Genomic DNA, 72089 nt, shown 5'->3' with positions numbered 1-72089 from the left:
CTACTGTGCATCAACCAGACCCTGCACTCCCTACCCTTGGCAGCAAGTGTCCGTCTGCACTGTCCCAGAGCCAGCCCTGGGGATGCTTTCGGAGGCCCCTTACCCAAGCGTCACATCGTCAACCTCCAGGTCTTGCCTTGGCGGCTGCCCCCTTGGGAGTTACTGCTGAGCTGAGCTGTGGATTCTTCAATTCTGGTGCTTCTTTTAAGCATCTGCTTAAACCATTTGTCCCTTTGAAAATCTGAGCTGAATCTCCCTTCGGAACTGCAGGAATCCTTCCCCTGTGTATCTACACTGTTGTTTCCGTTGTGAAACTTCCTCACTGTGACTCCTGGGTAACTGCCTTTCACGAAATTTGCTGTCTGGAGGATGTCTCCTGATGGACACGCCTGTCCACAATTCTTTGCTTATTCATCGATGGAGACAGGGATGCCACTACACGTGAGGACTCGGCCAAATTGCTGTGAAAGGCGTTGTAGCTGCCACTGAGGGAGAACTTCAGTGAAGAGAGAGCAGCTTCAACAAGGTTCTGTTCAGGCTCCTTCAAGCATAAGTGGTCCCTCAGGTTGGTTTCAGATCAAGGGAGACTGAGGAGCTCATGCCGTATCCCAGTTGTCTACAGATATTTTGCTACTTTTCCTGGAAAATCTATTTGTACTCACCCAAGGCAGAGAACAGGCCGAAGAAATGATTCCACCCAAGTCCAGCTTGAACCAGTGACTTGACTGGGGTCACCTGATAGGAGCTGATGCCTGGATCACTCACAGGTGGCTGCATCACCAGAAAGCCCACAGTGCTGTGGGTCGCATTGGGGAAGTTTCCTACACCATCCACCAAACAGCGTGATCCCCCTAGGCATCTGCTTACTGCTGTCACAGCACGGAGCAAGACTCCTGGGTCAGGTAACTTTCTTGTCAGCTGGGTGAGCCCCCTTCCTTGCTGGGGGGGGGGGAAACAATATCACAAGAGGCACTGTTTGTAAAGACTGAAGAACCCAGTGCCCTGAAGGAAAAATAGTCTTTTTACTTGCGTGGCCTGGCCTGATCGTAGAAGAGCCTTAGTGAGAAACTCTAAAAAGCTCTCTGATCTTCAAACCACGCTGCTTAAAAATTGAAAGGAGCAAATCATGGGTTTGTAGGAAACAACTCAACAGTTTGATTATCGTCTGTTAAAGCAATTAGACAGGAGATCTGAGCAGATCAGGAACGAAGTCGTCTAAACTACTAGCATGCACAAGAGAAAACACTCAGTGTGGCTAGTCACTGGAGAAATTCTCAATAGAGACATTTGAATTCGACCTCATCTCTCCACCTGCTAGACTGGCTGGGGCTAAGGGACTGGAGAGACCAAGTGTTGGCAAACACATGGAGCAGCCAGAACTGTAACACATTGCTGGTGGGTTGCAAAGGAGTAACAGTAATAACGCAGCTGCCCCCAGAAAATGGTCAGTTTCTTATAAAGTCAGACATACTTCTAATGTGACCCAGCAATGCCATTCGGGGATATTTACCTGAGAGAAGTGGAAGCATATGTCTACTGAGCTTTGTATGCAAATGCCCATTGATGTTTTATTCACTAGGGCCAGAATCTAAAACAATCCACATGTCCAACCGCGGCGATGTACGAGCCCAGCGGAAGACTAACTCAGCAGTGAAGCCCATGAACACATCGATGTGGGTGGGTCTTGGAGCAACGTAAGGAGGCTTAACACAGATGCAGGAGAGAGCACGGGCCGTTTGCAGTGACCTCTGGAAAAGAGTAATGGAATCCACCGTGACAAGAAGTTAGCCAGTGGCTGCTCAGGTCAGCACAGAGCACTAGACTGAGGATAACACTCTGTCAGGATTTATGTGGGTGCATATGATTGCCACCAAAATATATGACTAACACATAATCTTATTATGTGTTGATTGAACCCCAATAAGATTGATTTTAAAAAAAACATTACCTCGGCATGAAGCACTCTTCAGAAGTCTGACACATTAGACAGGGACCCGTCACCGTTGAGAAGCTCCAAGTGAAACCTGTTAAAAAGGAGCCTCATTATACACACCTGTGCTGGGCACTGTTTGCATCTGACTTTCTCTGTGTCCAGGAGTCTGCCCAGAAAGGATGCCGTGAGCAGTCCTTGCCTGTTGTTAGTCTGGTCTGAAGCAGGGTTCCAACTGGAGCTGAGAGGAAGATGAAAGCCATACTTATTCCTCTAGCCAGCCCTGCAAGGGCTTCCCATGTCCCTGGACTGAAAGTCCCAAACCCCTCACCAACCCAGGCAATCCCCTGCCCCCTTCGGAGTCTCTGCTGTCTGGGATGCTTCCTGCCACTCGCTCAAGCTACCTGACTTCTGACTAGTTTGTCGGTTAAACCATCCTCAAACGATCCTTACCAGAGTACCATCTCACACCCTCAGGGACCCCTCTGACACACACATGATGTTGGTGGAAAAGAAGCTGAGGTTTGCCTATAGCCGGAGAACCAGGGCACCCATAGAAAGAACAAAAGCAGGACCAGGGCCCCCATCTTTCCTGTTGTGTGACTTTTCCAGTCCACTGCCTGTGCCAGAGAACCCCTGGTCTTTTGTCCAAGGCTTCATCCTAGACCTGGACCCAAGTTCTTTCCCTTGGATCCATAAGGGGTTAATCTTTTCACTGTTTTTTTTTTTCAATCGGCCAATACTGATAGCCATTATTGGAGGAGACACTGATGGAGAGAATGCCAGAAACCCAAAGCTTTATTGGTGGCATGGGGCAGGGCTGAGTGTGAATCCAGGGCAGCCACTCCCTCTAAGCTACTTTTCCTATCAAGTAGTGGTTCCCACAGCTGTAGTAACGTCCACAGTTGGCAGTGCTGATTAGAAGTAGCTACTGCACTCTAGGTGTTAGGATGCCCCTGCTACAACATATTCATGTTTCCTCGTGCCAGCCTGGATAGTCTCTCATGATACAGACAGTGGTTTTTATGCATGATGCAATTAGTTCTCAAGTAACTAGGTCAAGTAACTTGTCCAAGACCACGTGGTTACGAGAGGCAAGCCAAGAGGCAGATGTCTCTGACTGTCAATTTAGACTGCTTTCCCTATGAATTCTGGGGTAGAAATGAGTCTCTTTTGGAGGTGCACCCACAAGTGGGCGCCAAAAGACTGGAAAAAAAAACTACTTCGAGCAACCCTTGGAATGCCACAGTGAAACCCTAGAAACCCACGCTTACTGAGTAGTGTATGAGAGAGGTAGTTTCCACATCCAGACCTGGATCCCCAGTCTGGCTGTTCCAGTCAGAAATCTAAGCCACATTGAAAACAGGGTTGGGGTGGGTGTGTGATGAATAGAATCCCTCCCCACAACCTCATATGCCGAGACCCATATGCTGCAGTATGACTAGAGATAAGATCTTTAAGAGGTAATAAAGAGTTGTTGAGGCCCTAGAGTCCCCAAGATTGTGTGAACTTATAAAGAGACTAAAAGAAGGGACTGTGGAGATGGCTCAGCTGGTAAAAGGTTTACCTTGCAAGCAATAAGGACCCAAGTTCGATCCCCAGGAACCACATAAAAAGCTGGTAAGGTGGTATGTGCCTATAACCCCAGAATTAAGGAGATAAGAAGACAGATCCCTGGGGCTCACTGGCCAGTTGGTCAAGCTTAATTGGGAAGCCCCACTCTCCAATGAGAAGCACTGTCAGGGTAGAGAATACCTGGGAAGTAACACCTGGTGCTAACCTATGTATGAACATTCATACACACACACATGCGCGCACACATGCACGAAGACAGAAGAGAAAGTTAAGATTCCTGCCTGTCCATGAGCACTCATGGAGGAAGGCCACGAGTATAGAGATAAATGTCCCTTTCTCTAAGGAGGAACAGACCCCTCTAGAACTTGAGTTCTAGACTGTACCCTGACTTCGGGCATCTAACTTCCGGAACAGAGAGGAGCAGATCTCTGCTGTTTAAGCTGTCAGGCCATAATAATTATTCATAAATGCTCATGATGACTAGAAAGCAGGAGGAAACAGAGCAGAGAATAGCTTCAGCAACCTCTAAACACCTATGGGGGCCTCTGGAGACTCCTGGGGATGTGAGTGGGGGATGTGAGAGGTTGGAGGGAGACAGGGTGCAGTGGGAAGGGAGGGGGAGCATATCAGAAAGGTAGATATCCGAGAGGAGTAGGAAGAAGAGAGGGAGGTTTGGAAATTAAAAAAGCAACCCTTTAATTTGCAGTAGAGTATCTCCCGTGTTACACTCTCAAAGCACGTTGCAGTCTCAAAGCCCCTCCACCCTCAACACTGCTTATGAAATCTCTTGTAGGAATAAGCTTGCCAAATAAAATATAGCATGACCAGTTAAATTGGAATCCCAAATAAATGTTGAATAGTATTTTTGGTACAAGTATCTACTTAAATGTCTGTTTTGTGGGGTTCACGTATGAAAGTATTATTTGAGGTTCACGTTTATCTGGACATATCGAGCCTTTATTTGCTCAACCTGCCTACCCCAAGATGACCTATGCTAGTGTCATCTTCAGGTTACTGGAAATGCTGGATAGTTCTCCAGAGGGGAGTGTGGGGATATGGCTGGCCCTGGGACCTGGGCACCCCAGTTCTAAGCCTGGTCCTCACTGCACACAGCTGCCACCTCCGAGAGCTAATTGTTCAACAGAGTTGCAACCTGACATCTGGGGCATGTGTCAAACCACAACAGAGCCCTTCTCCTCTTTCATCTGGCCGGGCTGTGGGAGCTGCCAGAGCCAGGGAGGGTGGGGGGAGCTCTCACTTCAAAGGCCTCCTCCGCAGAATCCCAGCCTCAGTCCTCAGGTTTGCTTTGGGCTCGGTGTCTTGAGCTCACTTGGCTTTGAGGGCAGAGGTTTGGCTTGTGTGCAGTAAGAACACATTGCTTCTTTTCTCCCCCACTGTGGAGCAAAGCCCTTCACTAAATGGCACACCGCCCTTCCCCACTAGTCCTGTGATAGCCCCAAGCACAGCTTTGAGCAAGTCTCACCCTGTACTGCACATGGAGAGACACGACTGACAAAGTGTGCTTTGGAAGTTATCCAGGGGATCCCCCAAGGGGGCAGGGGACACAGAAGGGGACAGGGGACACAGAAGGGGAGTGACTTCTGACATTTTCCTGACTCAGGAGCCTTGCCAGGCTCTGATATAAGAGCATGTGACATGTAAAACTGCTCCTGAATCTCAGCCTACACCTTTTTTTGAGCTCAAACCACATAAGCTGAGTCTCCTGGAACCCCAGCTTCTACCTTCATCCCGAGGGAGGGTGGAGCGTGAGACATGAACAGACTCCACCTTTCTTCCAGAGTCTCCTGCACATGGGTCTATAGGCCTACTCAGTTCTTCCAAGTGCCATATTCCTGTCTTTCTGTTGCTGGGGCTCACAGCAATTCAAGAGAGCTCTCCAAAGCCACCCAAAGCTCCAGCCACTGTGAAGGTGTGCGTCTCAGGAAGCTATCAGCTGAGGGCAGATAAAGCCCGCAGAGACTTCTTCACTCCACAATTTCCCAAAACCTCCTGGCAACAGCCAAGGCCTCGGGAGGAGATGGGGGCAGCTCCAAGGACTGATGGTGAGGTTGTGGTACCGGCAGACACTGAAGCCAGGCTGTGTGCCACAGCCTCGGAGGCTGGCATGTAGGCAGAGAGTATGGTCCTATGGGTTCATGTGACTTCCCATTGTAGGCTCTCCATTTCTCGAGTGTGAGCATGGTGTGTGTGTGTGTGTGTGTGTGTGTGTGTGTGTGTCTGAGTGCGTCTGTGTGCGTGTGCCTGAGTGTGTCTGAGTGTGTGCTTGTGTGTGTGTGTCTGTGTGTGTCTGTGTGAGTGCCTGAGTGTGTCTGTGTATGTGTCTGTGTGTGTGCCTGAGTGTGTCTCTGTGTGTGTCTCTGTGTGTGCCTGAGTGTGCCTGAGTGTGTCTGAGTGTGTCTGTGTGAGTGCCTGAGTGCCCGAGTGTGTCTGTGTGTGTGTCTGTGTGTGTGCCTGAGTGTGTCTGAGTGTTCTGTGTGTGCCTGAGTGTGTCTGTGTGTGTGTCTGTGTGTGTGTCTGAGTGTTCTGTGTGTGCCTGAGTGTGTCTGTGTGTGTGTGTCTGTGTGTGTGCCTGAGTGTGTCTGAGTGTGTCTGAGTGTTTGTGTGTGTGTGCTTGTGTATGTTTGTGTCTGTGTGTGTGTGTGTGTGTGTGTGTGTGTGTGTGTGCACGTGCATGTGTATTGGGCTGCCCTGGGTTGTGCAGACCAGATTTTCTCTTGAGATATCTCAGACGGACTCTGGGCTTGAATTACCTGCCTTTCTAGGGGATGAAAGATGAAACCTCAAGGACTTCGCAGTGTGAGCCAGCGCAGACAGGAACGTGCATGGATGTGAACAGCACTGAGCTGTGTAAATGCTGTGCCTGGCCAGTCGTCCTCCGGAGACAAGCATGAGGTCATCCTGACTCTCTGCTCTTTTCAAGGGTCAAGAAGAACTGGAGGAGGATCAGTAACTCAGCCTCATCGAGGGCAGGACGAAACACAGCGGTTTCCAGAACCTGTTTCTCTGTCGCTGCTGATCCTTACACTGGCCCTCTTCTGTGACTGAGACTTGGGGATCACAGAAGTGGTGGTGGCAGGCAGTGCTGGGTTCACATTTGGCTTCTGGCACTGAAGACACCCCCAATTAGGCTCTGTCAACTCCTCTTGTCTATGAAAGCAGGGTCCCAATCACCTGCATGGTTCCAATCATCATTTGGATCACATGAGTTCACTTTCAGTGTGCTCGATTCTGTCTGACTTAGAGCCTGTGACCTCCCCTGACCTCCCAACACTCGATGTCTACCCAGCTATGGCTGCATTTCCCACGCCTGCTGAAGCCGATTATTGTTTGTGTATATGTGTTAACCACATAACACAGATGCCCCCCTACATGCCAATAGGCCCAAGACTCCCCCAAGACACACTCACCTGTTCACTGTTATCAAGGGCTGTAGAGACTGAGCTCCGGTGGACACCTGATGCCTGCTCTCTCCCTCATCCACTCTACTTTGAAAGACTCATGACAAAGGTTTAGGCACAGTGGGGGTCCAAGTGCTAGACTAGTCCTTCTAAGTAGAAAAAGAAGTCCAAAAAAAATGGGCGGGGTATAATAAAAATTTATAATTAAGATCCAAAACCAGAAAGGAGACGCTGGGATTTTGGGTTTGGGAGATATAAAATGTCTTTGCAGATAGGCCACCCTCTCTCCCAGAAGGATGTTCTTGTACCACCACCCCAAGTCCAAAACACACCTGGCTTCTAGCTAGAAGGAGGGGAAAGTTGGTAGTCTGTCTGTCCTCCAAGCCAGTGGAGAAGACACATGAGACTACAAGCAAAAGGATGCTCTCTGTCCCTAGGGAAGATGCTGACCTTGGAATACGGAATTGGCAGGCCTGCTCAGGCCTAGCCTGGAAGGATGCCCAAAGCTAAACCTCCAGGGAGGGCCATTGGGCCAGCCTGGGTACCCATAGCGGTCCCACAGCGCCATCTAGCGCCAGTCTAGGAGAGCTCGGCTAAGCATTGAGTAAGGAGTGAAACTCTGATCCGCACAGCGCAGTCCCTCCTTTTGGGAGGACCAAGACATCCCAGTCCACTTCTCCAGCATCGCTCCTTTCTGCGTTTCCGTTCTTCACCTGCACCCATAACCACTATCCGTGCCCTTTCCCGCTATAAAGTTCTTTGGAAAAAGCTGTAATGAAAACAGGTAAAATACCATGTTTTATCGAGTGCTACTCATTAGGTTCTTCTCTGCACCCAACAAACCCTTGAGGACGGTTATCACGTAAGCCCCAAACAACGCTGAAAGACATATGTTCTCTCTCACTTTGTGGGAGAGAAACTGACTTTCAGAAAGGTGAAGTCATAGGCAAATTCATCCTGCTAGTCCTGGACAGAGCCTGGGGGTGCCTGGCTCCACAAGGAAGTGCATTCTAGAGCAACCAGATGTGGGTGCTAAGCCACTCTGTCATTCAGCAGCCTTTGAACCTTGGCACATGAGGACCCACCCTTGCCTTGGGCTCTTCCTCAGCTACCCTAGCCAGTCTTTGTGTCACCCCAGGGAGTATAAGAGACAGCAATAATGATCTGTCCCTCCTCTAAGTTCTGCCTGGTTTGCAGGTTTGTAAGCAAAATTAATTATCAGTAAGTTTGAGGGGGGTATTGATTATTCTGATGTACACAGTGAGGGCACGATACTAACTTAAATGGACAGTTAGGAGCTGCCACTGAGAACTGAGCATTTACTAGGATGAGAGGGGTGTAAACATTGGGCAGGCATGTGGGGAGCACACCTGTAACCCCAACACTTTTGATATGTCAGAGTATCTTACCAGAAAGACCAGGCAATGAAAAGAACAACCCTCTCTATCCATCTGTCACACTGTCTCAGAAAAAGAGAGAGAGAGAGAGAGAGAGAGAGAGAGAGTCAGAGAGACAGAGAGACAGAGAGACAGAGAGACAGAGACAGAGAGACAGAGACAGAGAGACAGAGAGACAGAGACAGAGAGACAGAGACAGAGAGACAGAGACAGAGAGACAGAGACAGAGAGGCAAAATTGCACTGATCTCACTACATGGGTATCCACTCCTGACATAGGCATGTTCCCTGACCTCCAGTCTCATCTCTCCATGACAGAGAGTGGACAATACCATGGCATCTGAGATCCTTTCTCAGCAGAGAATATTGATGAGCACATGACACATCGTGGTCTGTTGTTGGCTGCAAGACTTCGTAGGATTCCCCAAGGGAGCAGGTCCAGGTCGCTTCCATTTGCAGCACCACAAATCCTGCCGCCATCTTTCTTTCTCCAAATGATCATTTACCCCTAAATAATTTTTAAAAGCCTAGGACTGGGTGTAGTGGTTCATGCCTTTAATCCCAGCACTCGGGAAACAGAGGTAGACTGATCTCTGGGTTCAAGGCCATCCTGGTCTGCAGATCAAACTCCAGGACAGTCAAACTTATGCAGTGAAGGAAACTATCAAAAACAGAAAACTGGTGAAAATGTATTTGAACTGGGGGGGGGAGCGAAGGGGGGGTGTTCCAGCCCCAGCAAGCAGCAGGACTTGCCAGTGTCTGCTGCATGATTCTGGTTTAGAGTCAAGGATACAAGAAAGAAGTTGTGGGATCTTCTGTGGCTACAGAAAGCTTCTGAGACCGGGCATGTATAGGGGGTGTTTCTGCATGGAGGCTCAGAGAGGCCATTGTGGGAAGCTGTGAAGGTGAAGGCTGGATTGCCTTGGAGACCCATGATGGTGGAGATGTCAGAGCAAAAGGAAAGGATACCTTCTGAGGAGAGCTACTGACAGGAAGTGGAACCAAGAGAGAGAAATATGGTGCAGGCAACAAAGCTGAGAGGAATTGGAGACCTGAAGACATCAGACCTGGAGATGCAGAGTTTAGAGTTTGCCCAGCTGGTTTCTGGTCTTGTGTTGATCCGATATTTCTTCACTATGCTCCCCCTATGGGGTGGTAATGTGTTCTTTGTGTCATTGTACATTGGAAGTATAGGATCTGCTTTTTTAGTTTACAGGGTTCCAGTTAAGAGAGCGTCTTGAGTCTCAATAGAGACTTTGAGCTTTTGCACAGTGCTGATACTGTGATAAACTATGGAGACGTGTGATGTTGGACTGAGTGCATTTGTGTACAAGCCTATGGGGGTCAGGGAGTGGAATGTGATGGTGTGAATAAGAATGGCCCATCGATGCATATATTTGGATGCTTAGGGAGCAGTATTAGGAGGTGTGACCGTATTGGAGTAGGTGTGGCCTTGTTGGAGAAAGTGTGTCACTGGGGGTGGGTTTCAAAAGCCCAAGCCAGACCCAATGTCTCTCTTTTCCTGCTGTGCTGCCTTCAGATCTGGATGCAGGACTCTCCATATCTGCCTGTGTGCCACCTTGCTCCTCACCATGAGGAAGATGGACTAAAGCTGGGAAACTGTAAGCCAGCCCCAATCATGGTGTCTCCTCCCCAACAATAAAGCACCGACTAAGACAAACATCTTTCATGGACATAGGTAAATGAAGAGAAAAGCGTTGTTTGTAGGTTAAAGACCCACTTTCACTAAAACACACATTCTCTCCCAACCGGTCTGTAGAGTTGACATATTTTCATTAAAAATTCTAAGAGGATTTCTGTAGACATCTGAAAACAGATTTTAAAACTTACACAGACAATGCAAAGGGCATAAATCAATTACAACAGCTTTAGGGAAGGGAAAGAGAGCGGAATTGGAGGGATAGCATTACCAGGGGGGTTTTTTTTTGTTTGTTTTTTTAGGAGTCTCTCTAAAACCGAGGTTGCTGAATCTGCATTAGTGACATAAAAATACAAAACTAAGACAATAGAGTGGAACAGAAACACCACAAAGGCCCACACATGAACGGCCAACTGGTTTGTTTGTTTGTTTATTTATTTATTTATTTATTTATTTTTGTAAAGTCACACATACCATTTAGCAAAGACAAGTGACTCCGTAACAATTGGAACATACAGGTGAATGAAACATGCATACACATGTGTGCACACATAAACATACAAATGTGAACATCACACGAAAATTTAAAAAGTAACTCAAATGGGAAAGGGTAATGTGCCAGTGAGGATAGAATAGTAAGAGGACAAAACCATATGCTGCTAAGGGACATGCAAAGTACTCTAACTGCGTTAAGACGTTAGACGTTAAACCAATCACTGTACACTCCTGGGAGTTTACCCAAGAGAATTGAAAACATACGTCCAAAGACCTCCACAGAAACACTCATGGGGGCAGATTATAAACAATCACGAGTGCCCACACAACTGAAGAGATAACAATATGAGGTCTTAGAGTTTCATTGCAGTGAAGAGACACCATGACCATGGCAACTCTTTTTTTTTTTTTTTTTTTTTTTTTGGTTCTTTTTTTCGGAGCTGGGGACCGAACCCAGGGCCTTGCGCTTCCTAGGTAAGCGCTCTACCACTGAGCTAAATATCCAGCCCCCCATGGCAACTCTTATAAAGGGAACCATTTAACTAGGATGGCTTACAGCTTCAGAGGTTTAGTCCAGCATCATCAGGGTGGGACACATGGTGGCGTGTAGGCAGACTTGGTGCTGGAGGAGCCGAGAGTTCTACATCCAGATCCTCAGGCAGCAAAGAGAGACTGTGTACCACACTGTGTAGGGGTTGGTCTGGTGCGCTATGTATGAGTTAAAAATACTGGTCCCCAAGATCTGGTTACTCACCCCTATGAGGAAATACGTACATCAGCTTTTGTTGTGTGAACCTTGATCCCCAAATTAACTGGTCAATAAAAGACTAAAGACCTTGAATTGGCAATCGAGAGAGGTAGGCGGGTTTTCAGTTACCTGGCTAGATTGTCGCAGGTAAAGAGGGGAGAAGAGAAGAAAGGACACAGGGAGAGGAGGAAGCAGCCACGAGAGGAGATAGACCCTGAGCAGGAGACCAGGAGAAACAGCAAGTGACAACGCATATATGTCTGAAATGTAAGTTAGAATAGCTTCAAAACCTGCCCAATCTAGGCTTACAGTTTGTAAATAAAACACCTGGACTGTATGTCTCTCTTATACAGGCTAGCTAGAATTTATATTAACTTTTACAACACTAGGTGCAGCTTGAGCATAGGAGACCTCAAAGCCTGCCCCATAGTGACACGCTTCCTCCAACCAGGCCACACCCACTCTAACAAGGCCACACCTCCTAATAGTGCCATTCCCTTTTTTTTTTTTTTTCCTTTGGAGCTGGGGACCGAACCCAGGGCCTTGCCAGGGCCTTGCGCTTGCTAGGCAAGTGCTCTACCGCTGAGCTAAATCCCCAACCAGTGCCATTCCCTTTGAGCCAAGCATTCAAACACATGAGTCTACGGGGCCATTCCTATCCAAACCACCATAGTACATCTATACAGTGGAATATTACTCAACAGTGAACAGGAGAACAATAGGTGCATGTGGCTATTGGGTAAGTCTTAAAATAACTGTGCTAAGTGAAAGAAGCCAGACCAAAAGGAGTATAAATAACAAGGGATCCCTTTTATATAAAACTCTAGACAATGCAAAACAATCTAAGATGAAATTAAGCATTACTTATAAGAGGGATAGGGTTATGTAGAAAGAGGAAGAGATTAATAAGGAGCAGGGGGTGTCCTGAAAATGGCTCAGTTAGCAAAGAGCATCTCACATAAGCACAAGGACCTGAGTTCAAATACCCGCCATTGACATAAAAAGGCAAACACACTGGTGCAGGCCTATAATCCCCAGCCCTGGGGAGGTACCGACAGGAAGGTCTCTGAGACTTGCTGGTAAGTTAGTCTTTCCAATATTGAGCTCAAGTCTCATTGAGAGACTATATCCCAAAGCACAGGCTGGAGAGCAATCGAGGAAGACTCTTGAAGGCAACCTCTGGCCACCACCCATATGCATGCACACCCACATACACAAGAACACATAGACTTTGCCATCCACAGCCTCTAAATATATACAGAGGCACAAGGAGGCTTTTGGGATGGTAGCTATTATGGTCTTTGCTTTGACTATAGCTACAGTTGTATGGGGTATATATATCTCAAAACTTAATAAGTTTTATGCTTTAAATATGTGCAGTTTATTGTATGCTAATTTATCTGAATAATCCTGGTTATAAAAATAATATATCATATTAATATAATATAATTAATATAAAAAGTCTGTCAACTTCACTGAGGAATCATGGATGGTTATGTGTTCTATTCTTTTCTTTCCTGGGCAGATGTATGTTGATTACAGCAAAAAGGGGTTGATTTCTGGCATCGCTGTAAGGCACACCCGTGTAGAAGCAACTCATTGGACAAGGATGTTTCTGAGGACCATTTAATGGATGGGGTTGGCTTACTACAGCAGCCAGAGACATGTGAGTCCTTATCTGGTCATTCGTTTCCCTGGAGTATTATTCAGATAAATTCATTTGATTTGTAGTCCTGGACATTTTAATAAAGCAGGTAGAATAAATGCCACCCATTCAGATGAGAAGGAAAAGAGATGACGGTCACAGTGCTGCTGACTGCGTGCTGCTTGGTGGCACTGACACAGGGGTCTGTAATCCCAGCTCCTGAGGCCATGATGAAGGACAGAGACAGGAGACTCCTTAGAAACTTGTGGCCCAGCTTGCCTGGTGTACACAGCAGCAAATAACAAGAGTATATTTCTAACAAGGCAGACAGTAGGAAATGACACCTGAGGTTGTCGTCCAACCTTGGCATACACGCTATAGAATGCTTGCATCTGTGGTCACACACAAGGGCACGTGCACACATTCACACTTGCACCCACACTCCTGCATTCACTCACACCTCACATACCCACCCCAAATGCCCACATACATGTACAATGCAAGTTCATGAGTATTCCTTGAACATGCACATACGTGTGTACATACCACACAGATACTTAAATATACACACAGGCATTCATTTGGGACACCCCCAAAACAAACATTTTGTCCTGACTCCCCACAGGCAGCAATTAGGGCCAACCTTACCAAGACCTGGCCTTGGAAACCTTCAGAACATGGAAGCCCTAAATCTAAAGTGAAATTATGCACAGATCTCTCTTCTGGGAACTAGATAGAAGTCAAAGCCATCAAAACTGTCTCCCATGAAGGAAATTGCCAATGGGCTTATTAACCTTTAAAAATCCCGGATCTCAGTCCAAAGGACTTCCTGGGTCCAGACAAGATTGAAAAATAGCCGTGTGACAGACCACCCAGTTCTGAGATGTCTGGAATTACTTTCAACCCAGGCCAACACGTCCCTCAGACAAAATGTTCCACATACCAAACCCAACAACAGCCAGCTCTCGGGATCAAAGGGGCCAAGCATCCTCTAGTACAGATTATACCCGTGATGGACGTGACACACATGGGCGGTTGCTCTGCGTCTGAGTCACCTACAGCTGGGTGGCAAGACGGATCCAGCTTCATTGACTTTGACATTTCTTCCCCTGTGCTACGGGACATAGAGTACACCTGTCATCACAGAAAGATGTAGCCTTGGCTTGCAAATGTGGAAATGTATTCCAGTGGATGCTGTCAGAATAGACAGAATGTCCTGTGGAATACTAAAGATAAACAGATAATGCCGGGGGTGTGGGGAGGCAGGAAGTGGTTCCACCAGCCCTAATCTTACAGGCACTCTCCTCTGCTTTGCTCATCCGAGAAGAGGCTGCACCCTTCCTATGTTCTCCTTCTCCCCACAGAAGGAACAGAAATTTCCTACCATGACTGCCAGGGTCTTCGGATAGGAGAGTGGGAGGCTCTCTGGGAGGGCAGCACCTTTCTCATCTATGCCCAGATAGCCCCCTCTCTGCTTCTGAGATTGGCCCTATTTCCTTTCTCTGCCCACTGGATTTCTCTACTGACTCATGACCGAGCACACAGCTGGAAAAGGCTGAAATTTCCCAAGCTCTGTTTACTTCAAGCTTCTACCACATAGTTTCTGTGTCTCTTCATCTAGATTATTGAGAGAAAAATCTTCATGGTTCCTGCTCAGTTGAGTAGGTTAAAAACCATCTTTCTTACTTACCTTACCACCAAAGGTATTTCCTAATCTTCAGAATTTGTGACTGTTGAATGAGAACAGAACATTTGCAGGAGTGTCTAAGTTAAAGGTTTCAAAATGGAGAGATTATTTTCAATTATCAGCATGACTTGAAGGCAATCGTATATATCTGTTGTGGTAAAAATTATTCAAGGTGTTCTCCCCCACCTTACATCATTCAGTTCCCAGATAAAAGACACAAAACCTTTATATTTATAATAGTCTTAAAAGCACCAGAGCTGGGCAGATATCAGTCCTCTACACTATCTTGTCTACTTCCCTATTAAAAATCCCCAGATATAACTTGACACGTTACACCTGGGCTGCTCTTACTCCAATTGACCTTGTCCTCCCCTTCACCTACGCCATGGTATCTTCTTTTCTCTCCTCACCTCCCTGTCCAAGACCATAGCTATTTGTAACCATCCCCTAAAATGACAACATATATATAACTCATAAAATGACCCAAAGGGACTGGGACAGTGGTCTCTTATAATTGCTTCCTGGTGAATTGGGGTGAAGAATTTCTTGGGGAGGGGGAGCTCAAAGGAAATTGAGAACTGGCTAAGTCAGAAGAAAGCTAGTTGCCATCATTTGTTGTCCAGTCTGTGTGCTGAGAAAGTTCAGGCTTAAGTGAAGTCCTGACTGGCTCAGTCTGTAAGTCTGGATGAATTGAAATCATCTGGGGTCAGCTTTCTGTAGCTGTTCCGGAAGCAAGTCTGTTGAGAAATGGCACTGGAGCAGTTCCAGGCAGGATCAGGTGTCCCAACATCCTCAAGGGTGGATCTTGTTAGGGCTGTTACCTTAGTTTTCATTTTCTGAAAGCATCATTTCTTACAAGTAACACATAGCTCTGTACCAACAATGTATGGGATGTGCAAAGTGCACAGCTTAGCCCAAGGAGACTTTCTGCTCTCTATCTGAGCAGGTGAGAGACATGTGGGTGTTTGTTTGTTTGTTTTTGTTTTTAGCTAGTTTGATTATATAACCAAACTGCACTATACCTCTTCATTCATGCTATATGAAAGGATGGCATGCAGTAATAAGTTATGAAAACTCTGTAGCCAACAAGATTTATTGGCATGCAAGCTGATGTTTTGGTTGGAGACATTGGGGGCGGGGGATGGGGTCTCAGCCAGTCTTAGAGCTGTTCCCAAAGACAAGATCACCATATGCAAATTACCTGGTTTGTTTCTTCTTGTCTATAGCCAAGATCTTCAAGGGGTCTCCCTTTGTCATGTCTGGTGTTTCATTTTGCTTTGCTTTGTTTTGTTTTGCTTTGTTTTATCAATTTGGAAGGAACGTGTACTGGCTGGTTTTGTGTGTCAACTTGACACAAGCTGAAGTTACCATGGAGAAAGGAGCCTCAGTCGAGAAAATGCCTCCATGAGATCCAGCTGTAAGGCATTTTCTAGGTAGTGGTGGGGGTGGGAGGACCCAGCCCATTGTGGATGGTTCCCTCCCTGGGCAGGTGGTCCTGGATTCTATCAGTGAGCAAGCTGAGCAAGCCATGGGAAGCAAGTCAGTAAGCAGCATCCCTCCATGGCCTCTACATCAGCTCCTGCTTCCTGACCTGCTTGAGTTCCAGTCCTGACTTCCTTTGGTGATGAACAGCAATGTGGAAGTGTGAGCTGAATAAACCCTTTCCTCCCCAACTTGTTTCTTGGTCATGATGTTTGTGCAGGAATACAAACCCTGACTAAGACAGAACCCATCACTGTTCTATATTTCTTGTGGAAATATAGGTAAAACCTCTCCCCCAGAATAACACATTTTTTTCCATTCTGAGGTTAGGACATATAAAAAATGAACAGGCTGGTTTGGTTAGTTCAGGAGGTGCTCCCCCCGCCCCCAATCCAATACCTCCCAGCAGCTGTAGTTTTTGTTCATTAGTATTCAAATATTTTAGAGTTAATAAAGCACCATGTAATCTATCACTGGGGAGGGGGTGTCTTTGTTACCTCCTTTTGTTTGTTAAGCATTTCTTTAAAAGTACAGTTAGATCTCTCTACAATTGCTTGTCCTGTAGGATTGTGTGGTGTGCTGTAACATGTTTTATACCATAATATGTAAAAAAAAATTTACTTCACTAATTACAGACAATTAGTGCTGGAGCATTGTTGGTCTTATTTTGTGTAGGTATTCCCATAATGGTCATAACTTCCAAAAGAATTGTAACATAACTGCAGAATCAGCCTTCTCAGAAGGTAAAGTAAAGCAGCCGTCCATTGAAATCCCAAATATATGTCTATAATACACATGTTTTAGTTTACTAAACTCTGTAAAATGAAACACATCCATTTGCTACATTTCATTTCTTTGTGTACCCTTAGGGCTCCTTTCTGCAGGTAATGGAGTTTGGTTATAGATAGAACACGTGGGGCATGACTTTACAATCCTCTTGGCTTTTTACCAAGTGATAGAAGATTCCTGTTTCAAATCTTTGCAGTTAACACTGCATTTTTTATGAGATTCTGACTCGTCTAGCCCACTTCCTGTCAATAACTGATCAATTTCATCATTACTGTGTGCTAGCAGGCCTAGTAGACCTGTAAGGGGTCTGTTGTGTTATGTGATATACATATATATATTTTTTTCTATTTCTGAATCCTTGTTGTAGTTGAATAAAGGGTAAAGTAAATTTGGAATCCCCTGTGATTCAGCAGTTTCTGTATGTAAAATGTATGTAAAACAAATCTTTCTGCATATTGAGGGTCAGTCACTATATTAAGATTCTTGAAGATCTAATAACACCATAAGAGCTACATATAACTCTGGTTTTTGAACTGAATTATAAGGACTCTCAACCACCTTACTTATATATATTTTTGACTTACATACTGCCTTTCCCAATTTATTTGTATCAGCATAAAATGTAGAGGCTCCAGAAATTGGCGTCCCTTTTATTGTATGAGAAAGGAGGGACTTGAGGAATGTGGCAGAAGGGAATGCATTGTAGGGAAAGGGAGGGGAGAGAAGAAGGAAGACGGAAGAGGCTACAATAAGAGGAGAGGGACCTTGAACATGTGGCCAGAAGAAACAGCAAGGGACTTTATAGCTGGGGAATGAGTTAGAATAGCTCAAAAATCTGCCTGATCTAGGCTTACAGCCTCTCAATAAGATACCTGGATTGTGTTCTTTTGTATGGGCTAGCTAGGATTATAATTTCATCCCACGTGTTTCCTTCGAGAGGGGCAAAGAGAAATTTTCTGTTGATATGAACTGAAGGGGGAAAGCTGAGGAAGCTGGGGGTAGAAACAGGAGTGATACATCCACAGGTCAAGAATACTTGACTTGTAGTCATGAATAGCTGGGAGGGATGGGGACAGGTTCTCCTGTAAGTCCCCTGAAAGGAGCAGTGACCTACTGATGCTTTGGCTTTGGTTAATGGATACTGACATCGGATTTCTAACAGGTAGAATTTTGATATTTCTGCTATTGTTACCCATCAAATGTGTACTAATCTGTTACAGTGCCACATGCAGTTGATATAACAACTACTGGACTCATTCCCTTTTGCATTAATATACACCTCTTGTCCATTCATAGAGTCCCTGGGTGTGGTAGTTTGAATGAGAATGGCCCACATAGGCTCATATGTTTAAATGCTTGGACCCTAGTTAGAGGAACTGTTTGAGAAGGATTAGGAGGTGTGGCCATGTTAGAAGAGGTGTGTCACTGGTGTTGGGCTATGAATTTTAAAAGCCCATGCCAAGCCCACATATGCTTCTATCTCTCTGCCTGATGCCTTTGGATCAGGATGTGAAGCTCTCAGCTACTACTCCAGCACCATCTCTGTCTGCTTCCTGCTATAAAGATCAAGGACTAATCCCCTAAAACTGTAAGCAAGCCCTCCAATAAAACACTTCCTTTTATAAGAGTTGCCTTGGTCATGGGGTCTCTTCACAGCAATAGAATGGCAACTATGACACCAGGATATAGAAAAAAATAAGCTCTTTGGCCACTCTTATCAATGACCATGGGAAGGAAGAATAGGATCGCTTGCGAGAGAAAAATGCTTGAGGTGAGAGCCTGCTGCATGTGTTCTGTTTTCAGGCCCCCTCTATTAGCACTTGTTACTACGCAGAGTGATGGGGGTGGGGGGAGATCAGGATAGTAGCTCCTGCCTGAATTAAGGTCAAGCCTAGAGGTCAATTCCTCCCCCCATTCAAATTGCAGAGTTCATAACACTGTCACCCTCGATGGCTCGGGAGTTAAGGGAACTCACTGCACAAGCATCAGGACCAAAGTTCAGATTCCAGAACCCATGTAACCAGGTGGACATCTCATGCATGCCTCCCAGTACAGATAGAAGAGGGTGAAGACAGGACGGCCTCTGAGTTTTCCAGACTGTCCACGAAAGCATGAGCCTCAGGTGTGGAGAGAGACCCCGATGTAAAATGAATAGGAGGAGGGTAATAGATCAGGGCACACAGACATCCACACAAACTCACATATACAAATAAGCAAATAATCAAATTCACAAATTATCTTTTAAAACGCAAAACGGAAACACAAGCATGACTTTCCAAAAAAGAAACTTATTTGGGAACAAAGGTCAGGATTAGAAACCAGGGACATACGTGTATAAAACTGGAATGGTCCCTAATACTGTTCGGTGAACACAGAAAAAGTCGTGGGTTTTACTAAGAGAGTCTCAATCACTTTGAATTGAAGGGAGGTGGGTTTTTTGGGGATTGGGGGGGCTTTATTGCTTTAGAAAGCTGGCAAGCGGCAGAAAGGACTATATAAATCCAGTCTAATGGTCATAGCAGCTCTGTTGCTAGTTACTATGTAAAACTATTCTTAAAGCCAGGAGCCTTTGTGAGTGGATTGATTTAATGATACAGTTCTTGCCATAAATGTGCATAGCCAGTGTCTCCTGTGGAGAGGAGATTCCTTTAAGATGGGATAAGATAGGAATGACTCCACTTTGAAAAATGAATTTTCACAATAAGAAACAGGAAAGAAAATAGGTGAGGTTAGGAGTTAAGTCTTTCTATCCAGCAAATTCAAACACACATTTGTTCAACAACTTTCTTTTGCCAGGCCTTGGGCAAAGTGCTTAAACTGCACATTCTATGGAAGGAAAAGACTTGCACTCCCTAGGCACCTGGGAAAGAACATAATGAAATAATCTGCCTGTCCATCCACCATCCACCCACTCATCCATCCATCCATCCATCCATCCATCCATCCATCCATCCATCCACTCATCCATCCACCCACTTACCCATCCATCCATCCACTCATCCATCCACCCACTTACTCATCCATCCATCCATCCATCCACCCACTTACTCATCCATCCATCCATCCATCCATCCATCCATCCATCCATCCACTTCTCCATCCACCCACTCATCCATTCATCCATCCATCCACTCATCCATCCACCCACTTACTCATCCATCCATCCATCCACCCACTTCTCCATCCATCCACTCATCCATCCATCCACCCACTTCTCCATCCGTCCACTCATCCATCCATCCACCCACTTCTTCATCCATCCACTCATCCATCCATCCACTCATCCATCCACCATCCACCCACTTATCCATCCATCCATCCATCCATCCATCCATCCATCCATCCACCCACTTATACATCCATCCACTTATCCATCCATCTATCCATCCATCCATCCACCCACTTCTCCATCCACCCACTCATCCATCCATCCATCCATCCATCCACCCACTCATCCATCCACCCACCCACCCATCCCTCCATCCATTTTTTTCATTCAACAAATGAATGCTCTGCACATAAGCTGCACTAGGTCAGGTAATATTATAATAAAGTTTGCATAGGCATTGCCTTCATTTGGTGAGAAAAATAAGCAGATGATAAGCAAAATGACCAGAAATCATGGAAGGGCCTAAAAAGGAAAGGTATAAGGTGATTGGTTGTTATGGGTTCAGAATGAAGAACATTTGGAGTGTGTATGTAAAGTTTGAAAGAACTGCAAGCAGTTGGATTTAACCCTGCAGGTGGGAGAAAAGGTCTAGGCAGTCAATACAAATTTATTATTTTGAACCATAAAAACAAATACAAAAAAAAAAGAAAGAAAAGGAGCACATAGCAAAAACAAACCAAACCAAACACAACAACCGCCCCCCCCCCCAAAAAAAAAAAAACTGTACACAGAGCGAAAGACTCAAACACATACTTGTGAATAAGTAGTTGGTGGGATGTTGCCTGTGTGCATGAATTGCTGGAACCTGAACTTAGGGCATCACACATGCTGGACAAGTACTCTAGTACTTAGCTATATTCTAAACCCTTATTTTATTTTTTAATGTGTGTACTCGTAACATTTCTCTGACATGTATGTATGTATGTATGTATGTATGTATGTATGTATGTATGTACTATCAATATGTCTTGTATACAACTAAGAAAGCTAAGACTATAAACAAACAAACAATAAGTAAATGGGCTGGTGAGATACCTGTTCAGGTGGTGAAAATACCTGCTACCAAATGAGTTTTACACACACACACACACACACACACACACACACACACACACACACACACACACACACACACACACACACACACACACACACACACTGGGGATATAGCTCATTTCTTACAATGCTTGCCTTGCTTGCACAAAGCCTCGGACTTTATTAGTTTTAAAACGCTTCCGCAGCGTCTTGCCTCCACCCAGACTACATTTCCCAGAATGCTGTACAAAGCCTTGCAAGTCGGAAGTTGATCTATCGATTCCGGCGCAAAGGGCGTCAGGCAATCATGGCTGCAGTCAGATCTCCGTTGTCTCTGTGGAGGTTCCAGTTGAGCACTCGGCGAGCACGGCGGGTCTGTACTCGGGTCGCAGCCCAGCGCCACTCCAATGCTCTGCTCGCGACGTGGTCCCAGCCCTTTGAAGTGGGGCAGCCTCGCCGCCCTTTCAGCTCCGAGGCAGGTGAGTGACCGCTAGAACTCTGTTGAGAGACTGGGAAACTTAAGAACTTACTCTTAACTAGTGGAAACTGCGCGGCAGGTTGTCAGACAGCGTCGGCTTCTGTCTGTCCTTGCAGAGCTTATCTAAGCCCTCTTTTATTCATTCATTCACTCAGCCACTAGTGCTTGCGCTCCGCTCTTTGCCAAGCACTACACTACACTAGCTTGGGGCATGCTGTAAGGTTGACCCGGGCTCTTTTACCCCAGTGGCGATTGACAGAGCACCAGGATCCGGGTTGCGTCGGGCGGCGGACCTAGGAGCATTTCAAACTGGGTTGGTCGGACAGGGATGAGCTCCAGGGAAAATACAGTCAAAGCTACCACCAGGCTAACTATGCTAAGGTGAAAATAAGCATTCTGAACAAGGGGAGATCATGACCAGACGTACAGAGAAGAAACTGAACGCTGGTATTTTGGGGAACCTATTTTGGAGTTAGGATCAATGATGTCTCTTAAGTACGTTTCCAGGCGTACGTAGTTGAGTAGAGAATATTAGTGGTAGAAACATTGTTTATGTGTTTGATTTTTGAGTTTGGATGTATGACTAGGTAAAAATGAAAATTAAAAATGAGAAGGGAGGCGGAATTATATTGTTTTGTATAGAATTTGAGATGTCTTTGTTATTCCGAGTCCAATATGTAGCTAGATTGAAATTGAAGAGCATCAAGAGTGAAAACGATCGCTAAAGTTGCGCAGGTGGGTGAGATTGTCCTAAGTGTGTGTAGTGCCGAACATTTATTGTTACTGGAGCTCGTGGGTGACCATGAGCATGAAAACAGGATTTTGGTCTTCAAAAATGTTCTGGCTAGTTTTGTGTCAACTTGACACAAGCTAGAGTAACCTGAATGGAGAGAAACACTTCCATAAGATCCAGCTGGAGGACATTTTCTTAATTTGGGCTGGGAGTCCTGGATTCTATAAGAAAAAGCCGGTAAGCAGCAGCTCTCCTTGGCCTCAGCATCAACTTCTGCCTCCGGGCAATTTGTTTTTTGTGTCCTGACTTCCTTCGATGATAGACTACGATGTGGAAGTGTAAGCTAAACCCTCTCCTCCCGAGCTTGCTTATGGCCTTGATGATTCATTGCAGTAATAGAAACCCTAACTAGGACAGAGACTACATCTCTAAGTGGGGGACACAGCCAAACCATGCGAGTTTTAAACGTGATAGTCATTTTGATTGCGATTTTTAAGCCAATTACTCTCGAGGAGTCTCGTTGTAGGAATGGTTTGTAGCGAGGTCAGAAAAGAGTCAGGCAAGCCAAGGTAAGGAGTAAGGATGGCCTCGGCTAGAGGAATGGCAGTGGGAAATAGATCTAAAAAGAGACGGTTAGCTAAAGTGTTATATTCAGTGTGCTTTTTTGTAGAACTGGGACGATTGCAATATGACTTCATAGGGTTGTTGTGAGAACTGAATATTCTGACCATGGCACATAAGCTCTACACAGTAAATATCATCTGTGTGTTCATAATGGTCATTCCTGTCATTTTAACTGCTTTTTTTTTGGTGTGGTGGGTATGAGAGAAATCAGGAGTAATTTTAAGTTTCTGGGCTGAGTGACCCGATGGACCTTGCTGTGATAGAGACTAGATTCTAGGACGGCAGATACGAGACAAGAGAAGGTTGCAGGGGGGTGTTATGGTTTGGTAGTATTGGGTTATAGATGAGATGCCCACTGGGAAGTGGGTGTAAATGATCTTGGGCAGAGATTGGGATTTTAGAGTCTCTGGCAGATGGATGTAATTAAACCCATAGAAAGCTAGAAAAGTACCCAGTGGGACGATGAATAGGGAAAGAAGGAAATAGGCCAGGAACCTGCAAGGCACTGTATCTATAGGACTAAGGGCTAAGAGGAACGCAGGAATAGATGGCCTTTCACTTTTCATGGAAAAATGTTTACTTAACATTGGAAAATATTAATGAACTATCTTTAATATAAATATTAGCAGTAAACTAATCCAGTGGCTGTATTTCTTTACCTTATGCTAATCTCCAGTATCCACACAAAGAAACCAAAATTTATTTAAAACTGCACCTGAATAACCAGGCAGTTAAATGATCTACCTTAATCTTCTATGCTAATCTGGCTTCCTCCTAGCCCTATCCCATGATAATTGCATATTATTATTGACCTGGCTCTTTGGGTGTCATGTGCGTTTCTGTGATCTCTGTCTCTGGATCCCTTCTTTGTGGTGCCAAGTCCTCCATCCTCCTTGCTGATCTGAATCTTGCTTTCTTCCTCTCTCCTTCCTTGGGCTGTTGGAAGTCCCATGTCCTACCCTATCCTCTCTTCTGCCCAGCCATTGGGTGATCAGCATTTATTGACAAGGCACAGAATAAGTGGTAAGAACTGTTTATACAAACCTGAGACAGGAATCAATGCTGTGTCCAGACTGAAACAAGGTATGAGGGCAGGGAGATCAGTGTAACAGGGTAAACTTTACACAGTGGGCAGACATTATGCCTACAGGAGAGAGAACAAGGAGGGAGTCAAAGGAAGAGGGGAATTGTGTGAATCAGAGCTGGGCTCAGATGGGAGGTGATTGGGGTTCTAGACCCAGTGAACCCTGGTCAAACCACTGTTCCTAATAGCTAGTTTTCTGTGGATTAGCATTGGCACCCTCATTGGTAAAGTTGGGAGGTAGGAGCTGTTTTGTGGGTGTGCTGCGTCTGGCTTCTAGGAAGCCAATCTGAGGGTCAGAGTGTAGCTTTCTAGTAGAGTACTGCATGCCAGGTCCTCCGCTCCGTTTCCAGCACCTCCAAAATACCAAAAAGAGGAGACACGTCAGTGCCAGGTGACAGTGGTTGTCAGCTTTGGTTTTCATGGTGCTCACAGTAGTAGACTGTCTTGTCGTCTTGGCAGGCAGCGCATGTCATGGTGAGTGTTCAGGACATTTTAAGTGCTGAATGAATTAGAGGATTCCTTAGATGTTAGCATCATGTAGTTTTGGAGCATATTCTGTACAGACGGTTTTTATTGTTAACTTTCCCACTTAGAGGTCTCCGCCTGCCATTGTGGGCAGCTTCTTATTACTGAAATCATTTTATAGAATCTGGTAGCTCAGAAGTCAAGAAACCTACTTTTATGGATGAGGAGGTCCAGAGCATCCTCACCAAGATGACAGGCCTGGACTTGCAGAAGACTTTCAAGCCTGCTGTACAACCACTGAAGCCACCAACCTACAAGTTAATGACCCAGGCACAGCTGGAGGAGGTATGTCCGCTCGAGTATAAGACTTAGAGTCCACCGTAGATCTCAGTGCTGTTCCTCCATAGGCATGGGTGAGGGGCGAAGGAGGCATAGAGCTGAGGAGAGACATGTGAGTAGGCAGGCAGAGAGGAGCAGAGGTGTGGCCGTAGTTGAGCATATTGGGGTAAAGTCTAGGTGTCTACCCTGAACCTTCTCGCTGCCCCAAACCAGCCTTCTCATGTTTCATCCTGCCTGCTCCAGCTCCCTTCCTGGAAAAATGTCTGCCCTTTCCCCTCAGCAGCCGTGGAGCTGAAAGTTTGCTGAAATTAGAAATCTTCTGAGCAGCACCCTCTTCAGGTAGCAGAGGAGTGCTACTGTATACTCCTGTGTGGAGTATACTCTGCTGCGTGAGTGTATGAGGCATCGACACGCTTCTTTCCGAGTCAGTATCCAGCAGCATCACTGTAAACACTGTGGCACAAAGCACAGTCCCGGCCTGAGAGTGGAGGCTTTGGAGCTCAGTTCTGTCACCCAGTCTGAGAGTGGAGGCTTTGGAGCTCAGTTCCGTCACCCATGCAGCAGCTCCTAGTGCTGTCCCCTGTGTAACTCTTGCTTTCCATCAGATGGAGAGGATAATAGCAAGTCTTGTAGTTTTGGGGCATTGAGGGAACCCAGTACACTTGGTTTCCTCCGTTTTACATGTATGGGTGTTTTTCTTGCATGTATGTATGTGTACCATGTACATGCCTGGTACCCATGGAAGTCAGAAGAGGGCACAGCACCCCTGAAACTGGGGTTATATGTGGTTGTGAGCCACCATGTAGATGCTGGGAACCAAACCCAGGACCCTTGCGTGAGCAGCCAGTGCCCTTCACAGCCGCGCCATCACCTCGGTGCCTGTCCGGTGCATGGCAAGCACAACAGATGCAGGCTTTGCTGCAAGAGTCTCCCGCAGCTCAGCTCTGGCTGCGGCATTCCGGTGCTGCTTGGATAGGTAAGCGGGCAGCCGGTGATCTTCTCACACCACAGCAAAGACCAGGCCCTCAGTCCAGGTTTGGCTTTCACTCACGGGTTCATGGCTGCAACTTCTTTTCGTTGTAGTTAGCAGCATTTTTGATGAGTATCTGCTTTTATCAAATGTCGCTTTGGGACATTATGGTTTTTCTTAAGAGATATTTTATTTCTTTAGGCTACGAGACTGGCAGTTGAGGCAGCTAAAATACGATTAAAGATGCCACCAGTTCTGGAAGAACGAAAGCCAATAAATGATGTGTTAGCCGAGGATAAGATCTTGGAAGGAACAGAAACAAACAAATATGTGTTTACTGACATATCGTATAACATACCACACCGGGTGAGTATATACCAGATTACAGGATAATCTTTGAAATACCACATGGAGATGGGTCTGAGGGGTGATGTGACTCCCCTCTCCCCCCTCTCTGAAGCTTCCAAAGCAAGCTTTGCCTCTAAAGAAGCAAGAACTGCAAGCAGGTCCATGTCATGTTGTTAGATACTGTGGACTTAGTGCGTGTCACGCTGATACCAGAAACATGTTGTTCTGGCTGGTTTTACTGTTAACTCAACAAAGCTAGCATCATTGTGCTTTCATTTTGGAAGATGGGGCCTAAATTGAGAAAATGTCCCCACCACATTGGCCTGTGGGCAATTGTGTGCTGCCTTTTTCTGTTTGATGATTGATGTGAGAAGATCCAGCTCACCAGGGGTGGTGCCGTCCCTGGCTGGTGGTGCTGGGTGCTGTAAGAAAGCAGGCTGAGAAGCCACGGGGAGCAAACCCATAAGGAGCCTCCCCTATGGCCTCTGCTTCATTGTCCGCCTCCAGGCTCCACCCTGACTTCTCCCAGTGATGGATTGTGTGTGACTTGAGAGTTGTGGGATGAAGTAAACGGTTTCCTCCCCAGGTTGTATTGGTCATATGTTTTTATCACAGCAGTAGAAACCCTAAGACACTTGTGCTGAGACACAGGAGGCAAGTGTAGCCAGGCAGACGGCACAGACAGCAGTGTCAGAAAGAAAGAGACATTCAGTTTACCTAGGCTAGACTGGCTTCCTTAGTTGGCCCTTCTGGAGAAGATCGAGGGTTCTCTCTCTCTCTCTCTCTCTCTCTCTCTCTCTCTCTCTCTCTGTGTGAGTGTGTGTGTGTGTGTGTGTGTGTGTGTGTGTGTCTGTCTGTCAGTCATCCTATCCTTTTCCTTTGAGACTGTTCTTTAACAGAGTCAAACATGTCTATCAGGCATTTCAGTCATTGTCAGCCTCTAGTCTCTCTCACTTCTGTTTGGAATCCTTCTCCACCCCGAAGTCCCTACTGTTTTCTTGTCTTTCTAGCTCACTGGGGTTCTTGCATGAGCATAGTGAGGCTACTTACTGAAGCCTGGGCAATTTTATCAGTGTCCACAACCCCTAAGAAAGTGACCCCTCTTCCCTAACAACCATACTGCCAATAGATACTAGTTCTCATGACACCTTGACGTAAGCTGAAGTCATCCGAGAGGAGGGAACCTCAGTTGAGAACATGCCTCCCTAAGATCCAGCTGTAGAACATTTTCTTAGTGGTTGATGGGGGGGAGGGCCCCACCCATTGTGGGTGGGGCTATCCCTGAGGTGGTCCTGGTTTCTATAGAAAAGCAGGCTAAACAAGCCATGATGACCAAGGCAGAAAGCAGCACCCTCCATTGCCTGCACACCAACTTCTACCTCCAGGTTCCTGTCTTGTGAGAGTTCCAGTCCTCACTTCCTTTGAGAGGAACTGTGATGTGGAAGTGTAGGCAAGGCAAACACTTCTCCCCAGCTTGCTTTTGGTCATGGTGTTTCCCTAACTAAGAATGATGCCCAGGGAGGGGTGGAGCCTTTTGTGCCCCTCCTGGTCCATGATGACGTGTTCGCTGGCCTGGTCTTACATCTGTGCAGGTCTCATGCAGGCAGTCAGCGTTGTAGGGAGTTCATGAGTGCAGCAGCCATGCCGTGTCCTTACAGCAGTATTTGACAGCACAGCCACCCTCTCCATCTCCTGCTCTTACATGCCTTCTGCCCTTCTTCAGGCCTGACCCAAGCCCTGGAGGGCTGTGGTATAGATGTCCCGTTTAGACTTGAGCAAGGTGGAGTGGTATCTTATTCCGTCTGTCTGTCTGTCTTTCTTTTTATATGCTGTTTGTTTGTTTTTCGAAACAAGATCTTAGTATATAGTCCTAGCTGTCCTGGAACTCACTCTGTAGACCAGGCTGCCCTTGAGCTCAAAGATCTATCTGCACGTTTCTCAAGTGCTGAGATCAATAATGTAAGAAACCCAAACTTCCCAATGGATTTGTCACTTTTTAGTAGAACCATCAGAAGTTTCATGGGTAGTTTTCAGACATTACTGCTTCCACTGTAGTTTCCTTGATTACCAGTTTAAAAGAGCAGCGTGTCATCTGAAACCAGCAGCTTTTTACTTGAACCATTTACGTGACGAACAGGAGTGATTTGTAGTTGGGCCCTCAGAACGCATTAAAATGCCGATGAGCACTGAGGTTAGAAAAGTGGCCCCTCCTCGCTCAGTCATCGCAGTTGTGGTTATAAGTCAGGATTTCAGGATTTCAGCTGTCCTTATCTGTGCCAACTTGTCACACTGCGTGCAGTCCAGGACCCAAGCTCATGGAAGGGTGCTGCCCACATTAGGGTGGGGCTGCCTGTCTCAGCATAATCTAGATAATGCCTCTCTCACATTGTCTCTAAGGTGATTGTAGATCCTGCCACGTTCATAGTGTTTGCTATCGCAAGAGCTAAACGGAAGTCTTCACAACTTATCCATCTCTGGCTGCTTTCTGTTTCAGGAACGTTTTATTGTTGTTAGAGAACCAAGTGGCACACTACGCAAAGCTTCATGGGAAGAACGGGACAGGGTGATACAAATTTATTTCCCGAAAGAAGGTCGTAGAGTTTTGCCACCAGTAATTTTCAAAGATGAGAACCTTAAGGTACAGTGAGTTCCATTTCTGTGATGATCATCTGTTGAAGCAGTCAGCTGTGGTGCTGCTGGTAGTTTCACAAAGGTAAAGACAGACACTAATGCAGCAGTGACTTGGTGAGGGAGGGCTCTCACACAGTGAGTTTAGTTGGGGTTTGAATCCAGGTGTGGCAGTCACAGAACCTGTGCCATTTCTGTATGCTTTTTAAAATTGTATTTATTTTGTTTTTTCCTTTTTTGTTGTTTTGTTTGAGTCAGGGTCTGTGTAGCTTTGGCTGACCTGGAACTGTGTAGACCAGACTGGCATTGAACTCACAAAAATCCGCCTGCCTCTTTCAACCCAAATGCTGGGATTAAAGGCCTCACCACCACATGCAGCTCCCTATGTGCTCTTGGTAGGCACACAGGTGGCTTGTGTACTGGGCAGGCCTGCCAGGGTGTCAGGGCAGATGGAAACTCCCACGGTCTCAGCTGATTCCCATTTTGCTATGTGGTTTTAGACCATGTACAGCCAAGACCGGCATGCTGATGTCCTCAATCTCTGTGTTGCCCAGTTTGAGCCAGATTCCACTGAGTATATCAAGGTGAGTGTACTTAAAATAACTCCCAAAGTGTGATTTAAATATGGTGGTGCAAAAGGTTTTTAATGTAACCCTCGAATTCCACTACAGGCTTTGATGCAGCTATAGGAAAGGGAATTACCTTGAAATCTGTTGAGTGTAGATACATGTGTTATGTGTTCAGCACCTCTAAGAGGGAGGGAAGCTGGGCTTGTAGAGTGAACTGGCTTGTTAGTTCCACTAACAGATGATGACAAAGCCTTTCTTTCTCCTTTCTACTCCCCTTATAGGAACAGTTACCCATTAGAATTGTCCAAGTGCACTGAGTGTCTTATAGCTTAGTAAGAATATGTTTGGAGAGCCTGGTTTCATGGGCAGTTTTATTGCGGGTAGCATAGCTGATGCCAGGAACCAGGACTGAGTGGGTGTCGAGGCCCGTGCTCCAGCAGTGATATATAGGAAAAGACAGTGTGCAGACACTTGTCATCTCTAGCCTAAAATGTTAGGTGTTAACAGTACTCTCAGAAAAGGCTTCCTAGGTGTCTTGAAAGGGGTTCCAGAAGTGCAAGGAACAGTGTGAGAGAGGGGAGTTTGGTGAGTAGAGGTATTTGAAAGGACAAAGCAGAAGGTAGAAAATAACCAAGTAAGCTTGAAAGGTGTGTTTGTATATACAGTGCCTATGCAGGGGGATGGATGGTTCAAGGTGGATGGGCCGTATCAAATGTGACCCAGTACTAGGTGAGGAACTCTCTTCATCTTTAAAACGGCATCAGTTTTAAAGCCTTTTGGACGGGCTGGGGAGAGGCTCAGTGGGTAAAGTGCTGCTGCTGAGAGTCCCAGCACCCGTAAAAGCCAGGGGAGTTGGCACATATCTGCGACTCCAGTGTTGGAGGGCAAGGACGAGGGGATCCCGGTGATCTTGAGCTCTGTACTCAAAGGACGGTACACACAGGCTGATACATTCTGTAGTAGGGAAGGCATAGATACGCTGTTCTAGACAAGTGCTCAGTTCTATGCTTGGGTCCTTCAGGTAGTCTTTGTTTGACACAGGGTCACGTGGGCCTGGACCTTTGCTTAGCTGGCTAGGCAAGATGACCAGTGAACTTGCAGGGACCCATTTTGCCATCATTGGGAATATGTGCCTACCACATATAGTTTAATGTGGGTTCTGAGGATCACTCGGGTCCTGTGCTTTTGAGCGATGCAAGTGCATTACTGAGTTGAGCTAGGCTAGAGAGACAGCTTGCAGGTAGACCTGGTTATACTCTGACTTGTGGCAGCATTCCTGCTACTTGGTATGAACCATGTGATGCCACCCACTTCTCATGTTTCTGTGCATTTTATGTTAATAGGTTCATCACCAGACCTACGAAGATATAGACAGACATGGAAAATATGAGATTTTACGTTCAACAAGACACTTTGGTGGAATGGCTTGGTATTTGGTAAATAACAAAAAGATCGATGGTTTGCTCATCGATCAGATCCAGAGAGACTTGTAAGTATGAGTGACCTGAATAATTAGTCATTTACTGCCCAACAGTAAGTCAGTATTTTTGCAATGGCAGTGTATTCTCCAGTGATAGGTTTTCACTGATTTCCATTGGATTTGCTTCTCTAGCATAGTTCTTCTAGTCTTTGCTTTTGTGACATAATCAGAAAATATGTATGACTGCATCTTAAGAGCAGACTGAGATTGTTTTTTCACCCTTACTTTCCAGTGTTCCTGGGTATTGGTGGGTTTTCTAGGCACTCAAGGCTATTACATGGCAATTGTAAAGTAAATGTAAGATCTGGTGGGCACCTATTTTCTAGCAGAACTACTCTACCTGTAGGACTTCCCCGTTGACATGTTTAGCTTATGGAATTAACTTTTTTTGATGGCCCTTGGTTTTTCGAAAAGCTTCTAAGGTTTCAGTAAACTTATTTTCAAAGTGGTGTGAAAGAATGTATTTTTGGCATCAGGTTGATGTTGCTCCCAAGTTGCTAGCTGAACATAACAAACATTACTCATACTGTGCTGTGAAGGTTTTACATCTTTACAAATTAAAGTCTGCCTGGGAATGGTGATGCCTGGGGGCTGAAATGGGAGGAGCTTTTGAGTTTCAGGCCAGCCTGGTCTACTTAGTTAGGCCCTGTCTAAAAACAAAAAAGGGATAGTTGGTGTCTTTAGTTAAGGAAGTTTGTTGATGCTGTTGTTTATTAAAATTACCATTTTGTAAAAAAAGACTAATATATTGCACCGTTAATAGACTACTGTATAGTATAACTACACTAGTAAACTTAAAATTCATGACTTGTTTATTGCTGTGGTTATGGACAGAACTCAGTATTTCTGAGGTATGCATGTAGTTAACTTTCCCTGAAGCCCTTGGTGGACTAATAGATTGAGTAAGAAGAGGTGTCAGTAGTCATCCCATCCTCAAACCATGGAAGTGTCTTACTTGCCATTTGAATGTCGCACTCAACGCTTACACTCCTCTAAGATGCAGCGTTGCTGTCCATAGGACAGCTTTCCTAGTGCTAATTCCTGGGTAGCCTGCTTCACCAGCACGTAGTGTGATTCAGTTCATCCGGTGGCCTACCTGGGGGTGGTCAGAAATGCTGTGCCTTTTTGTATTATGTGACCTATAAACTGTCTCCTCAAACTCCTCAAATGCAGACAATGATGCACTTAGTATAAGGATAGAATATCTGGATACTGAAGCTATGGTGTGTGGTAATAATATGTGGTACTCTCCTTATTCTGTAAAAGTTAACTTCTGAAATGGTTCGTGCTTGCCAGGAAGAGCTTTTAACTTCCTAACAGTCCTGGACTGTGAACAACTGCACAGCCTATGTTGGATGGAAGAGGATGTATTCTCTACTAAAAAGAGAACAAGTGATTAGTCCAGAATTAGGATTCTGCAGACTTATTTCACTCCTTTGTTTTTGAAAGTAATAATTTGCTCCAATTTTAAGTGTAGAGTGGTTGTTAAGCTACATTTAAATCGAGGCAGATACCAGCATTAGCTTCAGCATAAGCCTTAAACATAACTCCGAAGTGTGGAAACCCATAGAGCCAGTATGCCCAAGTTTTAAAGGGAATTATTTTCATTTTGTATTAGGAAGAGATGTTTTATTGCTGCCTGTATTAGCTGTTAGAGATTACAGCTAACAGACAGTAAGCTAACAGAGATTAAGCAGGACAGACAGGTAATGGCCATTTCAACTTGTTGCCCCAGAAAAGCTTGTAGTTTGGGCAGCTGATTCCTTTTCCTAGAGCATTTCACTAGGTCACTGTGGCTTCAGGCATGTCTGCACTCCCACCATCTCCTGGCCCAGCCATTTAGAAAGTGGGTTAGTCAGAGACAACTTTGGCCCAGCACTGAATTATGGTTTCCTCACCTTTATCTCCTCAACTGGAAGCCAGAAGCTAAGTGTAAGCCTCAAAATGTCCTCATCGCTCAGCTTTGAGCGAAAAGTGGTTAGAAGGTGTGGACTGTGTGGGAAGATTGTTTTGGGGACAGCTAAGAGTTTTCATTTCCATAGAAATTAAGAAGTACAAAGCAGAATTTGTGTCCTGAGTTGTATCAACCTACTTCATGTTGACCAAGTTGCCTGGTCTGGAAATCCTTGCCACTAGGAATTGTTTTTATGGAAAGGGATGTTCCGTCTCCCAAAGAACACAGCCATATTTTCATAAAGAGGGCACTTCCTGTATGGCCTCTTGTCTTACCTGCCTCATAGGGTGGAAGACAAGAGGGCAACCTTGTAGGCTTGGTTCTCTCCACCTCCATGTGGGCTCCAGGATAGGACTCAGGTCATCAGGCTTGTGCACCAAGTGCTTTTTACTTGCTAAGCCACCCCTCTGCCCTTCAGATGCTTTGGAACTACAGAACCACCTTCTCCCTCACCAGAGATAAGTCTGAAATGTAATTCAGCTTAGAAGTGGCAAACATTTTCACAGGGTTGTGTAACCAATGCAAAGCCCTTGGTAATGCTGGGTGTTTTCACTCTCAGGGTTGATGATGCCACCAGCCTGGTCCAGCTGTACCACATGCTCCATCCAGAAGGCCAGTCAGCCCAAGAGGCCAAAGAGCAGGCTGCTGAGGGAGTCAACTTAATTAAGGTAGCATCCTTTGGTCGGTCTTGTGGTGATGACTGAGTTAGGAAAAATCCAGACGTGGGTCATATTTAATGATACATGTGAATATGAAAACATTAATGTGAATGTAAACTCCATTGTTCCTGTTACATGAACTGGGGGCATGTGGGGAATTGTGTGGTACTCAAGATGCTGTAGTAGGCAAGCTGGCAGCTGTAGTTCAGAGGTTCAGACAGTGGGAAGGAGGTGGTCAAGTTCCCACAGGTCCGAACAGCCTCCCACATTCATCAGGGACAAGCGGGTGTCAGGAAACCTTGGTTCTATGACCATTTTGGAACTGCACACAACTCAAGCCATGGGCTCCCCAGACACATCCTCAATGCGAAGTTAATACAGTATTTTCACATGGGAGGCAAGGTCACTGAAATTTCCTCTATCAGTTCCTAAGGACAGAAGTGATGGGTGATACCTCTAAAGGGAGCACAAACTGGTACTCACCATGACTTTCTGTGCTAAGCCAGGCAGAGCAGTAGTATGCTTTTGAAGATTGTGTGTGTGTGTGTGTGTGTGTGTGTGTGTGAGAGAGAGAGAGAGAGAGAGAGAGAGAGAGAGAGAAAAGTAAGCTTGCTAGCTTTCATTCTCTCTGGTTTCTCTATAATGGTTTTCATTTTGATGTAGCAGGAGGTACAATGTCAGGGTCTTAATCTTTGCTGATAGTTTAATAATTATAGAGATGAAAGCCATTCTAAGTTTAGAATTACTATTGCTGCAGCTTTTGGATAAAGTGCTTCTGTCCATATATACTCATCTATTCAGGGAGATTATTGTGACACTGAAGACCTTTTTGGAAACTGTGTCCCAACTGCAAAAGTGTTAATGACATCTTAAAACTGACTTTATACACTTAGTAGCCTATTGCTCTCACATTCTAGAATTTGTTTTTCTATTTCCATAGGTCTTTGCAAAAACAGAAGCACAGAGAGGAGCATATATAGAATTAGCACTTCAAACTTATCAAGAAATAGTCATCAGCCATTCTGCAACATCCTGAGAACAAGAATTCAAAATGCGTTTCATGTTAATGCCCTTCCATTTTGGTAATACTGAGCTGAACATTTAAAAATCTTGGAATTAAAAGGTATTTACTAACTTAAAGTTTTCTGTAATTTGTTTTCTGCTTTTTTAAATTCTCAAGTATGTTATCCTACTCAGTTTCTAGGTGACATGGGGATGACTGACATTTATATGTGAGTGCCTGAGTATGAATTCCTCTTTTTATATCAGTGCACATAAAAAACAAAAACAAAACCGACTGCCACAATACCGGAAGAGGCTGTGATGGTTTGTATATGCTTGGCCCAAGGAGTGGCCCTCTTAGTAGGTGTGGCCTTGTTGGAGTAGGTGTGTCACTGTGGGTGTGGGCTTAAGACCCTCACCCTAGCTGCCTGGAAGTCAGTCCTCCACTAGCAGCCTTCAGATGAAGATGGACTGAGCCTCTGAACCAGTGAGCCAGCCCAATTAAATGCTGTCCTTTATAAGACTTGCCTCGGTCACGGTGTCTGTTCACAGCAGTAAAAGCCTAACTAACACAGAGACCAACAGGTTACGTTGAGAGCCCAGCTAGATAATCAGGACAGGTGCTCAGTAGCCAAGCCATGACACAAGGTCAGAACAAGGCTTTGAAAAATGCCCTTAGTTATTCAAGCAAAGGGTGAAGCTGATCCTGGGTGAGGTGTTTTGGCTCAGCCATCTAAAGCTCAATGGCCATTTTCATTAGGAAGGAAACTCAGGGTTTTTCATTAATTCAAAAGATTTTATGAGGGGTGGTTTAATGACAATATGAAAAAAGCACAAGTGTCTGTTTCAGTTAAAACTCTGCCCTGAAGATGAAGGGGCTATGTTCCTCCTTGTTTACGTGTGCAGAGCAAGGATTGCCACAGTTCTGGTCAGGGTGGTGGTGACTGATTTGTATGTGCCATCATAATCTCTTACTGGAGTAAATGGCAAACTTTAGTCATCCAGAATATCTTCATCCAGATTGATGTCTGTTGTATCAATATCCTCTAATTCCATGGTATCTAAATCATCTTCTAGTTCCTGGAAACTCTGCAGGGAGAGGGAGAGGGTAAATGTTACACAGTACTGTGTTACCTGGTTCACAGTCCAAAGCCAGACCCAAATTTCCTTACTACCGACAAGAGCATCATCATCCGACTTTGAAGCCTCCTCTCTGAATTAGGATGCCAAAGACATCTAACCCTCAGAGGCCTGCTCCTGACCTGGGACTTGGGGTAGAGGATGGCTGACCCACCTTTTCTTCTTTGTGAGTGGTTTGGGAGGCCATGATAACTGGGCTAGAAGCAGGTTTCCCATCAGGTTCCTAAAAAATAAGAGGTAAATATGAAGTGCAAGGAACTGGCCCGAGATGTAAATATTCCACCATGCAAAGGGAGCCCAGGATGAGGAAGTGGCTAGTGGTAGTGCTTTAATCAACAATGTCAATCATGCTGTCACATGCAGTTCTCTACAGACCTGCTGAGCTGTGGCTCTTGAGGGCTGAAAGCCTTTTGCCTCTTCCATAACATTTCTCTCTTCATTTGGCTGTCAGAATAAAACAATGATAAAATGAAAAATTTTGAAATCAAAACTTATGTCCAAATCTAGGACATTAGCTCTTACTAATGTATGAAGCACATTTTAAACCCAGACTTGTGAATGCGTGTCAGCCTGGCACTCTGCCACTCACCGTGACAAGAGGGTACTGCTTGGCTGGCCACAGATCCGCATGTGTCTCCTTCACCCATTCTTCAACAACAAAGGCTTCTTTTAATCCAGGGAAAAGGTTTTCATACTCTGTGGGGTCAGCGAGGGATTCTGCTGCTTTCTGGTTGACTTTTGAGAGATTCTCCCTCCACAACTTCACTACCCTAATATTGGAGACATCACAAAACCAAACAGATGAGTGTGGGTCCTGTCTCAGCTGAAACGTCTCTCTAAACTAAGTCCATACCTTGAGACCTGGCTGGGTAAGTAAGTTCGGGCCAGGAAGGCGGCTTCTGGGAGTCTTCCTGTTCTGATCAAGAGCTCTAGGCAAGCATCAAGCCTACAGAGTAAACAGACATACTGTTAGAGAAATAAACAGTGATGGCAGATAAAGTTCAAAGTGTGAACCTGTTGCAGAGGCAAAATCCTCCAGTGCCCCTTACACATTCACTTCTGTTGCTAAGCCTTTTAATGTTGAAACTTGATGGGTGTGAGGCACAACAGTGTTCATGACAGCTTTCAGCTTATTTGGACAACTTTTATGGCAGGTCTGGAAGTGTAGCACAGTAGCTCAGCAGTGAACATTTATCCAGTGAGCACAAATCCCTGGAGATCAGCCCCTTAGCATACCTCAACAAAGACGTCTGATGGTGAGGCCTGGGGTTTTTAAGAATTGGCATATAGAGCAAGACTAGTAATACTAGTGTGTTTATTTCCAAAAGGCAAACCAATGTCCATGTGACTTAGCTCACATTAACTGTTGTTAGACTTAAAAATTCACACTGTTTTCACAGTTGAGCTCAAATAGCAGTAGCATTTTAATCCTATATCTTTGTACATAACAGATGAGAACTGCCTTCACCAGCTGTCCCCAGGGTTTGTGTTTCATATTCCTCTCAAATACCATCCTCACAGTCAATGGAGAAATACTGCTTACAACTCCTTGAGATTTTTAGACCTTGAGATAATACTTACTTGCCCTGTAAAAAATAGCTCATGAATGCCACGTTATTTTTGCCATCTCTCTCCGCACCTTCTGCCAGCTTGTTCACCATACTAGCGTTTCCAGAGGCAGTGGCCAAGAGCAGCAGACCACCGTAGTCCTGGGCATGGTGCAAACACTCCTGGGCTAGGCTGAACTGACATTTACTAATGGCAAGTTCGGCAAGTTGTTTCCACTTCTGCTCCGACTATAAGAATTTAAGATAAAACATCTTTGGAAATAGCATTTCAACATTATCCTGTTACTTTGAATATCACTGTGATGACAATTAGAAGATATTTATATAAGACATACATATAATTTTTGAGTTGTGCTTGGTAAATTGGCTGTCAGTCAAAGACATGATAAAAATGTGCAATGAGGAAATGAAAATCACATGAACAAAAGTAATTCAAATGATACTTGAATAATTAACTCATTTTCAATTTTTACTTACACAGTGAAACTGAATCTAAAACCATGTAAATGGAATTAAAATGTCATTAGACTACAATTATTTTAACAAGTAAATTAGTAATACTTTTAGGAAGAGTAGAAAATTACATCCTTAAATATTTAATGAATGTGGTCATTCATTTGTAGCTTCCCAGAAATCAAATAAAATGTACATTTAAATGATCTTGACAGCTAATTTTTTGTACAGTCTGAAATTAATTTACTCATGAAATGCTATACTTAACCCCTAATTTCCAGTACACACACACACACACACACACACACACATATATATAGTAGGTACAGCCAAGTACCTACTAAGCCTCCCCTGGGTTATGGGAAAGTCTGGGATTAGAACATACCTCTGCCTCCACTGCTAACTGGTAAGCAATTTTCAGCTCCCCAAGTTGAAGAGCAAGCTCAAAACGATGTTCAGGATCTGTGGATACTGTGAGTGCTTGCTGCTTGAAGCCCTGCACATTTTAAAAAAGAAAATGTGTGACTTAGACATTCAGAAGACTGTGAATATATAGTATACACAGGCAACAAATTATTCTCTCAAAAGACCTTATAGACAGAAGATCCCACAGCCATCTATTTCAGTGAACCAAATGGAATCTAACCCCAGCAACCAGATACCAATTAGCATCCATGAATATGCAACCAACAATGTAAAATGGGAGCCATTTTTAGCAAATCAAGTTTGCATTCCCATTTCTTCTTTAAAATGTCTATTTTGCACAATTTCATACTTAGGTCTTTAAGATCATTCTGTAACAAAGATGCTACAGGAATAGATACGCAAATTTAAAAGACTTCTGGGAGAGTTAGGATGTGGATCAGAACTAAAGAACTAATGTACTTCATATAATTTAGGTCCTAATTAAATATAAAAATTTTATTGCATGGGGAGGTAAATTCAGCTGCTGGAAACTTCAGAAATGAGCCTTAGGTGTTATCTAGTCCTGTTGCTGTAAAATTAAAAAAAAAAAGTTTTCTTATCCCACACTAGATCCCGCACCATAGTGCCTCATGGCATCTGTTAGATATTTTCATCTCAGTCATATGACTCACCCACTAGCCCCAACCCCTCTCACAGGCTACTGTCTGAGCCTGGCAACAATCTCTCTTCCCATCTAGTTCCCAAGGCAAGGTGCCAACATGCCAGACATATACATAAAGACTCATCGTATAGAGGTTAGTGACAGAAATGGGAAGAGAAAGGTAAACCTTCCAATATTCTCTTATCTGTAGGTCATTTAGCCTATAGCCAGGCTCTAGGCACTGAGGGGCTGTCATCAGTTAGGCTTTATTTTGCTCTCGGATTCAGCCTATCAAGTATCCCTCCCATTAGGGCTCCATTAGGGTATAAAGCCACAGGACAGGCTTTTAAATAAATTAACTACTGTCCTGTAACTGCCATTACAAAGTTAACTTCTGTAAAACAAAAGTTACAGTTACCAGTTTACATTGATGGGCAAGTTTTTGCAGCTCTGGGAAAGTGGCAGTCAGAAGGAAACTTGTGTGGTTTATCTCAGCACACTGAAGGAAATGCTTTAGTGTCGGGTGGCCAGGACAGAGAAGCTGGACAACTTTCAGAGTTCAATCTAACTATCTTCATGTTGCTGGAAACGTTCCACTCCCAGCTACCCACTGGTGCAGTAAACACTGCTTCTAAATAATCCAAGTCACTGCTTTGCCTCACTAGCACTGACACAGCAGAAAACCCAGAGCAGACAGCAGATGGTTGGAACTGGTCAGGTAGGGACAGAGCAGAACAGAGGAAGAGGGTGACATGTCCTTGCTTTTGCTGTATTTCCAATCCCCACTAAGACACACTACATGTAATTTGTGTGTGTGTGTGTGGGGGGGGGGCCTAAACGCCTAAGGACATACTACAAAAGGAGAGAAAATATGACTGAACAAATTCTAAAGAGAACTTTTGTTTTAAGATTTATTTTTGCGTATGAACGTTTGGCATACATGTATATAAGCATACTATCTATGTGCCCGATGCCTACAGAAGCCGGAAGAGGACACTGAGTCTCCCTGGAACGGGAGTATCCAGCAAGTGTCAGCTGGTAAGTAGTCCCGGAACCAAACCTAAGTCCTCTACAAAGGCTGTGCCCGCCCTGTGATGTCCGTACTCCTAGGCTTCACTCCACATAAAGCTGAAGAACGAGAATCAATGTCCTGCTGCATCCTTCATCATGAAGACAGTCAGTACTTTGGGCAAATAGGAAGGGCAGGGAAGAACATCTGGTTTCATCTAGTTTACACATGGCAGAACCCACTCCGTACGCTGTGACTATATAACTGGACACAGTGCAAAGGCACACTGGTAACGATACATTTTATCAGAGACATTTTACCACATTTTTAAAAAGAGTTAAAACAAGAAAAAAAATAATCCAGCTTGGGTATTTTGTTTTTAGGACACAGTCTCTGTACCCCTGGCTGGCCTGGAACTCTGGAACTACCTCTGCCCGCCTAGTGCTGGAATTAAAGGGAGTGTAAGGAAAAGAGTGATAAAACCAGCGCCAACACCGCCAGAGGTACTGAGGGTTCTGAGCCTAAAGAAGAGTTCAAGCCCAATGTGCTATGTCCTGCCACAGAAACCTGACGGTGGTAAGAAAGATGAGATGACATTCTACAACTGTTACTAACATTATGTCAAATGCTTTTAGAGGGGGAAGAGAAGTAGGCAGGCAACTTCTCACCTGCTTTTCCAAAAAGTGTGCAACTCTGGTCCTCTGTTCTTTGGGGATAGTAGGGAGCACCTTATCAGCCATGCTGAAATCCCTCCGCATGACAGCAGTCTGGTATTCCAGGACTGAAACTAACAGGGAGTAGCTAACTATGTTCAATTCTTTATCTCCCAGATAAAGCCTATTGTCTTTTGGAATATAGCCCAGAAGGTACATTGTCCTGTAAGAGAAAGAGAAACAAACTTAGAAGTCCAAATCTACAGTTATACCAACACACACACACACACACACACACACACACACACACACACACACACACACACACACCTCTTGCTCAAATCCTTACATTTGATGGATGTGATTTTGGTTACCATCAGAAAATCTACTAAAACTAATGTGGGGGAAATAACTCTATCTATCACTGTTAACACAGTCAACATGGCACTTTGTTCATAAAGCACTTCCAAATTTAGGCTGCTTAAGACAAAAGCAAAATGGTACTCAGTACCTGTCCAAGTGGGCAATGGTGACAATCTCGCCTCCCACATAATAGTTTAATCTGTTCACAGAACTTGTGTAGATGAAGCAGTCACCTACCCACAGCCCAGTTTTCACAATTTCCTGAATTTCACCAAGAACCTAAAAAAAAGAAAACAAGACTATTGCAATCTTAGTCAACACCAGAAATCTGTGAACGACAAGCTAGATATGATCAGAGTGGTAAGGAATGTAAAGTAAAATCCAATTTTGAGAACATTCTTCCTAAGAATTCTTGTCTTTCTTTTTTAAAAACAGTTTTCAATGAGTACAGTGTGAGATCTCACTGTTGAGTCATAACATAACTAACGGGATTAATCTAAACTGCCCAACACAGGAACTGGGGTGCTAAGTATCTCCACGTCCTTTAGGACGTCTCAGCAGCAGATGCTTAGCTTTTCCCATCTCAGAGCGCGTTTGAGCCATTCTAGCTCAAGAGTCTTAGAACCAAACACCTTCACCTTTCCTTGGTGAAGGATGGCAAAGCAAGCCTGCAGATTTCCTAGAAGTCAGGGCACATATTTATTTTAAACATACAGTGGTGGTTTGAATCGGTATGGCCCCCATAAACTCATGTGTTTGAAAGCTTGGCCCATGGGAAGTGGCACTATCAGGTATGGCCTTCTTAGAGGAAGTGTATCACTGGAGGCGGCGCTCTGAGGTAATTTATATGTTCAAACTCTGCCCAGTGTAAAATACAGTAGTCTCTCTCCTAGCTGCCTTTGGATCAAGATGTAGATCTCTTGGCTTCTCCTACACCATTAGGATGCCATGCTTCCCATCATGATGATAATGGACAGCCAGCCCCAATAAATGTTATTCTTTATGAGTGGCCTTGGCCATGGTGTCTCTTCACAGCAATAAAATCCTAACTGAGGCACACACTTTCAGATTCTGTTTGTGCCAAAATTTTACATGTTATCAGAACTTGCAATCACCCTACCCAGACCTAATTTCACAGAAATGTTAACATCAGTTTTGTCTGTCCTAAGAATATAAAATACTAAAACAAAGCCTAAGCTGGACTCAGACAGACACTTACCTCAAAGGCGTCCTCAATGCCATCCTCAGTAACTCCCTCGTGGGTTTCCTGTGCAGCCAAGACTTTTTCTGACAGATATTTAAGAATAAAAAATGACTCCTCGGTGGCAATACAGACCAGCTCTCCAGAGTCAGACCAGAAGATCTGTAACCCAACAGACAGACAGACAGACAGATGACTGACTGACTGCCTTTCTGAGAAGCCACCCCAAACTTTGTTCACTACAGGATCAGTCTTACAGCAAGGTCGTCATTGTGTACTTCTACACTCATTCAGCAAGGCGGACAGCACAACACTGTTGTGGAATACCAATGGGAAACAGGGTGCTGTCATTCAGAAGGGGTGGGCTGTTCCTTGTTCCCTAAAACTATTTCTTACTCCTTACTTCCTCTTTCTCCACACACATTGTGCACTTATACATAAAGGTAGGAAAAGCAATAATACCCAAGCCGGGACCTTTGGTGGGTTATGGCCCCAGTCTCTTTAGACAGACTCAGGACCATAGCGAGGCAAGGTACTTTCTCCTGGCCACAGTCTTAACAGTGAAAGCTGTCAACCAACCAGCAGCTCTCAGTTTGCTACTAGAGTTCTCCTGCAATCATCACATGAATTATAAATATTTCCACAACTGCTGTCTTCAACATGTTTATTTTGTTAACGACATTTAAAATTAAGAGTTTGGAATTTGTACTTGTATTCTATACTTCTACAAATAGTCAATGATTACTATCTGATTCCAATGCATAACTGATATCCTGGGCACTTCTTAGGGAAATAGCACGGCGAGCAGCCCAATGGGCCCAGTATAGCAGTGTACAAAGAGCCATTCTTGACATGAGGGACTCAGACATTTCAAAGATAAACCTCCCAAAAGCAACCACAGAGGAGAAACTCACGTGCTTGGGCTGAATTTCAATTCTGCGGATGAGTTCGGTATTCTCCCAGTCATAGAATGCTAAGCCATTTACAGACCTGACTCCCAGCAAGAAGCCCCCATAGATACCTTAAAAAGGACACAGAAAGAGCCCACTTGAATGTGTGGAGACATTACAAAGATTCTCAAAATGTATCACAAACGAACAGCACTCACTTTCAGCTCCAAAATCAGGTTTAAATGATTTCTTTTCCTTAAAGTTCTTAAATATCTTTACAACACTGTTGCTTTCTCTTATTGCATACCTGAGGGGCAAGGGAAACAGCATATTAAACACTAAGTCATAATTCCAATAAATGTTAGAAATATCCCCAAATACTCTGATAAAATATTAATTATTGAAAAATAAAAAATTTATCTTCATTGAAAATTCAACTGGCTTAATTTTGTTCTAAGATAGAGTAAAAACATTGCAACTAAACAAATAATGACTTTCATGCTATATGTTATACAAATTACTAAAGCTTAGAAACCATTTTCAAAACTAGAAATGGCACTGATATCTAAAAGTGAATACTGAAATGGTGGTACATCCACTCAATGGACTACTGTACACAAAACTCCTTACTGATACAGGTAAAAACACAGATGACCTCGAAAGCCAGATCTAAGAATGCATGTGTGTAGTGCTCCACTCATAAAACTACCAAGAAGTCTCAAAGTCTGACCTGTAGAGTAACAAAAGATCGGTGTTTGCCTGGGACTGGGGAGTGAATAGATTGGGGTGGAGATATTCTGACTGTGTTGGTGGCTATGAGCTGTAACATTGTAAAGGATTAATATGGCTTCTGCTTTTAGTGAGAGCATTTTCTGACTGTTCTGAATTCAGACTGAATGGGTTGAGAATGCGCAGTGGGGACATGCAGGCATTCAAGTTTTATCAAGGGGAGCTGGCATAAGCAGCACCCCCAACTAGTTCATAAAGGAGCCCCTTGGAGGCCCTGTCTGGGACGGCTTCCTAAAGGCCCACCTGATGCAGGGCTACTTTGCCTTAAAGCTAAGCATCAAGTCATGTCACAGGCTCCAGCAAGGATTTCAGTCTTGAATTCCCAGTTGAATGGATTTAGTACATCTGCCCGAGTGAGGCAGCATGGCAATTCAGACAGGGCAAGGGCAGTTTATACTCTGAATGCTTCAGCTAAGCAGCTGTGGTGGAACTGTCGTTTACCATGGAAAAGCATGGTAACTTTTCAACCACACTGGCACCAACATCCTATTTGCAATCAGGGTAAAGTGGGCTTCATGCATCTTACTCTGAAGAATCGTGGGCCCATGCAAACTCCTGGGCAGATCCAAAGCTCTTGTTTCTCAAGGCCATTGCTGTGTAGATGATATATTCTCCATCACCACACACCACGACAAACCTGGGAGTGACAGAAAGCAGGGACACTGACATAAGTGTCAGCAAACAGTAATTCCTATTCACGATACAATAATCCATAACACGATGCTATGTTAGTTAATTATTATTTCAAATGTTAGAGCTACATACTTATTTGAATATGCTAAGAATAAATATTATAAGAAACAAAATCAAAAAAGCAATTATCAGTATGGGTTACTGACAAAGACATTGCAGCGGCCTGGAGCCTGGGGTGAGCAAGTACAGTGAGATGCAGATGTCTCCAACCACGCAGTAATGGTTGCTGAGCCCCAAGAGGCTTAAACCATGCTCATGGCTTCACAACACAAGAAGGCACTGCTTTACAGCATGCTTACCTGTGCACCAATGCTCATCATTAAATGAGCAAAACACTGTATTCAACTATTAGTTATTACAATGAACAGGATCACTAACATTTAAATAATGAGTAAAAATAGAATGTTACATGGCCAAACATTTCCCCAGAAGACAAAACACCTCTCTTCAAATTCCTTCAGAACCTGATAATGTCTGTTATTGGAGGACACTCACAGGTAAGATTAAAACCTTACAGAAAAGATGTCTGGAGGTATTAAATACACACACACACACACACACACACACACACACACACACACACACACACACACAATGCCTAAACTTTCATAAGATACTTAAAAATGATTACAGACATCAACGATTGAGCATTAATACCATACTTTGTCATTTACAGCTTAAGACATCCAGATATACTGTAAAATAATTTTTAAAGCTCTAGAGCAGTGGTTCTTAACCTGAAGGTCACAATCCCTTTGGAGGGTTGAATGACACTTTCACAGGGGTCACGTGTATATCCTGTTTATCAGATATTTATAGTACAATTCATAAAAGTCACGAAATTACAGTTGTGAAATAGCAATGATGTTATGGTTGGGGTCGTACGACATGAGGAACTGTACTAAGGTGTCACAGCAGTAGGGGTTAAAAGCTCTACAGCTTTGAGCATCAACCTACCGCTTAGAGAAGTAAAAACTTCTCTCATGATTCCTACTATTTTATAAATCTTAAGGGAAAACAGAACTGACAATTCAAACTATGAATAAGAAATAGAAGATTCACAACCCCAAGCATTTTCAGAAGACAGATTGGAGTGAGTCTTCCATAAGAGCAGTAAGCAGTACACAGCACCTACTCCTGGACAGCACCAGGTTCTAGACCTAGAGAACATAAATCCTGGTCATCTGAAGAACAAGGAAACAATACTACGTAACTGTGCCCCCTTGCATGCCACCTCCATCAACTGAGCTGGCAGCTGGCAACTGCAGACTGTGGGCTGGGCACAGCTCCAGGAGGCAGAGTGGGGACACGCTGTGCATATGCAAAGTTGCTCCACCATACACAAGCGCAGAGGGGGACGTCACTGACAGCTTACCTCCCATTAGGATTGTGCTGAATGGTCTGTGGATATATTTCACAGCTGCCCATATCCTTTACTGCTAGTGGCAGTCTTTCTCCATCTTTAATTTCGGTGTCACCCATTGCTTTCAGGTTGGCCTGCTGGACCTCTGAATGCTTGGCCCAGATTATCTTTCCATTGGCATCCATGGACATGGCAGGTTCCTCCCGACCAAGCTGGAACAATAGCAACAGCTCTTAGCAACTAAAAGGACAACAAAAACCAGACAACACACCAATTTCCCCTCACTGAGTCTTACTCCACGTTAAACTGACATTGCCTAACCTTTTCTAATGAACAACAGAAGTGCTAGTTTAACAAAGCTGGAGACTTGGAATGGCTTTGCCTATCTCCATCCATTTAAAACAAGTAGTTACCTTAACAATGATGCTCCCTTCATCGTAGCCCAGAGCGACATTGTTGGAGCCTCTCAGACTGGCCACACACCACACTCGCTCCATTCCGTAATTCAGTGTGCTCTCCAGCCGGTAGGTGCTGGAGTGCCAGATTCGCACCGTTCCTAAAAATCAACAATGTAAACATTCCCTTTGGATATGAACATCCAAAATGGCTCTCAGGTGAGTGAGCTGCTAGAAGTCTAAGTCAGTACTCGTACTTTCTAGCAACTGTATGACATTCAGATCTCTAATTCTTTAGCTGATTTTACAAAGCAACATAAGCATAAAATAACAACAACAACAACAACAAAAAAAACCAACTTGCAACTAGAAAACTAGAATTAATCTTAATTGTAAAATCACAGCAGGGTTCCCTGAGTAGAGTGCTTACCATGCAGTACATGTTTGCTGTGTGTGATTTCTCCTTCCCTCTTGCTATAACCCTATGAGTAGACTAACACATTCTTATCTCTTAGTCTATCCAAACCATACATTTGCAAAGTGACAGGGCCTGATTTTGAACCAAGTCTGTCAAACTCCAATGCACAGGCCTTTTCAGTTCTTTTCTAGAATACTTGATGTCCTTATCTTTAAATGATAGAGTCGAAAGTCATTAGAATGGTGATGATGATAAAACCCTTTTATTCTTCTGTATTTTAAGTCTAGAATCCTAATCAAGATATGGAAACTGCTAGAAACCGCCCAGTGCCATGCAGGGCCACCACTTGATTTAAATATGCAGTGAGTCATGCCAAGCACACATATAACAGACTCTAACTTACCGTCTTCTGACCCTGTGATGATGATGGGCAGCTCAGGATGGAAGCTTGCGCATGACACATTCTGGGCATGTCCCTCCAGGGTCTGCACACAAGTTTTATTCTGAAATCAAGACACAGAAAGTTACTATGTTCTACTGTTGGGAAACTCATGTTAGAAGCAAAGGGGGAGGGGTGTAAGGAAGCCTTAGAGACACAAAGCATAGCAATGTGGGTAATAACTTGGTTTATGACTGCTCCCATGGTGAAATGTGTACCACGGTTACCTCACAACACTCACTGTTGTGTCTGTTTCACTCAGATACAGAAGTCTGGTAACATGGACACTCAAAGATGCGTGGTTTAATATGACGGTTTTAAACAAACAATAAGCATGCTGGCATCTTATTTTTAAAATCTTAAAATGCATTTGCATTCTTTTTTATAAAGGGGAAAATTCTAGGACCACAATTTAGCTGTAAATACTGGGGCCTTAACCTATGACTCTGTGAAGAGTTCCGTCTTAGGTGCTATCGGAAGCAGTGAAGACCTGCCTAGCATACAGCACGGAAGGTTATAGAAACTGTACCTGATAATCCCATATTTTAACGAGCCGGTCATCTGCACCTGAAATGAGGTATGGCTTATCACCACCACTGTAGTAATCAATGCAATTCACGCCTTTTTCATGTCCCTCCAGCGTGAAGTTTGGTGATGAAGAGCCCAGCTGCCACACCTTCAGAGAACAGAGGCATCTGCCAGTCAGCACTTTCAGAGGCAGTTCCCCCGCTTTCAACACAAGACATCAAACACCACAGCCCAAGACACAGTGTTCCAGGATATTTGCTCTGGTCTCATGATAATTTTTAGAAAGCAGAATCACTTCTCCATGGAGATTATAGATATAGTTCAGTTGTTGACCCTGTTATGTTTTTCTCAACTTGACATAAGTACTTATCTGGGAAGAGGGGATTCAACTGAGAAAATGCCTCCATCAGACTGGCCTGTAGTAAGCCTTTGGAGGCATGATGGTGCCACCCAAGAAAGCAGGCTGAGCAAATCATGAGGAGCGAGCCAATGAACGGTGTTCTTCCATAGCTCTGCTCATTTTACCTCCAGGTTCCTGCCTTGAGTTCCTCCCCAACTTCCTTGGATGATGGCTGGTCAGTGTTTTAGCACAGCAACAGAAAGAAAACTAAGAAAACTGTATACAGGTGAAGCGCAGGAATCAATGAACAAATTAACACTTTGAAAACCTCTACTTTAAATTAGGTCCTGATTGGATGGGAGCTTAGTGCTGAGTAGCATGTGTCAGAATGGAAGAGCTCGCCAGGGAGAGCGAGGCACACGCCTGTGTTCCCAGTGTCTGGGAAGCTGAGAGAATTAAGAATGTGAAGCCAGTGTAGGGTGGATACACAGTAAATTCTAGGCCACCTTAGCATACACTGTAGACCCTGACTCAAAAAATCAGATAAACTTAATTTAGTGAAGAAGTTAAAACTGATCTCAGTTTCCCATCTATGTCAAAAGCAGGGGCAATTCAACAAATGATAACAAAGTCAAGTTAAAAACCTGAAGCTCTTAAAACACAAAATAGCTTATATGAGTTAAATTACTAAAAATATTATATACATGTAAGCAAATGTGTAAGCAAAAGTAATGTGATTTGAAATTTATTTTAGGTCAATGTACTGAGAGGATGGAGAAAATCTGACTGTACTCACGGCAACAAATAGTCAGTATCCAGTAGAGCCAAAGTACTGTGCTACTCTCCCAGAACACCTTGGGGCTGTGCAAGGGGAGACACAGCTCCTATCCCAAATATCCAGGATATCACAGGGATAAATGATTTTAAATTACATGAATTATCACTCAATGTGAAGACTGTTAATAGAAACAAAATCTAAAGGGAATGACATACACTCTGTCTACAGCCATTAGTCGCTAGACTGGAGCGCTAGACTGGACTTTCTCAGAATGACTATCTGTGCTAACCCTTAGAGAGCTATGAAGATGCTCAGAGAAAAATAAATTCAAATCCGAGAATGCAAAGACCTGCAGTCAGAGGGAGAGCTGATGAAGCACTGCTCTGTGAACACTCAGAGCATTGCTAGAGGACAGCGAGTAGGTCAGTCATATTGGTGTCTGTATCAGCAGCCCAGGCTAGCCCTAACCATCCTGTATTTCACTCTTAGACATCTGTAGTTTATTCTCCAACAGGAAATAAACAAAACAGACCCTGAAGACAAGCAGTCCACAGCAAGAGGCAGAAAGAGGGGATGGCAACAGAAAGAACTTAAATATAAAACAGACCAGTGATGAGGAGACAAGAATGACTAAAGGACACACACACACACACACACACACACACACACTCTCTCTCTCTCTCTCTCTCACACACACACACACACACACACACTCTCTCTCTCTCTCACACACACACACACACACACACACACACACACACACACACACACACACGTGTCCTAGAAACGTGGCAGTGCTTCTAACTGTAGATCCTAGAGTGGAAACCAATGTTCTACTGCGTTGCTTCTGCCTGGCACAGGAGCACAGGGGCTTTCTGGCCAGCCAGAGTAACGCACCAACGTAGTGGACACCTACCTTGATGGTCCTGTCGAGAGAGGCACTGGCAAACTGATTGTTATCTTTGGGGTTTATCACAATCTGCATAACATAATGCGTGTGTCCTTCAAACACTTGTGAACAAGACCATTTTTTGTCCCAGTCCCAGAGCTTAATAAGCATGTCATCTATACCAAAAGAGAGCCAAGTCAGTTGTGGATTGTTTTCATCTCTGTAATAAGACAGTTTCAGTGAGTTTTAAGGTAACACATGTAGCATAGTTCACAGTCCCAGTACCTATGCCATAGAACTAATACTGGGAAAGTCCTTCAAGTCCTTACCTGACCTCAGAGCATACTGACTACAGAACAGTGCGGACAAAGTGCATATAGACAGCTACTAAAGACATACAAAAAACACGACAACTTCTTAAATTTAATTAAACAAACAAACAAAAAAACCCCAGTGGTTACCGGCTAAGTCTGGCTAAAAAAGCTGACTGTGGAAAGAGGCAGAATTTGCCTGATGAGATAAACTGCTTTTACAGAAGTTCTCACTTGTTAAATTTATAAATATTTCAAAGACTACTACCAACTCAGGGATACCCAGGTAACAGCCCTCCTGCGGGTCGCTTTACACTAATACCAGGGAGCGAGCTAGCTAGTCTGCATATGCAGATAAACCAACAGAGCCTGTGGCAATCTGCCAACAGCCTGCTCATCAGCATTCTAATGCGCTTTCTGCTCCCCAGATACAGATGCTTCTAGACCTTCGAATTTTCCATCAGGAATTAGAGCAATTGCAATATAATCCTATTAAAATACTAAAATACACAGGTGGGCAGCACCAACAGCACAGTAATGGATTCAAATTGTTTAACAGAAGCTTGGAGTGAGAGCTCCATTTGCCACTGCAGTTAAAGCACAACATGTCTCGGGAAGCAAATCATTACTCAGTGCACAGGACTGAGGCAGGTTGTCTCTTACCACTGCTTGTGAGAATGAACGGCTGGGTGGGATGAACAGCAATGCAACGGATGTAATCCGAGTGTGCTTCAAACATGTGCACCCTCTCCAGGGTGTTATAATTGAACACTCTAATCTGCATATCATCCTAGGAATGGAGATTTTAAAGCATCACTATATGAGATAAACTGTATACACAACTAAACTGTATTACAAGCTCAAGGTATAGCCTCCTACCATCAGAATACTACGTTTAATTAACTTAATGAACCAGGCATTACAACTCTGTAACTAGTATCTATGACCACTGGCCAATGAGAGGGTAGGATCTGATACTCAGAGCTACTTACTGCTCCTGTCACCACCCAGTTCTTCCTTGCGACAAACTTCGCAGCTCGAACAGGGAGATCACACACTTCAAAGGTCTTCACCAGCGTCTTGAAATGTTAATAAGAATAGACACATTAAGTTATGAAGAAGTAACTAAAGAGTCTTATTCTGCTAGGATTAAAGCATCAGTCTGTGAAGTATTTCTAGTCAAACAAATGTAATGATAGCTCAACATTGGGGGAGGGGGGCAATCAACTTCTCTTCAGCAGATTTGAAAATCAGAAACTTTGAAGAGATGGTCAGAAGGCGGATGGCACTCCAGACCCTGTGTCCTGGTCTGCCCCTCCTTTCCAGCGTTGCCTTTCGCGCCTGTCTGGAAACCTACCCAGGAAACCATTTGCTCCCTTCTGGCACCACTGCCAAGCACTAGGCTAGACTCCATGCTCACTCTTCCCCACCACACTGTCCAAGCAGGACCATTGTACAGCCCACACCTACAACAGCTCGTGACTCAGCCGCTGTGCAGTTTACTCCACTCTCTGTTGAGAGAATTGTCTCTTAGCTTAGGTTCCTTTTTTAAAAAATTGAGCCCATAAACCAGGCATAGTGGCTGGCATGAGCCTTTAATCCCAGCACCTGAAGGCAGAGGCAGGTAGATCGCTGAGAGTTCAAGGCCAGCCTGCTCTACACAGTGAGCTTTATGATAGTTAGGGCTGTATAGCGAGACCTTGTTTCAGAGAAAAAAAATATTGAACCCATAGAAATGACTCAACAAGATGTTTTGGGTTTTTTTGGGTTGTTTTTTATTTTGTTTTGGTTTGTTTTTTCTTTGGTTTTTGTTGTTATTGTTATTGTTCTTTTTTGTTGTTGTTGTTGCTTTTACATCTTAGCAACACATTTCCAGAAAAAAATGCTGAGAGTTTGTGTTTAGTTGTTGTAATAATAAGCATAAAAACTACGAGGTTTAGATGTTTTTTGGGTGCTCAGAGTGAATCATCTACATGAATTAAAGGTGGGAATTCAAGAGACCTAGGAAAACCAGAGATGAGCAGATCTCTTTGTCTGTTCTTTAAAATTCTAAAAATTAAGCTTATCATTTTTTTTTGTTGTTGTTGTTCTTTTTTTCGGAGCTGGGGACCGAACCCAGGACCTTGCGCTTCCTAGGTAAGCGCTCTACCACTGAGCTAAACCCCCAGCCCCAAGCTTATCATTTTTAATGGAGTATCTCAGGAGCTCACCATAATCTTATTGGCTCACTGTTGCAACCATCTGGCTTCGCAGGCTAAGACAAAGCTGAGTGCCACACAGACACATAGCTGCTACTAGGGAATATGGCATGAACAGAGCAAGCTGAGCATGCAGTCTCTACAACAGCAGAAAAATGTCCAAATCTTCTGAGTCATCAACAAATCCAAGGATATGTGGAGCAGCAAGAGGCCAGCTACAGAACCTCCATGACTGAGTACCACATGAGGGGCATGGTTGGACAAAGAGCAAGAAAAGTCAACTTACACTTCAGGAGCTAAACGAAAGAGCAAAACGCTGCATCCCCAGACCACAGAAGTGGCTACATCTAAGTTAAGAAAGCAACAGCTAACACCAAGATGTGAGTGAGAAGCAACTGCCTAAGATTTTATTTCACATTCTTTCTTCATGCAAGGGTCACAACAGTTAGCATCCATTCAGAGGAATAAATCAAGGCTCAGTATGGTTAAGACTTGCCAGTAAATTAGCAGCAGGGGGATTTAAGTAATAAAACACTGCTGTTGTTTTAAGTCATCGACCTGCTACCTCAAGGAGAGTCCAATACTTCCTTATCTGAATGTAAGACCATCCGGATGGACCTCACCCTGCAGAGCAGCCCTGCGAGAGTGCTGTTCCACTCTCAATACACATGGATAGCAGCTGCCTCTTTGCCACTGGTGACAGAGGGAGAAAATAAGCAGAACAGAAGCTGGTGCTAACACTCCCTACATCGATGTTGCTCTATTTAAATATCACATACACTATGCCCAGAAGAACCTCTTCCACAGGCAACACCCACACGAACCTAGCTCCTGAAAATAACGCTCCATCCTACTTCGAGAAGCAGTGCACACGCGGCTTCTTGGACTCTGGTGGTTCTTTCATTATTAGTGCTGGTATTTTATAGCTTTTATTGCTAATGAAGTCCTTTCAAAAATCTTACCTGAGTTTCATGATTCCAAACACACACACTGCCATTGTAAAGACTAGCCAGCATCCATGGCTCAGTCGGATGCAAATCCACACTCTTAACCCGATCAGACCTAGCAGTTAGCTTTCTCTTGATGTCAAGTCGAAGAGGCTAAGGGGAAAAGACAATTGTTGAATAAAATTAAATTCTTAAGCCAAATAAAATATGCTTGAAACAGTGTATAAGAGGCTTACAAAAAAAATTCTGTTTTAACTTTGCTAAATTGTGAATAGTTTCTAGTCTAAAGCATGGGGTATTTTTAGATTTCAGAGGTGGTTTTCCAATTTATCCTGACTTTATAGCCTTAAAGTTTATAGGGGCTTCAAGTGATGGTTTTTTTTGTTTGTTTGTTTTGTTTTTTTTTAATTTGGAGCTGGGAACCGAACCCAGGGCCTTGCGCTTGCTAGGCAAGCATTCTACCACTGGGCCAAATCCTCAACCCTGATGTTTTATATTTATGTAAAGACTCTCAATTTGATTTTTTTAGAAGACTGTTATATCTGGCTTTGTTTCCAGATATACCATTTTGGTTGACATGTAACAAAACAACCACCATCTGGCCTCAAACACATAAAGCTAGGACGCAGAATATATCAGCCATTTTGGAGAATGGGATGTTCTGCTTTGATGCTGTCTGAGAAGTGGGGGTTCCTTAAAGAACACGTGTGGGATCTGAAGCCTAAGGAGTAACTGTTTACACTCGGCTAAATTAAAATCCACTAGTCTATCCTACACTTTGCAGATTTTTAACTCCTGCCTGTTTTTTGTAACAGAATACATTGGTCATTTGGGAAATGATAGTTCATTGAGTTATACAGATCCACATATACGACAAACTTCATTACCCTTAATCAAAAGCCACATTTATTAGTATTTAATACTAATAGATTAGTATTAATACTAATCACTAATTAGTATTAATACTAACCATTTCCTACTTTAACTGACATATCTTTGAATATCAGAAATACATGACGTTCACTCTTTAAAATTCAAACTTTCATTTGAAAACTAGAATTCTATCATCAGTAACAAACATGGTCAGGGACCAGCCAGCTTCTTCCAGTTATCAGGCTGTCTACTAAATATATCTGGATAAGCAGTTAGTTTCTCGGCCATCATTTCAAGTAAAGCTTGCAACCTGAACCTTTATCTGTACTAAAGTGCGTGTTCCAACAGACACATCTTACTTTACCCATCCTCCTTTCATAACACTAATACAGAAGCTTCAGAAGATGTCTCCTGAGGTGTTGAGACTGACAGCATTAATGACATTTTACTATTTCATTCATGGCAATCTCACTTAAAACCTGGCTCCTTACAAACAAGTGTCTGACAACCAGAACACTATCAGGTTGGACGTGGTGGTGTACTCATGCAATTTCAGCACTCTGGGAAACAGAACTGTGAGTTCAAGGTCAGCCTGAGCTATAAGACAAAACTGTCTCAAAAAGAATGTATCACTAGCACATTCTTGAATCACTGTACCAGCACGGTTACCTTTCATCAGTGCAGATACAAACCTAGCAGAAAGGCCAGCAGCATCTCACTAAAATTTCTGATCTGTGACGTCTTGATAACAGGAAGAGACTTCTAAGGAACTACAAAACATACTTCTAGAACACCCAGTTTATAGATAGGTAAATAAATTCAAAACATCAACTACGTCACAATTTCATGTCCATGCATGAGTGCTGTACCAGAAAATGTCATTCATGAAACTGTACTAATCCTAAACCATAATATTAAATGAGCTCTTTAAAAATAATCAGATGGGGAGGACATTTAAACTGTAGACAAGTAGTAATGCCTGATCAATAAGGGTTTACTCATGTTCATAAAGGTCTTTTGAATGTATAGAAACATACTGAAAAGTAGAACAATTTTAAACAAATTAAGCCATTAAATAGTAACAGTTTAAAACTGCCCCTTTCCAGTTAGACTCCTTCTCTGAACCGCAGACCAGAAACTGATTTGAGTGACTGTGTTCCGTTTCTCCTAGGGATGCCACCACAGAAGAAAAGTTAATTCGTTCAAAGATGCCCTGGAGCACTCTCTCTTATCCGCGCAGGTCAAATGCATGTCCCCTTCAATAAGCCTAATGCACAGCCTGAAAGCTTACTGGCCAGATGAGTCTCTGTGCTAGTGTCTTGTGCTGTTCTGTAACAATCATGAATTCAACAGAAATCTAAGGTTGCTTCTAAGCACAAATTGAGGATCTGGCAGAGATAATATCCTGAAACAAACACCTAACAAGGCGTTTATTCACCTCTTTTTGTGTCTTTGTCTACTTCTAACTTCTTTGTCTACTTCTAACTTCTTCCATGTTTGCCTCCCTCACTTTCAAAAACAACATTAGGACGGTGTTTTCTCTCTTCAGCTTTCTTGAGAACTCCTCCACTGCTGTGTGGTCCTGCCTATCTCTTATATACTCAAGCCACTATCTTCAAATCACATGCTAATTTCAGGAAAACAAACCTTTTCAATGATTTCTGAATTTTTGCCCCACTGACTACTGACATGGATTTTAACTACTTCTTTGAGCCAACAACAAGCAGGAAGTATATTATGCCAGGAGCCATAGTGGGTCTTCAACATAACATAAGCCACATATCCAAGTAAGTATGTGTGTGTGTGTGTGTGTGTGTGTGTGTGTGTGTGTGTGTGAAATAGGATTGTGAGGATAAATCCTAACAATGTTTTTAAATTGATTTTTCAAAATGGCCAGGGATCTCTGAACTATCTAGTCTAGCTGCACATACTCCAAGCAAAGACACCCATTTTAAAATGTCCATTACTGCAGGCAAGAGCTCCTGGAGTCATACTTACCATCTCAGTCATGATTAAAAAAAAAAAAAAAAAAGACATCATACCAGGTCTTAGATGATTAACCTACTCACACTGCATCCTCAACTCCAGACTTAGTTTAAATGTTGCTGCCACCACTACGCCCTCTCTGATTGGCCTAGCCAGAGGATTCCCCCCCCCCCCCCCCCCCCCCCCCGTTTATAGTACATCCACATGCACAGCTCTTCTTGCTTGTGGAGTGGATTATTTCTTAAGGGCCTGCCTCAATGCTTATCCAGGTCCTTCTCTCCACACCGTATTTACTTGGGAGCAGGGGAGGAGCAGGTAGTATAACTGAGATCCACACTACATTCAAGCCTCATCTGCAGCTCTCAAGTCAGACATACAGTATTAAGCTTAATTAGCCTCCCAGGTTTGGCTTGTATAAATGGGGATAATAATATCTCTCTTAGCATTCCGAGATTTAAAATCAGAGTTCAGTTAGAGCAGACCAGAGCAAGGCTTACAGGAACCACCATAAACATTACTCATAATTATCTACAGGCTGCTGTGACAATCAGCTGGTAAATGTTTAGCAAAATACAGGAGAGTGAGTTCTCCTATGGTGAGTGAGCAAATAAATAAATTCGTGTTTTGTACTTTTTACCGGAGACTTAAAATACAGTCATCCTTTGGTGCCTGCACATGGTTCCAGTACCCTCCACCAAACCAAAACCCTCAAGTTCAGTTATTTTAGTGCTTATAATCTACCCATGACTCCTGGTCATCTCTACATTAGTTACAACACCAATACAGGGTCAAAGTTGTAAAGAGTTGTTGTATATTATCACAAGGAGAAAAAAATAACAGCACATGTTCACACAATAGTTTTCCCCAAATGTCTTCCACCAAAAGCTGGTTCAATTTGTGGGTATGGGACTCACATACCTTGAAGAATGAAAGCAAGGTTTCACTATTAAAAATATGTCTCAAAATGAAATGAGGCAGATCTAAGGGCCTTTCCCCAAAATACCATCCTCTGTGAGCCTAGAAGGCCCAATCAACACCAGCTAGAAAACGCCGAACTGGGCCGCCAAAGCATTTGAAATTCCGCCTCTGATTCCACATACATTTAACTTTTTCCCCCCTCTGCTTAAGTTTGCAATTTGGTGTGTGCACACTATCAAACACCGCGCGCAACCTGGATTAGCAAACATCACTTCAATGACAGAATGAAGTGACTTTGTCAAAGTAGCCTTTGTCGCCCGACTCCTACCTCTAGCATTTACTTGCACTACTGGACCCACTGCAGACTGCAGGTGCACTGACAGGAGCCCTGACTGCCAGGAGAGTCGGCGGCAGCTAACTCGCAGACACCCCCCTACACTACCGTGTAACCACGGCAGCCTCCCAGTCTGGCCTTCTTCCTCCCAGGACTCCCAACGGGACAGGAGGACCCCGCCAGGCCGCAGCAGCGCAGACCGCTTCTAACTACGGCCCCTAGCCCGGAGGCCCCGGGAACCCCGTAGCCGGTAGGCTCCACTCTCTGTCCTTTGAGGCTCGACCTACCATGGCTCCGATTGTCCGAGCCCCAGCCTCTCACAGGCTCCGAGCGACACTGGTACTCAAGAACACACAGACCCACGGAGCAGTGGACCCACTGACGTGGAACTTCCGGGAAGCGGCTCTCGCGACACTCGGAACCAGGCTCTGCGCCTGCGCAAATTCTCCGTAAGGCAATCTGCGCGTAGTCCCGCCCCAGTTTCCTAGGTAACGCGGCCTTCCGCGTCTTCTGCTGCGGAGCTGTTGAGTTGGCTGTTCCGTGTATTGCTGAGGTTAGGATAGGGCGGTGACCAGCGGCCATCGGGCAGTTTACCTGCTAGCAGGTTCAGAAAGCTAAGAAGATGGAGCACGGTGCTGAATTCCTGCTTAACGCCGGCAACAGCGATGGGGCCCGGAAGCCCTATCCGAACAACATGAGCCTCTGGCGGAGAAAAGAAGGCTCTGAAACAGTGTACTCCAGCGGGCTCCGGAACGGGGCCCAGAGCGGTGTCTGGTTTGGGTGATACCGACCGAGGCGGAAGAGATGTAGGCACGTCTCCCGCCTTTGAAGCTCCGAGGAGTCCTGAGATCTTGGTTCTGGATCCTCCCGGAGTCAGTCGAGTGATTGCCCTTCAAAAAGCATCCTCCTGGTCGTTTGTGTGGTTACAGCTGAATGTATAGCCAACACCACACAGGAGTCGTTTCCATTTTATTGATTAGGAAAGTAAGGCTCAAGGAACTTGGGTTTACTGGCCAAGATGACATAGTAAGCAGTGTTGTTAGAATCTGGACTCAGGGGGATAAGCCCTGGGAGCCCCGTGCTCTATCTGTTACGCCAAAGCAGCTCTTTAATAAGTTCAATTTCAGAAAATATCACGCCCTAAGAATCGCCAGGAAAAGTGCAAATGCACTGTGTACCGATTTCCACACACACACACACACACACACACACACACACACACACACACACACACACCTTTTAAAAAGCAAATGCTATGAAACAATGGAACTTGCCCTTTGCTGCTTATAAACCTCTGGTGGAGAAAAGCCTAGGTTTCCAGAAAGGAGGTGTTTTCATTAGTTCCTGGCTCTTGGGAGATTTATGCGCCTCGATTTTCATGTACAAAAAGTTGGGTAGTTTCCAAAGATCCACCTTTACTCTTTTGTCTCAGTAAAAACAAATTTTCTCTCAGTAATGAGATTTTACGTGAGTGAGATGAATAATCACATAATTGCACACCGTGCAGTAACCAATTGCAAAGCTCAGTTGAAAATGTTTTAAACGTGAACTATAATCTAGTGTGGTAGAATAGTGGAGCTAATATTTTTGATTCCTTAATTCTTGCATTTTTGATTTGACACAGTATCAATAAGTACAAAGTAAAACAATATCTACATTGCACAGAACCTGTTGATAAAACTTAAATCTGTGTGATGTCTGGTCTCAAAGATGTATATAGTTTTCCTGTTGGAGAGTTAAGCCCCCAAGTGTTGTGTTATTTTGTATCTCTCCCATCTTTTTTCTGTCACACTTCACCAACATCAAGCTTTGCAATAGTGACCTGTGGTCAACTCTTAGCCAGGCCATGGTGTCATGCCCATGTAATCACAGCACTTGAAGAGCTGGGAGTTCAATACCAGTCTGTGCAAGACTATTTTTTTTTCTTTTAAAGCTTATATACTGAATTTACACTATATGAAAAATTATGCTAGGTACTGCTTTAAGAGAATGCCTCTAAAACTCTGGACTTGGGTTTTGATTGAGAGAAACTTCAAGAAAATAATCAAATACTAACACAGAAATGCGCGCGTGCGCGCGCACATGCGCGCGCACACACACACATATACACACACATTTCTTAAGTGTCCAATTGTGGGCTTAAAACAGAATCTCTTGTTTACTCTGGCTTAGAGGAGACTGGAAGGTTAGGAAAATAGCTCTGGGGAAGAACAGGACTACGGTCAAGCTTGGAAGATTGGTAGCGGGTTTCCCAAGAGGTTGATTGCAATTGATAACAAGCTTAAAGTCTTACCTGGTCAATCTCTAGGATGGCTGTGTCAACCAGGTGGACATCCTTCCAGCACCGCTTGAGCAGTGCTGTATGAACACCCCCAGCCCCAGCCCCAGCCCCAGCCCCAGCCCCATCTGTTCTAGTCTGACTTCGGTGGCTGTGATAAAACACTGACCAAAACCAGCCTGGGGAGGAAAGGCTTTCTTTTACACTACAAGATGTAGTCAATCACCAAGAAAAGTTAAGTCAGGAGCTCAAGACACGACCCAGATATGAACCTGGGAGGGAAGAACAGAAGTGGAGTCCATAGAGAATGCTGCATCCTGCCTGCTTCTCCATGGTTTGCTGGGCTCCCCAGGGGCATTTTCCCAGGGTGGCACTGCCTACAGTAGGCTGGGCCCACACATACGAACTTTCAATCAAGAAAACACCCCAAGACTTGCCTCCAGGCCAGTCTGATAGAGGTATTTTCTCCATTGAGATTCCTGCTTCCCAGATGACTTGAGCTTGTGACAAGTTAACAAAAAGTTAACTCGCCCACCATCGTATTTCCACTTCTTTTTAAGAGGCTACGACAATGAAAATTCTCCAAGGGAACGTTTTGTTTTTGTTATTAATACATACATATTAGCTTAGCAGAGAAATAGCACAAAGAAGAAGCTAGCTGCTCCCCCTGAAGGTTACAGTCCACAAACAAGAAGGATCAGTTATGCATAAAACATTGCATACTGGGCAGAATATGACTAACCTGAGGGGAAAGCAAGAACAAAAGAAAAGGTCCAGCTTAGAGGATGACAAGCCTCATTACACACACAGACTTCAAGGCAAATCTCAAGTTGTAAAGAGTATATGGTATGCTTTGCAGATCCTAATATTTCATGTTTGCTTGGAAAATAGTATTCATTTGGAAGCAGTGAGGGAGAAGGAAGAAGGGACTGGGATTGGAACCTGAACATTTGTAAATATGGACGATTGGGGGCATTGATACAGTAAACTATTGGAAACCACTGAGGTATATGAGACAATTGAAGAAATGACTTGGGAGAAATAGACTATAAAATATGAGGCAAGTGGGTGTGAAAGTAACAGTAATAAGGATTTTATTGCATGCCCACAAGTACTCACCATTGGGATTTATATGGTAAATCTAAAAGGTATATGTTGTTTTGTCTAATTTATAGGGGAGAAACTGAGACCCAAATGGGATGTATGCAGTATGCTCTAGGCCACATTTCTCCAGATGACAGACATGATATTTATAACTCAAACATACTGAAGTTGTTCGTATCTAGTTATCCCAATGCCTTTGAACTTTCTCATCTGCTTCCGCTCTGTCCAAGAAGCTAGAATAAACACAAAGATGGCGTTTGTAGAGCCGACAAAGAAGGAAGCATGTTCGTGCTGTTTTGAATCCATTAAACCCTAACTTTTTAATTAGAGGAATATGGGGAGTCTTTGAGTGACAGTGGTCAAGTGAGAAACCAATCAGAAAAAGACTAGGGGGTGGGGAGGGGGAGGGGGAGAGAAAGGGCGAGCAGTGAGGGATGTCAGCATAAGAACCAGGAGAAAACTGGACACACGGAAGAAAGAGAATGCAGGAAGGAAGGAGGGAGGCTGCAGTCAAACGTTTTTGGTCTTTGTTGAGAGACAATCTGTAGCCCGGGCTGGTTTATGAACTTGGTATGTAGCTGAAGAGAGCTTTGAAAAATGATCTTGCTCCAGCTGTTGTGGTTTGCCTTGGAGTTCTCTCTGAATTTGTAAAATAAAGGCAAGAGCTCGAGATTTGGGCAGAGGGGAGGAGTCAGGAGGGGGAGGAGTCAGGAGGAGGAGTCAGGAGGGGAGGAGTCAGGGGAGGAGAAAGGAAAGGCGCGAGGAGAGAGTTGTCATGGGAGAAGGAGAAGCTGGAGACCTGTCAAATAAAAGGTGCAGGGATGAGGGATTTGGGAGCTAGGAATAGGACAGTGTAGGGTGGATCTGCCCAATCTAGACGCTAGATTGTTTTCGCTAGATTGTTTTCATATTAATTGAGTTGCGTTTTCTTTGTACTGGCCGATTCGGGTTGGAGAGGAAACTGCAACAAACTGCAACACTCCAGCTTCCTGGGTACTGATATTGCAGACAAGCCTGACAGATTGTAGATATTAAAAATAGTTTTGTTCTCTGGGCATAGTGGTGCGTACCTTTATCCCCAGCACTCAAAAAGCAGAGGCAGGCAAGTCTCTGTGAGTTTGAGGCCTGTCTGGTCTGCAAAGTGAGTTCCAGGACAGCCAGGGCTGTTACACAGAGAAACCCTGTCACAAACAAACAAAAAAACACCCAAAAAACAAAAACAAGCAAACAAAAAACAGTGTTTAATTTTTCGAGATAGGGTCTTGATGTATATAGCCAAGCTAGCCTAAAACTCACCATGTAACCTAACCCCTGCCTCAAACTCCCAAGTGCTAGGATTACGAGCATGTGCCACCACACCTGACTGATTACAGAAGTTTTGATTAATCATAACTTAAAAATAAGAACAAGGTGAAGGAATCAGAGAAAGGACTGAAAGAGCTTGAAGGGGTTCGAGACCCCATATGAACAACAATGCCAACCAACGGGAGCTTCCAGGGACCAAGCCACTACCCAAAGACTATACATGGACTGACCCTGGACTCTGACCTCATAGGTAGCAATGAATAGCCTAGTAAGAGCACCAGTGGAAGGGGAAGCCCTGGGTTCTGCCAAGGCTGAACCCCGAGTGAACGTAATTGTTGGGGGGAGGGCAGTATTGGGGGGAGGATGGGGAGGGGAACACCCATATAGAGGGGGAAGGGGAAGGGTTAGGGGGATGTTTGCCCGGAAACTGGGAAAGGGAATAACATTCGAAATGTAAATAAGAAATACTCAAGTTAATAAATAAATAAATAAATAAATAAATAAATAAATAAATAAATAAATAAATAAATATGTGGAATGGAAAAAAAATAAGAACAGGGCACGCTAAGGGGTGTCAGTAAAAGGACCAGGAGAACACTGGTTGCACGGAAGGAAGAGGACTTGGAAGGAAGTAGGGTGGCTGTGGTCTTGATGACTTTAGAGAATGTAAGGAGAATTAGTATCTGCAAAATCTATTATGTCAAGGATCTCAAAATAGGATGCTAATTTAAAAAAAAAACAATATGCTCAAACAAACTTACTCCATGTGAGTTTGATGCAAAACTTGTGATGGGAAAAAATACATTTTTTTAAACTGAAAACTGAAACTAGGTTGGTCATAGTTGGTCATAGTTTTTATGTTTCTTTTAAAGATTTACTTTATTTTTAACTCCCTCCCTCATGTGTCTGTGGGTGTCAGTGTTTTGGTATCTGCAGAGGCCAGAAGAAGCCTCCTGGAGGTTTGGAGTTGCAGATGGTTGAAAGCCACCAAACATGGGAAGCAGCCTTGTGTCTCCTTCAAGGGCATCAAGTGCTCCAGACCTGCGAGTCATCTCTTCAGCCTCTCATGGTCATGCTTTCACTTAGATATAATTTTACCTTTAATTTTTCCCACCAACTTCATGTCTTTTAACCATTGTTTAGAAAGAGTGGGTTTTGAGTGGAAAGCAGGAGTAACTTTCCTGGATAGGAGCTGCTTTCCACTGTAAATACAACTGCAGAACTTTAGGAGCCCATGGTGGACAACCTTCCCAAGCGTTCTGCGCCTTGTACTGCACACACGTGGTGCTAAGAGCACCCTGGGGTAGGTCATGAGCAGACGACTCTAGGAGCTTTTCTATCCCAGGGTTGTCTTCCTGGGTGACCTCTATGACTCTCTAATGTCATGGCATTGACATACCATAACATGGTAGTGCTGTATAGATATCATGGGTTCTAAAGTCCCTTCCCACTTCAAGCTTTTTAGACTCTCGAGTCTGTGGTTCTTACCCTTGTCAGCTCATAAGTGTGACAAGAATAGCTACAGGATCTGGGAATGGATGTGTGTTTTTCCATTACATGATGTGTAGCTCAGCCCACAGGGTTCAGAGCACTCCTTCTCTGTCTCCACAGGCCACACCCCACCAGTGAGTTTTGTCATCAACTCCATCATGCTTTGAATGATATTCCATAGGGGTGATGGTCCTTGGACCCAGGGTAAGGAGCACATCAGACAAGAAAGGACCAGAAAGGCCCAACAGTGCATGCCGGTCCCCAATCCCTGGTGAGCTCTGTCCTAAACCCTTTAGCTTTCTTCCGGGGAAGATTTCACAAAGTTTTTTCTAACCAAGTTGATAAGTTTGGAGCAATTATGTTCCCTTAAGAATTATGTCCTTGTAAGTGACAGACCTGCATAAAAATAAATGAATAATGGTGACAAATGGCCTGACTACCTGGCACATGGCAGTTACCTTTAAATTAATTGGGAAAAAATTGGATGTAAAAGTGAAATATCTGGAGTGACAAGCCTCTGCACAGCATAATTCCCATCAAATGGCTCCATTCCACTTTCCTCTACGGAATTTGTCAGCTTAAGTTGATCTAAAGATGTTATTGAACTTGAATTCAAATGTAGTGCTGGCCCCAGGATTTAAAAATGAAGTCCTTGGGCTGAGCTCGTGATGTGGTTTGTTTATGAACGTAACTCGAACCGTGTCCATCTGTCCTACTGTGAATCTTTCCACTCAACGTCAGAGCACCTCAGCGACAGTTCACGCTGGGTTCACTGGCTCCAAAATGACGCTTTGGAAAGGATGAGTTGCTGCTTTTGCTAAATCAGACTGCATTTCGGTTGCAGATGTAAGTTCATCTTGAAAAGATTTATTTATAAAGTGAATGCTACATTTTACATTATATACCTTCATACAGACAGAAGACCCAGACAGTATGTGGGCTGTGAGGAGGGGTGATAGGTGATTTTATTTGTACTGTCAGATTTTTATATTATATAAATTATGTAAAAAGAAAAAAGTTACCCAAAACTAATATAAAATGTTTCTAAAGAGATTGTCATGTTTCCTCTCTTTCATTATTCTTCTTTTTCTTTCTTTCTTTCTTTTTTCTTTTTTTTTTTTTTTTGAGACAGAATTTCATATAGCCAGGGCTAGCTTCAAACTTGCTAGATAGCTAAGGATGACTTTGAACTCCTGATCCTACTGCCTCAGCTTGAGTGTGAGTGTACAGGCATGCACCACACTAGACTTTGCCATTTGAAGGAAAGTTAATTTGAATCTGAACAGCAAAGGCTTCTTATTTTCGCTTTATAAAACATACTTTTGGTTTGCCAGGATAATACTGTCAAATCAGAAACGAACGGTTTGCAAGAAAGAAACTATATATGCAGCCCCTTTCTAATTGTCTCAAGGGAACTGAGAGCCAGGTTCTGAGAAAGGAATGAGTTTATGTTAAGGAATATTCCCAGTAGAACCATACAAGGAAGCTAGTCTATTGTGAGGTTTAAAATTGCAAGGAGAAGAATGAGGTCGGGGACAGGCAGAGCAGAGGAAGAGAGTTGAGACTCTGGGGAGGGAGGGCTATAAGAAGGGCTTCTATTCAGTTTGTATGTACTGGTTATGTCAAGATATATAGCATTAAAATATTGAATTCCTAATTGTCAAATAGCCTTTGTTCTGAACATCTTCATCATCCTAGCTAGGCAGGTTCCTTTCCAGGATCACCCACATTCCAGTTCTCTGAGATAAAAAGCTCACTCTACAAGGTTTCATCAGGCTCCTGGTATTGTTGCTTGCCCTACTCGGGATTCCTATTGCTGTGATGAACACTGTGACCAAAGAGCAAGTTGGGGAGGAAAGGGTTTATTTGACTTACATTTCCATCACCAATGGAAGTCAGGATAGGAACTCAAACAGGGCAGCTGGTGCAGAAACCATAGGGGGATGCTGCTTACCAGCTTGCTCCTCATGGCTTGCTCAGCCTGCTTTCTTATAAAACCCAGGGATGGAACTACCCACAATGGGGCTGGACCCTCCCCTATTGGTCACTAATTAAGAAAATGCTTTACAGCAGATCTTTTGTTTTTAAGCTTAGCAATATTGGCTTTTATAATCACCACCACCACCACCACCACCACCACCACCACCATCATCTTATTCACTTTCCATCACACTCACTGCCCCTCTCCTGGCCACCCCTCCCACAATTCTTACCCCATCTCCCTTCCCTTCTCCTCTGAGCGAGCAGGGGACCCCTGGGTATTCCCCGACCCTGGCAAATCAAGTCTCTGTGAAGCTAGGTGCTTCCTCTTCTCCCACGGAGGCCAGACAAGGCAGCCATGGAGAAGAAAATATCCCACGTTCTCATGGAAGCATTTTCTCAATTAAGGGTCCCTCCTTTCAGAAAACTCTAGTGTGTGTCAAGACGACATACAACCTCAGCCACTTCTGGAATATACCTTGTACTTACTGATCCTGAACAAACACTTCCCAGAGGATTCCAGCTCAGTGACGCTGACCTCTTCTCAATCAGTTCTAACCTCTTAACTAACTGACCACCATCGATTGTCCCAGTAACACAAGGGTTTCTCTTCAATGTTGCCCATCTCCTGTTAATCACAAGCTGATTACTTCAGCCCCAGCTGAAGAATGACAGAATCTCAATGCAAAACAACAAATGGCCCCAGTAGGGTCTTTAAACTTCCCTCTGAGGCTTCACAAGCCAGACCTCCATCTTCTGCACTTCTCTCAACAGTTTTATCTCCTGAGCAGCTACAGAACAGCCCACTGAGCTCTCAACACTCAATTAGCTGCTCTAGCCTGAAGTCCCAAAGTCCTTCCATAACCTGCGCCAACATTGTCAGGTCCTGGTACCAACTTGTCTTAGATTTTCTATTGCTGCAATAGACCACCGTGACCAAGAACGGCAAGTTGGGGAGGAAAGGGTTTATTGGGCTTCACTTCCACACTGCTGTTCATCATCTAAGGAATGAACAGACCTTATGGAAGCTTCTTCTCAGTTGAGGGTTCCTCCTTTCGGATGACTCTAGTTTGTGTCGAGTTGATACACAAAGCCAGCCAGTACAGTCCCTCCAGAAAAGGGATAAAGAAGTGGTCCCAGTACAGGGAGAGATGAGAGGAGGTGACACCCCAAGGACAGTGTTTTCTACCAGCAAACTCTGTCGTGGTGAGATACATTTAACTGTAGGTTTGCTTGGGTTTTGGCACCACTTCCAACCGTGCATGGACAACCTTCCTTCCCCTTCAGCCAACTTCATTTCACAGAAATGCCTTATTTTTTTTTTTTTAATTTTTCCAGTCACCAGTCTGATGAATTCATTACCTGGCTTATCACACTTTAAGTGTAATCGATCACCATGGGGTTTTCAAGGCTCAGAACATTGTAAGGGCCACAGATTAAGAACTGGAACCAATATTGTTCTCGGGTGGTATTTTTTTTTTTTTTTGCTGTTATGGAAAGAATTCTAGATTCTCCATAAATTTCCATGAGATGGACTACCTTCCACAGACCCTTTCTTGACAGTTGTCAAAAGCCAACTGTCAGCCTCCTTTTGGAAGGTAGTCTAGGGTTTCCTAAAGCTGTTGAGGAGTTTTCACTCCCGAGTGGTTTATTATTATTATTATTATTATTATTATTATTATTATTATTATTTATTTTACTTATTTACATTTCAAATGTTATTCCCCTTCCTGGTTTCCCCTCCGAAACCAAGTGGTTTTTGTAGTGAATTTTCCAAACACGAACTCTATTTTATTTTGCTTGGAAGTCACTGAGTCTCTTAAATCTGTAGATTGTACAACCCACAGGTCCTGAAAAATCTTATCGTTATTTTTGCCCTGTCACTTCTAACATTCGATGAGGTTCCCAGCAGTCACTAGATTTTCACATCACAACAGGATTTTCTCCCAAGGAGACTCCCTGACTCTCTCTGAGTCTGAGTCTGAGGCTGAGGCTGAGTCTGTCTCTGACTGCCTGCCTGTCTGTCTCTGTCTCTGTCTCTGTCTGCCTGCCTGCCTGTCTCTGTCTCTGTCTCTGTCTGCCTGCCTGCCTGTCTCTCTCTGTCTCTGTCTCTGTCTCTGTCTCTCTCTCTCTCTCTCTCTCTCACACACACACACACACACACACACACACACACACACACACACACACACAAAGAATATTTATACAATTTTAAGACTTCTTGGAAACCGTGTTAAAATCCAAGTACCAAGTTGACGGTCCAGGCTGCAAACTCCACGTTAAGACACGTCACTCTTGAGATCGGAGGAGAGGGCAAAAAAAAAAAAAGCCAAATATTTAGCCACCTCTGTTTTTGAAAAAAATTGCATTTATTTGTGCACACGTGTGTGCACGCATGTGTGTGTGTGTGCTCATGTGTGTGCACATGTGTGTAAGATGGTGAGTATGGGTGTGCATGCCACAGCAGGTATGTGAGGGTCGAAGGACAACTTTGTGGCATTGGTTCTCTTCTTCCACCTTCACTCGATGTCCTAGTTTTCTTTCTATTGTTGTGACCAAAGCGACTGGGGGAGGAAAGGGTTTATTTGGCTTATACGTCTTGATCGCAGTCCATCGTGGAGGAAAGTCAGGTCGGAACCCTGGTGCAGGAACCGAAACAGGCCTTTAAGGAACGCTGCTCACTGTCTGCTCTGTGTGGCTTCGTCAGCCTGCTTGTTCTCTTTCGTCGGGTTTTGGGAGAGGATTGCAGGTGTCGGCCATCATGTTTAGCTTTCCATGTGGGGCCTGGGGATGTAAACTCAGGTCCTCACGCTTGCACAGCAGATGCTTTACTGAGGAAGCCTCGTCCCTGCCCCTAGAGCAGGCTTCTTAAGCTGTTATGCTGTCACACCCTCTCTGAGAGATGCTTATGAAACCCCAGGTGCACAGATGTGGAAAACAGTACACAAATCAAACATTTGTTGAATAATCAATTAGGAAGACATTAATTTTCTATTTTTGCATTTATTTACTTATTTATTTGTGTGCGAGTATGCCCATGTAAGACAATCTTGCCATACATACCATTTATGAAAGACAGAAGCAAATTTGCGTACTAATGAGATAGGCATGCTTGTATTCAAGAATGGAATCTTGGCTGAATATTTGATACTGTGGGATGTACAGCACCTTCAACGTTTCTCAAAGTCGGTAGATGTTTGGGTTTTACAAACGTCAACGCTGAGGGTGCAATTTGCATAAATGCATAGCACAAAGTGACAAACGTATGTTAAGGCCATTTCAGAAATGGTTGGAAATCCTGTCCTTAAGCCCAAGCCAAACTGCATTGAATGACTTTTAAAGGAAGCCAGCAATACAAACAACAATTTAAGGAAGCATGCTAGCACAGAGATAGAGGAATTTGATACTGGCTGGCTGAGCAATGGTTGGAGAAAAATATTAAAAGTCTTTGTTTTTCTGGGATGAAATCACTGTTTCTCTGAGAGTAGACGAGCTCATTTGGATTTGTGGCAGAATCTTGACCTGCTCTGAGGTGTCAGGCAGCATCCACTGGGTCTGCATGGAGTGATGATGTACACAGAGTGCACAGGCTATGTGCTCGGAGCTGAGACCGCAGGGACATTGTGAGAAGCAACATGAGAGAGTGCTCCCAGATTCATTATGCATTTGCTTATGAAATCATTTGGGTTGTGGTGTGTTTAGAACTCTTTATTGACATCATAATTTTTGTGATATTCACAGTTACCTAAACTCAGTGTAGGGTCAGCACCTGCGGTTTAAGTTTAGACACTTAGCAGATTGGTATCACAATGGGGCAGTGTTCCTGACTCACTTCTAGTACAAGGTTTGGTTTCTCAGTACGCCATTCTTAGTTTGGAGAGTTTGTCATTCCCCCGTGGCTTGAACTTGAGTGTGCCGTGGTGACCTCAGTCAGGGTGATTAACAGTCCATCCAGGGATGTTCTTAGAGAAGTAGGAGGGGACCATCTGTACTGAGTCTTAAGAGGCTGGGGTTAACTTGCAGTAAAGTTACAGCACAGAGGATCACACAGCAGCACTGGGGAGGGACCCACGGGTTCCGATCCTCAACTCCAGTGTACCAAGTGGAGCAGTAGACCCTACAGCAAGATCTTGGCTATCCTTGTACCCCAGACAGTACACTTTGAATTCATAGCTTTTAGCTTAAGCTTCCCAGAATCCATGTCTGTTTTCAATCAGAAGCCTTCCAATAACATGCACGCACACACAAAGAGCCGAGATGGAGCTCTGGCCAGCGGTTTCGAAGCTGGAAGGAAAGCCCAAAGGTCACATTGGCTGTAATAACAGTCACTGCAGGCGAGACCAGCCAGGAGGTAGACAAGATTCACCTGCGCTTGGCTATCGTATGGAAACAATGCTCCTTTCTCTCCTGATGGACGAACAGCAGGACAACAGAATCAATCTTCAAGCGAAGCCTGACCCTTGGTTCCTGGGGCCCCGTTGGTTCCTTGGCTCATTTCTTATTTTATCTAAAGCCTGGTCAGGCTATCCAGGTGGACTGTTCATAAAAACCAAAACCTTGGTGTGAACATTTTCTTTAAGGTCAGGGTAATTTACAGTCTGTCCAGAGAAGCTCTTTGAGATGTGGGGATGTGACCATAATCCACAATGCACCGCCGTTACCCTTCCCTCCTCTGAGAAATCGATTCTGGCTTCCTTCAGGTGGAAAGTGACTCTGTCAGCAATTGCTGTTTCGTTTTTTCAAGTGTTGGGGTCCCCCTACCACCACCAAAGCATTAAAGCCTCTTTAATGTCCCTTTAGGAGAGGTTAAATACACTTATCACCAGCACTGGAGTCTCACGCCTGCCTGCTGTTTCTGCTGTGCTCCTGGGCAGTAGGCAATCACGCAGTCCTGTCAGATGACCCTGGCAGGGACTGCTGACTCACAAGGCTAAGTGCCTGGTTGTGGATGGCAGCATGTCTTCCTTTTAGTCCCTCACCGTGCGGGTCTCCTTTGTACTTTCTGAACAAGACTAATGTTGTCACCAAACTGTTTGAAGCTTTGCAATTTATCTCTACACAGTAGAGGACAGGCTGCCTTCAGTAGAACAAATGGGGCTGGGAAAAGAAGGACCAGCTCATTTTTGTACTGTTTTATAGTGTTTGAGAGTCTCTCTCTGTCTCTCTGTCTCTGTCTCTCTCTCTGTCTGCCTGTCTCTTTGTCTGTCTCTGTCTGTCTCTCTGTCTGTCTCTGTCTGTCTCTCTGTCTCTCTCTGTCTCTCTGTCTATCTCTCTCTGTCTCTGTCTGTCTCTCTATCTCTCTGTCTATCTGTTTCTCTGTTTCTCTCTCTGTCTCTCTCTTTCTGTCTGTCTTTGTCTCTCTCCTATTCCTCTCTTACTTCCCTCCATCTGATCCCTCCCTCCACCTGTGCCCCAGGCTCCCAGCCTAGGTTGGCCTTGAACACCTGACTCTTTGCTGGAGCCTCCCAAGTGCTGGGATCCCAGGTGCATACCACCACAGTCAGCTCAACTTGCTCCCTTCACAGTGTTCACGGTACTAGATCCCAATCCGGTGCATTTAAACCTATTTAAGCCCTGCCCCATATGCTGAAGAGCACAGTTTTCACAGATCCAGGTGTCCAGTACATGTACTTTTCTTCACATTTACTCATCTTTAAAGTTTCCCAATAGGAAAGTATGTGGAGTAGACCATTTTTATAAATGAAGTGGACTCCCCAGTGATATGTATAAGCTGTATAGGAAAAGGCTCTCTTTGGCAGTAATGGGCTAAAAACATTCATGGTGGCTGTTCTCTGATTTTCCATGGTGTTTGGTTTTTGGTTTTTTTTTGTCTGTTTGTTTGTTTTATTTTGTTCTGCAGTGAAGAATGACCATGAGATACAGTTGTTGCCACAGCGGTTTGCAAGCAGAAGTTGATTGGTGATGGCAGTGGTGATGCTGGTGATGGTGGTGATAGGTTCTGGAAAACCTTCATTTGCCTGGGAAAGGAGACAGACCTATCCAGCTCCATCTATCAATGCACTTCCTTGACTCAAGGAAGTTTGCCACCTCTAATAACCTCAGCCTTTTCAACACAAAATGCTCGTAGCACCTAACTCGTGGATTGTTATGAGATGGTATACTTGAGGTGGGGACATCCTTTTGAATGACTAACCCCATTTTTTCCCGCATCCCATTTTGCAGTTTACTCCTTGTGCTGCAAGTCCTCTACCCCCACTCACAGCCGGCTGTTTTTAATCTGTCATTGTTTGCTATTATTATTAATCTGTATTCTTGCCCTATGGACAAGATGTGCTGGTGAAAACAGATACAAAAGAGCTGCACGCAGCTACCAGGTAGTGGAAGAAGGGACTCCATTTAGAGACTAGGAGATTGCTAATAATTCAGGGCGTTTCAGAAATTGTAAAACAGTTCCTGGCCCTCCTCAAATACAGATAGACTTTCTCTAGTCTTCTCTAGTCTCAAATGTAACTGACCTGCTAGGGACCTCGGGATCAAAATGGCACAACGGTGACTTCCCTGTTCCTGCTCTTCACCACGCACCTCAGACTTAGAACTAAAGAGTCAGCAACCTGGAGACATCAACAACCTCAGACAGAAACCAACCCAACCGAAGGCCTGTTCTCACTAACGGGTGGACCACAAGAAGGGCAGCCTATTAAGACGGGGACTTTTAGATGATGGTTAATTGAACCCAGAAAAGCACCCGCAAACAAAACTGTCCTACCCCATCCATACAAACAAAGCCAAATAGTGAACCTAGACTTCTACTTCAGTATAAAAAATACTCCAGTCTTCCTTCTGAAGTGGCATAAATCTGGGACCTAATACCCACCGGTATTGGGAGGTGTAGTAAGGAGCAGCATCAGTGGAGAACAGTGAGAAGCCTGGGACTCCAACCCAGACATGAAGAGAAGTGATTTTTCAGTTGGCACTGGATGTTCTGGGTATGGTGTTAACTTATTTGAGCATTCTGTTCTGACTCCCTCTCACATTGCACTAGTGACAGGCAGGGGCAAAGTTGAA

General features: G+C 44.2%; 2 protein-coding genes across 2 annotated transcripts; one reads left to right on the top strand and one right to left on the bottom strand.

Annotated features, from left to right (window-relative positions):
• Window positions 1–21330: 21330 nt before the first annotated feature.
• Mrps22 (mitochondrial ribosomal protein S22) lies at window positions 21331–34501 on the top strand. Its single transcript, NM_001077530.1, has 8 exons — window positions 21331–21509; window positions 24596–24759; window positions 25925–26089; window positions 28566–28709; window positions 29200–29283; window positions 30612–30757; window positions 33262–33370; window positions 34302–34501. Exons 1-8 carry the CDS (start codon window positions 21338–21340, stop codon window positions 34395–34397), a joined length of 1080 nt encoding a protein of 359 aa, NP_001070998.1. The 5' UTR covers window positions 21331–21337; the 3' UTR covers window positions 34398–34501.
• Window positions 34502–35158: 657 nt separating this feature from the next.
• Window positions 35159–57282, bottom strand: Copb2 (COPI coat complex subunit beta 2). Its single transcript, NM_021765.2, has 22 exons — window positions 57193–57282; window positions 52810–52947; window positions 50642–50728; window positions 50313–50439; window positions 49366–49514; window positions 47333–47479; window positions 46768–46867; window positions 45965–46107; window positions 45564–45763; window positions 44022–44132; window positions 42925–43013; window positions 42731–42837; window positions 41835–41978; window positions 40764–40894; window positions 40268–40475; window positions 37910–38020; window positions 37085–37299; window positions 36357–36449; window positions 36093–36273; window positions 35879–35947; window positions 35658–35726; window positions 35159–35452 (listed from the first exon to the last, which is right to left on the bottom strand). Exons 1-22 carry the CDS (start codon window positions 57193–57195, stop codon window positions 35357–35359), a joined length of 2718 nt encoding a protein of 905 aa, NP_068533.2. The 5' UTR covers window positions 57196–57282; the 3' UTR covers window positions 35159–35356.
• Window positions 57283–72089: the final 14807 nt, after the last annotated feature.

The sequence above is a fragment of the Rattus norvegicus genome, chromosome 8, assembly GCF_036323735.1.
Source record: "Rattus norvegicus strain BN/NHsdMcwi chromosome 8, GRCr8, whole genome shotgun sequence".
Lineage (NCBI taxonomy): Eukaryota > Metazoa > Chordata > Mammalia > Rodentia > Muridae > Rattus > Rattus norvegicus.
Note: the sequence above shows the minus strand (reverse complement) of the source record. Positions and strands in the feature narration are given on the sequence as shown.

Coding starts and splice junctions, on each gene's coding strand:
- Mrps22 (NM_001077530.1), top strand. CDS start 21,338: ATGGCTGCAGTCAGATCTCCGTTGTCTCTGTGGAGGTTCCAGTTGAGC. Junction 26,090..28,565: donor CGTATAACATACCACACCGG/GTGAGTATATAC, acceptor TTTCTGTTTCAG/GAACGTTTTATTGTTGTTAG. Junction 28,710..29,199: donor TCAAAGATGAGAACCTTAAG/GTACAGTGAGTT, acceptor ATGTGGTTTTAG/ACCATGTACAGCCAAGACCG.
- Copb2 (NM_021765.2), bottom strand. Junction 50,729..52,809: donor TTTGGAATCATGAAACTCAG/GTAAGATTTTTG, acceptor TAACATTTCAAG/ACGCTGGTGAAGACCTTTGA. Junction 49,515..50,312: donor GTTCATTCTCACAAGCAGTG/GTAAGAGACAAC, acceptor CTTTTGGTATAG/ATGACATGCTTATTAAGCTC.